General features: G+C 33.0%; 6 protein-coding genes across 14 annotated transcripts in view; 4 read left to right on the top strand and 2 right to left on the bottom strand.

The window, feature by feature from the left end:
- Positions 1–10,083: 10,083 nt before the first annotated feature.
- Positions 10,084–18,990, top strand: LOC133803273 ((S)-coclaurine N-methyltransferase). Of its 2 annotated transcripts, none has more exons than XM_062241247.1 (8): positions 10,084–10,339; positions 10,423–10,531; positions 10,630–10,854; positions 10,956–11,055; positions 11,507–11,617; positions 11,914–12,002; positions 12,667–12,725; positions 18,620–18,722. In XM_062241247.1, the coding sequence occupies exons 1-7, from the start codon at positions 10,153–10,155 to the stop codon at positions 12,698–12,700; spliced, it is 855 nt and encodes a 284-aa protein (XP_062097231.1). In that variant the 5' UTR covers positions 10,084–10,152; the 3' UTR covers positions 12,701–12,725; positions 18,620–18,722. The 2 variants fall into 2 exon arrangements, with proteins under 2 accessions (XP_062097231.1, XP_062097230.1); XM_062241246.1 differs by having other exon boundaries at positions 10,086–10,339; positions 11,914–11,997; positions 18,620–18,990.
- A 4,446-nt stretch (positions 18,991–23,436) lies between these two features.
- LOC133803287 (aminopeptidase M1-like) lies at positions 23,437–29,380 on the top strand. Of its 2 annotated transcripts, XM_062241271.1 has the most exons (20): positions 23,437–23,805; positions 23,958–24,092; positions 24,199–24,344; positions 24,483–24,585; positions 24,752–24,938; positions 25,096–25,189; positions 25,334–25,487; positions 25,610–25,714; positions 25,795–25,911; positions 26,004–26,117; positions 26,393–26,575; positions 26,695–26,971; positions 27,058–27,179; positions 27,266–27,363; positions 27,794–27,971; positions 28,050–28,164; positions 28,266–28,333; positions 28,444–28,518; positions 28,664–28,741; positions 28,964–29,380. In XM_062241271.1, exons 1-20 carry the CDS (start codon positions 23,590–23,592, stop codon positions 29,144–29,146), a joined length of 2,748 nt encoding a protein of 915 aa, XP_062097255.1. In that variant the 5' UTR covers positions 23,437–23,589; the 3' UTR covers positions 29,147–29,380. The 2 variants fall into 2 exon arrangements, with proteins under 2 accessions (XP_062097255.1, XP_062097256.1); XM_062241272.1 differs by lacking the exon at positions 23,958–24,092 and having other exon boundaries at positions 23,442–23,805.
- LOC133803292 (uncharacterized protein At4g33100) lies at positions 28,899–30,996 on the bottom strand. Of its 3 annotated transcripts, none has more exons than XM_062241286.1 (4): positions 30,809–30,994; positions 30,626–30,710; positions 30,465–30,538; positions 28,899–29,037 (listed from the first exon to the last, which is right to left on the bottom strand). In XM_062241286.1, exons 1-4 carry the CDS (start codon positions 30,916–30,918, stop codon positions 29,031–29,033), a joined length of 276 nt encoding a protein of 91 aa, XP_062097270.1. In that variant the 5' UTR covers positions 30,919–30,994; the 3' UTR covers positions 28,899–29,030. The 3 variants fall into 3 exon arrangements, with proteins under 3 accessions (XP_062097270.1, XP_062097268.1, XP_062097269.1); XM_062241284.1 differs by lacking the exon at positions 28,899–29,037 and adding an exon at positions 29,272–29,530 and having other exon boundaries at positions 30,809–30,996; XM_062241285.1 differs by lacking the exon at positions 28,899–29,037 and adding an exon at positions 29,716–29,749.
- A 7,451-nt stretch (positions 30,997–38,447) lies between these two features.
- Positions 38,448–45,469, bottom strand: LOC133803289 (aminopeptidase M1-like). Of its 5 annotated transcripts, XM_062241274.1 has the most exons (20): positions 45,153–45,469; positions 44,467–44,612; positions 44,248–44,350; positions 43,768–43,954; positions 43,561–43,681; positions 43,257–43,410; positions 43,035–43,139; positions 42,839–42,955; positions 42,614–42,727; positions 42,155–42,337; positions 41,738–42,014; positions 41,530–41,651; positions 41,346–41,443; positions 40,729–40,906; positions 40,536–40,650; positions 40,364–40,431; positions 40,194–40,268; positions 39,690–39,767; positions 39,319–39,501; positions 38,448–38,728 (listed from the first exon to the last, which is right to left on the bottom strand). In XM_062241274.1, exons 1-19 carry the CDS (start codon positions 45,366–45,368, stop codon positions 39,319–39,321), a joined length of 2,640 nt encoding a protein of 879 aa, XP_062097258.1. In that variant the 5' UTR covers positions 45,369–45,469; the 3' UTR covers positions 38,448–38,728. The 5 variants fall into 5 exon arrangements, with proteins under 5 accessions (XP_062097258.1, XP_062097259.1, XP_062097260.1 ...); XM_062241275.1 differs by lacking the exon at positions 38,448–38,728 and having other exon boundaries at positions 39,186–39,501; positions 43,570–43,681; XM_062241276.1 differs by lacking the exon at positions 38,448–38,728 and having other exon boundaries at positions 39,186–39,501; positions 43,588–43,681; positions 45,153–45,468.
- Positions 45,470–52,962: 7,493 nt separating this feature from the next.
- LOC133803290 (aminopeptidase M1-like) lies at positions 52,963–61,027 on the top strand. Its single transcript, XM_062241279.1, has 19 exons — positions 52,963–53,281; positions 55,102–55,247; positions 55,368–55,470; positions 55,764–55,950; positions 56,037–56,130; positions 56,708–56,861; positions 56,979–57,083; positions 57,163–57,279; positions 57,378–57,491; positions 57,751–57,933; positions 58,052–58,328; positions 58,415–58,536; positions 58,619–58,716; positions 59,219–59,396; positions 59,475–59,589; positions 59,694–59,761; positions 59,884–59,958; positions 60,420–60,497; positions 60,687–61,027. Exons 1-19 carry the CDS (start codon positions 53,066–53,068, stop codon positions 60,867–60,869), a joined length of 2,613 nt encoding a protein of 870 aa, XP_062097263.1. The 5' UTR covers positions 52,963–53,065; the 3' UTR covers positions 60,870–61,027.
- Positions 61,028–69,710: 8,683 nt separating this feature from the next.
- Positions 69,711–71,127, top strand: part of LOC133803288 (aminopeptidase M1-like) — a 7,385-nt gene continuing 5,968 nt past the window's right edge. The window contains exons 1-3 of the mRNA XM_062241273.1: positions 69,711–70,014; positions 70,748–70,893; positions 71,041–71,127. The exon at positions 71,041–71,127 is cut by the window's right edge and continues 16 nt beyond it. Of these exons, the coding sequence (XP_062097257.1) occupies positions 69,799–70,014; positions 70,748–70,893; positions 71,041–71,127 (449 nt within the window). The 5' untranslated portion in view covers positions 69,711–69,798. The remainder of the gene's footprint in view (positions 70,015–70,747; positions 70,894–71,040) is intronic.

The following is a 71,127-nucleotide window of genomic DNA, read 5'->3' as shown; positions in this document are numbered from 1 at the left end:
CCTAATCGACCCTCTGCATTGAATGACTCCAAAAGCATTAATGCAGGACCGACCTCAAGTTCGATGAATATAAACAAGCATTTATCTAGCCAAAGGCTAGTCATGTAGAGCCATTGCAGGAAATGGGCACTGGGCCCTAGTGACTTGGTTGTCAGTCACTCAGTATGGTTTACCAGGACCTCAAAGTGATATTCACTCATCTGATCAGAGCTACGGGCTCTGCATGATCATTTTGATCATCATATGCATGGCTTGGGCACTGAGGCCCCAGTGACTTGCTTGTTGGTCACTCAGTATGGTTTACCAGGACCTGTTGAAGGTTAGAGGCTTACCCAACAGCCAGCCTTCCATTTGAATTAGTGACGTGCTTGTCAGTCACTCAGTATGGTTTACCAGAACCTATTGAAGGTTAGAGGCTTACCCAACAGCCACCCTTCCACTTGAGTTAGTGATTCGCTTGTCGGTCACTCAGCATGGTTTATCAGAACCTTTAGTGTTACGACACTCATCTGATTAGGATTGACTTGATAGTCCTCCAATCAGAAGGCCAGGTTTTCTTTTCCTGGATACCCCAGCATATGTTTGAATTCATTTGCATGCTGAGTAGAACTATGAATGCTAGGCATGCCAGATATGATTTGATATCATGTTATGACTGTTTTTGAGCATGTGAGTTTTCTTGCTGGGCTTCGACTCACGGGTGCTTTGTGGTGCAGGTAAAGGAAAAAGGAAGCTGGACCATCCTTGAGTTGGAGAGCTTAAGTGATGACGTGTACATATGCAGCTGGTCGACCAATACTTGGGCGAGGTTTGAAAGTGGAACTAGGGTTGAACCCTGTTTTGCCGCTTAGAACGGCCTGTTGTAAATATTCTTTTGTAGTATACTCTAAAATTATATTTTTGGGATCCCAATGTATACAGTAAACGTTCTAGTAAAACGTTACACCTCAATCGAAGTTTTTAATCCTTAAACCGCTAATCACACTTAGTTACACGTTTATGGCCAAATGACTCGATTAGCGAGTTTAGCACTGTTTTCAATGTGCACTGTAGCGGTCCTTGGAGTTGGGGCGTACACTAATGCTCACTTGTAAGACACACCATTTCTATCCACTAAAGCACTTGGCTAGAAACACCTTGAGGCTTGATAATTCCATAAAGCATTTCCAAAATCTGAGAGAGATCCCTTAGTGCTTGAGTTAGGGGGAAATAAGCTTTTGGACAAAGGTTTTAAACCTTATTCAAGTTGGTGATCCCCAATCCTCTTCACTTAAGTTGTGTAAGTGAGAGTTTGTTTGTGGTTTATGTTCTTCCTTTTGTTCTATTGTTCTTCTTCTTATTCTCTTGTTTTATTTACTTGTATATTTTGTTTAAGAGTTGTAATCTCTTCATTTGGTCCAAACACTTTATTTTATTTGTAACTTTTGTTTTGAGTTGTATTTTACTATTTTCTTCTTCTTCATCATCTTCTTCATTTCCTTTGTTGTATTTGTATTTTCAGTTATAGAGTTGTAACACTTTATTTAATCAATCTTGTCCATTGTAATATTTTGCATAGAGTTGTAACATTATCTTACTATTTCCATTGAGGCAATATTATTTTTCCTAACAATAGTGGGTACGATAGTGTGCAATACTGTAGTTATTTCCATAATGGGTACGATGATGGTATGACATTAGCACGATAGGGGTACGATATAATTTGTTAAGTAGTTACTATTAACATTGTAATTTTATAATTTGTAGTGGGACGATATAGGTACGATGGTAGTACGATAATAGTTAGTTTCTATATGTTAACTTACTTTGCCAATGGTACGATGATGGTACGATAGTGGGACGCTAGTGGGTACGACAGTGGGACGCTAGTGGGTACGATGGTGTATAATACTGTAGTTTTTGCCATAAAGGTACGATGATGGTATGACATTAGCACGACAGGGGTACGATAGAAGGTTTTATTATTGTTATTTAGTTACTATATTCATGTACGATTGGGGTACGATATTTACTATATTCATGGCTGATAGTTTTTTGTTTATTTATTTTGGTACGATAATGTGGTTACTGACTTAATTTTCCTTTAATGTAGCATTTAGATGCAGCATTCCATCTCATGAGGAGGCGTCTAGAAGTTTATCCTGACATGTACCCTCAGAACTGTGTTGTTATGCCTACAATTTTTCCCGAATCATTGAAGGCTCGGTGGGACGCTTTTCCAGGTTCTGACTACTCTAGCTTTAGTTGGGATGACAGTATATTGGACCTGGTTAGGGGTGATGAAGTCCAGTTCTTACCGAGTTGGCAGAACAAGGAGTTCATTTATTTTGCCCTCTTCTTGAAAGACCAATTGCATTGGGTAGCTGTAGAGGCAGACCTAAATGGGTGGATGTTCAACATCTTTGACTCCAGTATTGGATCAATTTCCGAAAACGATTTGATCAGTTTGATGGTTGACTGGTGTACCATTTTTCCGTCGGTCTTGCGACAGTCCGGTTTATTTGAGAACCATGACCTTATACTCACGCCTCAGTTGACAGCATCAGAGAACCAGGTCAGACCCTTCGATTGGAAACTCACTCCACGTGAATTCGTACCGCAAACAAAATCCAGGTGAACTTTATTAAATATCACATATTAATTATTATTTCTTAATTACAAAACTTTATTAAATTATTGTTTATTTTCTAATGCAGTGGCGATTGCGGATGTTATGTAATTGAGCATATCGAACATAAGTTTCTACAACTACCATTTGATAATGTAACTGACAATAATATGAAAATTTTTAAACAAAGGTGGTGTGTAGACTTATTCTACCAAAACTTATGTTGAACGATCTTAATTTTTTTGAATTGTATAATTTTTTTGATTGCTCTTTTTGTAATTACTACATTTTAATGTGTTTAATCTTTGCAATCGTACTATCATCGATCACTATCGTACTCTATCGTACCCTCACATGTCTCACAAATTTCACGAAACTGTATTGAAACCATATCATCGTACCACGACCATTATCGTACATAATCGTACCCTAATGTCGTACATTAACTATCGTACTACATCGAGCAACGTCGTACCATATTGTAAGATACATTTAAATAATCATATAACAGATGATATCGTACATTGTCGTACCGACATCGTGCACTATCGGACCAACACTGGATTATTACATATTTAAGAGTTTCATAATGGAGAAAAAAACAGAAAAAAAACCTGCAAAATCCAGCACATAACAAATATTACTAGTTCAAGCATAAATAAAACATAATAGGTTAACTAGAATACAAACAAAACAATTTAACATCGGTACTTGCAAGACGCTTTGTTGTGCCCTTTACCACCACACTTGCTACAACATCGTTGTATCACAACCTTGTCTCCATTAGAAGGATATCGATTTTTCTTAATTCGTCCGACCTTTTGCTTCTTCGGTCGGCCTACAGGTTTCTTCTCAATCGGTACTCTAACTTGGATGTTCTTAATGTCTTCAGGCAATTCCCAATCATCCTCATCACCAACTAGCATAATTGTCCCCTCATATGTGCTCTTCCAACACTCTCTTGTGTAATATTGAGAGCACAATGCGTACATGCTAATATTTCGTTCTTGAGCAGCAGCACATGCATGTGGACAAGGAATCTTCATGATTTGGAATAGGCCGCAACTGCATGTTCGTGCCTCCAAATCAATTATACCACCGCTCTGAACTGTTCCTCCGGGGTGGACATTAAATGTATAAGGTCCAGCTCTATCGACGCTTAAGAACCGAGATTTCTCAAATTGACATGACAAGTCCCCCTCCATAACTGGTGATAGAGACGTGCTACACTTTTCAGCGTTTTCCTTTCGAGTAGCAAACCATGTTTGAATAGTAAACCTGATGAATTCAACAGAAGCAGTGATCGGGAAGGCTCTTGCATCCTTAGTTTTGCTGTTGAAACTTTTAGCCCAATTACTTGTCATTACATTGTAACGGTCCCCTGGAAAGTACGCACGAACCCATCTTTCAAATCCAATGCCCTCAAGATATAGTGCAACTCGAACATCCATTGTTTTTATCTTCTCAAATTCTCTTTCAAAATCTGTCTTCTTATACGAGTATGCACAACTGTAAATATGATCCGTGAAGCAATCAGTCTTGAACTTGCTAGCCACGTTCATAATAATGTGGTGGTAGCATGCACCGTGGGGTGCATCAGGGAAGACAAGTTCCAAAGCATAAACAATGCTTTGATGCCTATCCGATACGAATGCTAAGTTCTCAACATCACCAATCGCTTGTTTCAACTTCCTCATGAAATAGGTCCAAGAGTCGTGGTTCTCACTGTCAACTATTGCGAAAGCAATCGGAAATATGTGGCTGTCTGAATCCAATGCCACGGCACACAACATTTGGCCACCATACCTAGTTTTCAAGAAGGACCCATCAATACATATAACAGGTCGACAAAACTTGAATCCCCGCCTACAAGCACCCAGAGAAAAAAAGCAATACTTGAAGCGACCGTCGTCTACCTTGAAATCAATAATGGAATCGGGATTGTTCAACTGCAGCATGTGCAAGTACCCAGGTAACTTCGAATATGAAGCTTCAGGCGTACCCCTAACTACGTGGAGTGCCTTCTCTCTGCATCTCCAAGCCTTCTCATAACTCATTTCGATCCCGAAAGAATTCTTCATATCTTCTCTTATTTTGGAGGCTAAATAATCTGAACCGTTAACTGAGAATTTATCCTTGATCAGTTCGGCAACTACCAAAGGTGATGCTTGACGGTTATCTTTTTTTCGAACATCGAGGGAACATGTGTGTACATTTTCAAATGTTGTCACCTCGAACATGTTAGAAAGTTGTTTCTTCTTCCCTCTTATCCTCCACCCACAATCAGGATCCTTGCATGTAATGTACCAAACATCAGTACCAGACTTCTTAACTATAAAGTCAAATCCCTTCTTCATTGCAAACAAGCCAGCAACCTTCTTTAAATGTTCCTTGTCTCTGAAAAACTTTCCTAAATGAATCTCCCCGCCCGATGTGCCACCCATAGATATATAGTGACTATTATCCTCAATGTCTTCTCTTGTAAACATCTGAGCTTTGCATTTACTATAATATGTCGAAGAAGAGAGTGGATCACTAAATTCTCTAGCATCATTTGTTCCGTCTGGACGACTACTACTAGTACCAGGTGTTTGGCGATCTTCTCTACGGGGTCTACTTCTACATGTTGTTTTTCCTCGGTATTTGGTACGACAATGGACTCAGGCTCAAAGCTTGAGAACGGACCTCTGTTTCTTGGTTGTCTCTTACATCATCATTGCAATCAAAATCAGCATCAGGTTCACGATAATCAGGAAAATCGTCATTGCCCTCAAAATCATCTTCAGGGTCAGGACAATCATCATGAAATGGCATCTGTGCTACATGATCAACTATCGGTATGAAAGGGTTTGATTCAGGTACAGCAGTGGCTACCAGCACCTCCGGATTTGTTTCTGGAACATAAGTCCCAACCTCACTACGAGTATCCTTAACAGTACTTGGTGGAGGATTACGATCAACAATGATATTCTTCTCCACCAAAGTCACAAAAAGGGGAACAAATTCATCTGGCTTCTTCAAAAGCATTGACAAATATAAGCTTACACCCTTGTCATTCCTTATAAGTTCAGGCCGATACATTAGCCCTTTCATGTACTTATAATTCACTTCTAATTTCAGGTCATACTGCACTCTGTCAACCTCCAGCTCTGAGTACAAAAGTTCAACAAGTTGTGAGTAAATTATGCCCTTCTCCAACTCGAACGTTAAATTTTCGGCTCCATTAAAAACCCAATCTCTACCTTCACGCTCCCAAACACCATTATACATCATGTACGCGAACAAATTTGACCCTATCATGTACAAAGAAAAAAAAATCAGTAAATGGCAACAAAATGTCAAAATTTAGTTCGACATTTTTTATCATTGTACTAGTATCGGGCCATATCGGGCTGTATCGGGCAAAGGTTTATTTATGTTTTTGATCACTTAAAACACTAATATCGGGCAAGTATCGGGTACCATCGTGTACCATCGTACTATTAGGTCCGCAGTAGCTTAAAAACAAAATTCGGGCATATATCGGACTATTATCGATCCATTATCGTACTTAAAGGGCGTATAGATTCAAAATAATAATCGGGCAACCATCGGGTAGCCATCGGACCTTTATGACCATCGGGTAACCAAAACTATCGGGCAACCATCGGGTTGCCATAGGAACTTCATCCCTAACCTTGAAACTCAACAACTATCGTGCCCAAATCGGGACTCTATCGGACACTATTGGGCATTTAGAAAAAACTCAGGTAACAAAAAAAAACGCAGATTTTCACAGAACACGATTTTCACCCAAAAAACAGCAAAAAATACCAACAAACTACAGATCCAACATCTAAACAGCATTCTAAACCATAAAAACAACCAACAACAACAAGAATCAAAGAAAATCACTTACCCATTTAATCTCTTTACTATGAGCAAAAATAACACAAAGCTTAGTGTTTCTCCTCAAACAATCCACAATGTCTGAATGTGTATCTTGCTTGCAAGATTTTAGTATGGAAATCTTGTGTGTAAAACTTATGGTGAAGAGAGAGTGAGAGAGAATGTATGGTGAAGAGAGGTAGAGAGGAAGAGGGAGAATAGAGAGGAAATGTGTTATGAGAATGGTATTTTTGGTATTAAATGAAAGATGAGCATTGGTTTGATATAGTGGTTAACTTTGGTTCAAATTTTAATTATTAAGCTAATGTAAGCATGATTAATCAAATTCCCCTATGGGTAATAGTGCTATGGATGTTATGGTATGAGAGAAACTATGTGGTTCATGAAAAGGCTAAGTTGAACCCTAGCTATGGTGTTAGATGATGTTGGTGGAGTTAAATGAGGGTAAGCAAAATGGAACAAAAATGCATGTAGGGAGATGGGCGGTACTGGGACGGGACGGAGGCAGGAACTTGCCTTAAGAGTGGCCAAAACGCCAAAAAAAAAAAAGAATTGAAAAGGGCCAATTACATAATTTAATAGATAAATAAAGGATTATTGTAAAAAAATATTGTATGATTTTTTTTTCAAAATTTCGAGAGGAGCCAATGCTCCTCTCCCCCTATATGGGGCTCTGTCCTAGGCACCGACTGTGGATAGTCTAAAGCTCAACATGGATGTTGCTTTATTTGCTTCGATGACTTCTACTAGAGTTGGAGCTAATTGCGCGATTATGGTGATGTGGTGTGAGATTGATTTTTAACACTACCAATTATGTGTGATCTCTCTACAAACTAAGTTATTGCCAATGAAGAAGGTTCGTAGTCACGTTGTTGGGTTGGCTTGGACTTTTTCGAATTGTTAATTCTTTAATTTGTTTCAAAGAGAAATTATACTAAATGGCCCAAAAAATAAAGCACCATGAAGGTTTTCAAAAGCTAAGGAAAAAAACCAATACAAACACTCAACTCTCCTCTCTCTCGTTTCTCTCTTTCTGTTTGGAGTGCTTGGGGTCCTTTGAATATTTGGAGGTTAAAGCTTGTGAATTGAAGAAGTTTAGAGCTAAGATTCAGGTTAAGGGCATCCTAGGGTCAAATTATCCAATTGAGGTAACGTTTTCAACCATTAAATCTCAGAGTTTCATGAATTTCTTGGTGTTCTTGAGTTTCAAAGCTAAAGGTTTTGCTTTGGAGTCTTGATGAGAATTTAGTTTGGTTTTTTTTTTTGGGTATAAATGATGCTTATGATGTGTTATCGAGGTTTAGGGACTCAATTATGGGTTTGATTATTAGTTGGGATGAATTCTGAGTTTGATTATTAATCATTTTTAATCTATTTAATATCATCATTAGAGTAAATGTTTAAAAATAAAATAAAAAATTGTAAATGTGTATAACATGAATTAAATTATATTTATATTATTAAATTTGATGTTTTTATGTTTTTTTTTAAATAATTAAAAGAAATTTAAGTTTTAAATTTAATAATTATAGGGATTTGACTAATTAATTTAATTTTAAAGTAATTAGGAGCTACTTTCACTCTATGTTGGTAGGTGGCACCACTCTAATAAAACATAAAAATAAATAAATAGTTATTTTTTATAAATGAAAATAAATACCATTTAAGTGTTAAAAAGAACATGACAAAACTAAACAACTAAAATAATTCACGGTTTTTTTAACGTTTTTTTTTCATTTGAAAAAAGAGAGAATATTTTTGCCATATAAGAACAACATAACAACTCAAATGCAAAACAAATATACTAATAATTCAAAATTTTAATTAATTAGATGTTACTTTCATTTCATTGTCGATGTTTTGGTAAGCTGTATCACTCTAGCAAAACATAAAAATATATAAATAGAGTTTTTTTTTTCTTTTCTAATAAATAAATAAATTGAGGGAATTCCATAACTATTTGAACTTAAACATTATTTCTAAATAATATAATATAGGAGGATTCTATGGTATGTGCTTTAAAAAGAGTTCCACCGATGAGGTTTTTTTGTATTTCCGACTCGTGAATAATTTTTTGTGCTATTTTTTTATGATCGTGTATATTGCACTTATTTAGAACATTCTGTAAATTTTTAGAAAATTCTGAATAATTTACAGTGCCGAAAAATATGTTCAAATATGTTATTTTCTACGCGCATAAAAAAATTAGCCACGCGTGCAATAACCTGTTTTTAAAAAAATTTGACATCACATGGTGGACTTAGCAACAAAATAAACAACTGCAACAAAATATAGACGGAATGTACTTTCGCCGACAAAAAAATAACTTAGATACTTAAGTGCTACAAATATTCCATACATATTTAAAGGATATAATTAATTTAATTTTGAAAAAGAATAATATATGCGAGTTCGAAAGTATAATTATTGCAACTAGTAAAACGAGATGTATAATAAAGAGTAATGATATGTACACCCAAAATATACACTTAAACATTATATACAGTAACGTGATAGTTTTTGTAAATCAATCACATTTCTTTAAATTGAGATCCACTATTTTAAAAAACAATGTCATGTCAGTGTGTGTAATATTTGGGTGCATATTTTAGAGAATTGCTAAGGTGCACCACTGGTGCCCAATGTGACGTGCTACGACACGACACACCTCTAGGGGACCATTTTGTATGTATGAGCATGCCTTGGTGCTTGATTTTTGCACCAAGTAACCTCAAGGGTAGGGGATGACACTTTTGTAATTATGTATATGTCTCCCAGGAGAAAATCATATATGTTCCCAGGAAAGATTTTATTTTCTTAGAATGCTCCTTAGGGGGAGGTGACTTGGTAACTTAGAGAAGCACCATGACTACCAGCAGATAGATGCTTAAGTTGTATACTCCCTTGCCCTATCAATGTCTTATATGAATAAAACGATATATGAATAAAACGATGTTTATCCATGTCCATTTGTGTATGCTTCCTTTATGGTCTATTTGTTGCTTGGTTGTTAACTTTGTTGGGTCATCGCGTGCCACTTGCCTATGTTGTATCCTCTAGTTATTGTGTGGGATGTTGCCTTTAGATGACTTGCTTTATGCTTGCTCATGCTTCGTCATTGCCCTTACATGTGAGAGACTTGTATCGTGGCTAACCGTTGGATTTGTTTGCCGCATGTGTGAATTTTAGGCTGACTTGCTAGCTGAGAGTGCTAACAAGTGTCGCACAATCCGTCAATTCGAGGAGTCAAGTTGGCGGCCTGTGACACCCAACACTACAAAAATGTGACATACTGCTATTAGTGTAGTTCAATATCGAGTCCCACATATTTAAAATTAATAATTATTATGAGTTATCATTAGCTAATTATTGGGTACCATCTCGTGTATTATTGGACACATTAAGGTGCCAAATATCAACACTTAATATTTTTAATGCAATTATCATTACTCTATGACAAATAATATAAAAAAATGAGGTCAAGTTGTCAACAAGTGATGACGTCATCGTTATAAAAAAAGTCAAAAAGTCAAAGATTCTTGTGACAACAACAACGTGCTCTTAATGTTAACATTTTATTATAAACAACATCGATCGACCTTATCTCTTCCAACTGAACTCAACCGAACCAGAGAAAACCAAGCCAAGCTCCAACAATGGCTGCCCTCGTCCAACTCCCCTACGACGCCACAGTCAAGCTCGCCCTCGCCTCCCTCGAGCGCAACCTCTTACCAGACGCCGTCGTTCGGAGACTCACCCGCCTCCTCTTGGCCGCTCGTCTTCGCTCCGGCTACAAACCCTCCGCCCATCTCCAACTCTCCGACCTTCTTCGCTTCATCCACTGTAAAACCCTAATCCGCGATTGATGATTTCCGTTCGATCGTTTCATTTTTTGTTTCATTGTTTTTTTTCCCTCTGGTTTTCAGCTCTGAAGGAGATGCCTATAGCGATCAAGACTGACGAGCCTAAAGCCCAGCATTACGAGTTGCCCACTTCCTTCTTCAACCTCGTTCTAGGGCAAAATTTCAAGTACAGGTATGGAGTGATTTGATTTTTTTTTCTTTTTTTTTGAGAATTAAATTTGGGTTTTTGATTGTTTTTGCAATCTGGGTTTTGGGAATTATTGCGTGTAGTTGTTGTTACTTTGAGGGAAAATCGAGTACATTGGAGGAAGCTGAAAAGGCAATGTTGGAGATGTACTGTGAAAAGTCAAAGCTTGAAGATGGTCAAAGTGTTCTTGATGTTGGGTGTGGATGGGGATCACTCTCTCTGTACATTGCTCAAAAGTACAAGAATTGTAAGATCACTGGTATTTGTAACTCTTCTACTCAGAAAGATCACATTGACCAGCGTTGTAGGTAATAATATAGTTTATGAGTTTTGATTTTGGTTTTGGTTTAGGGTTTTCATTTGATTGATTTTGAAGATTTTAGGGGTTTATTTTGTGATCATTTTGTAGAGAACTTGAGCTAGAGAATGTGGAGATCATTGTGGCTGATATTAGCACATTTGAAATGGAAAGTTCTTTTGATAGAATATATTCAATTGAGATGTTTGAGGTAAGCATATATATATAGGAGTGACTATAATGTATATTTGTTTGCAACAATGGTGTAACATTTTTCTATTTTCAGCACCTGATATAATCTCAAATTTTTTTTTTGTACGACGGTGTACATTATAGCTATTTAGAATATTTTATAAATTTTTAAGAAATTCCGAATAAATTTCAGTGCTGAAAATAGTGTTTAAACTATCTGTTGCACGCGTGCTTGTTTTCTTGTAAAATTTGATCTATGTTTTCGGCTTCATAAACTATTCAGAATTTCTTGATATTCTAAATACCTACCATGTACACCATTATATAAATATTTTTTGGATTATATTTATCTAAACGCCGAAAATAGTATGCGTTGTACTCGTTCCTTATATATATAACATGTAATTATATACTATGCTTTGTACTATATATATATGATAGTATATTGAGAGGTTATGGAACTATTACAGCATATGAAGAATTATAAGGAGCTTTTGAAGAAGATATCAGGGTGGATGAAGGAGGATGCTCTTCTATTTGTTCATCATTTCTGTCATAAAACCTTTGCTTATCATTTTGAGGTATACCCTTTTTTTCTTAATTATATTTGTTTTCATTTTGGTTTGATTTAATTGTACTTAAATGATTATGATTAGCCCAAATTTCATGAAGTGAAATAAAAATAAGCTCTACCCTCTTAAAAATAAAAACAGAGGAGAGGAGAACTGCTTCCACTACTCAATTTTGTTCTAGAAACTAAATCTTTTGAGAATTTTTTAGGCTTAAAAGCACTTTTTTAAACATTGGCTTGAGATTTGTTCATTTGAGAAGTTAAAATGGTGTTTTATGGCTTTGGTTTTGGTTTGTCCTAAAATAGGATGTAAATGAAGATGACTGGATTACAAGATACTTCTTCACTGGAGGTACAATGCCTTCAGCAAATCTACTATTGTATTTCCAGGTAAGGTTTGTACTTTTTGCTATCAAAATCTCTTATTTCTTATTGCATGTTATGATGGTTTCAATGCCATATTTATTGCTGATGTTACAAACTACTAAATTTGATCTATAATGTTATATGTATATATAGATATGAGAAATTGTTGAAAATAACTTTTTTTTAAGTGATTTTGCACTAGCTTATTTTTGATAATTTTTGCAAAATAAGTTCTGTCTAAAATTTTCGACCAGTTGTCTAAATTATACGAGACTATTTTGTAAATAATTATTAAAAGTAGTCTAGAATGCAAAATGACTTTAAAAAATAAGTCATTTTGCCAAAAGACCCATATATAAATTCTTATTACTCCATAATCTCTAACTTTCATTCAATACCAAAAAAGATTATTGCTAATGCCACAGCCTACCAATTTTGAACTAAAATCACATTAGTTTGAGCTTTTAAAGAATTATAGTATTGGCATATGTTTGTTTACATAGATCACCCCATTAAGTTTTTAATTTATATTTTCAAACTTCCATGTCTTATTGCATGTTTTGAGATTGTTTCATTCAATACTTAATACCAAGTATTGCTAAACTAATGTCACACCCTATCAAATTTGAACCAAGTAAAATCTTGGTTTTATTAAGGTTACCCTCTCAAGTTTTTGATAGCGTTTTCTTGCAGGATGATGTTTCTGTTGTTGATCATTGGCTTGTGAACGGGAAGCACTATGCACAAACAAGGTAAGAATAATGCTCTCTCTTTGTATGCAGGGCCGAGCCACGCTATTGAGACGGGCATTTGCCCTATTTAGAAATACTTTACATGACATGACATACTGCTTTTGATGCAATTTAGTATTATGACCCATATATTTTAATTTAAAATAAATATAATCCTATACTTAATTACACCGAATTGCACTGATATTGGTAATGATCTTTAAAAATATATTAGTTTATAGGGAGCGACTACAATGCATCTTTTTTTTTGCAACACCGGTGCATCTTTTTTCTATTTCGGCACCTGAATAGTTATAATCCAAATTTATTTTATATGATGGTGTACATTATAGCTATCTAGAACATCCTACAAATTTTTAAGAAATTCTGAATAAATTATGGTACCGAAACTGGGTCTAAATTATCTGTTGCACGCGTGTAAAATTTGACAGTTTGAACTCTGTTTTCGGCTTCGTAAACTATTTAGAATTTCTTGAAAATTTGCAGGCTATTCTAAATACCTACTGATAAACCAAGAAGAAACCAACGCATCATTCGGCCAAATCAGAAGTATATAGACTGAGTCCTTAGCACATGGTCTTTTAATAAAGTCCTATATAGACTGAGTCCTTAGCTCATGGTCTTTTAATAAAGTCTTAGTCTTATCTTTACCAGAGTCCTAGTCGTGAGGGAATAAGTTAGTCATGCAACGTATGGAAAGTTATTTATTTATAATATTTATTTTTCTTAGTCTTAACAGTAGGAAAAGTTGTTAGACGTTGGGTGTATTTAAACTCATTTCATGAATAAAGAAAAGGAGCTTTTGAATCCTAATAGTGTGGTCTGTTCTCACCCGAAGAGAATAACAATATCTATATATATATATATATTCATATACAGCTTTGATTGGGACCTATCAGTGGTATCAGAGCTGGTTTCAATGGCAACCAATAAAGAGCGAATTGAAGCATTAGAAGCTGCACTTGCTGGAGTCCTCACGGGAATGCAGAGACTTGAGGAATCGGTCGGCCGATTATCGGACTTCGTTCATAACAATGCGGACAGTTCAAACAACAACACCAGCGGACGTGGACCAACTCGGACACAACGGGAAGAGAGTGATGGCAGCCGGCAAACGTTTTCGTCAAAAATGGCAAAACTAGAGTTTCCAAAATACTCTGGTGACGATCCCACGGAATGGTTCAATCGGGTTGCACAGTTTTTTGAATTTCAGGGCACAGTGGACAATCAAAAGGTTTCTCTAGCTTCTTTTCATCTTGAGGGAGAAGCAAATCAATGGTGGCAATGGCTACGACGCGCGTACGAAGAGGAAGGTCGTATGGTGACTTGGGACACATTTAAGGAAGAATTGTGGGCTCGTTTTGGACCAACTGATTGTGAAGATTTTGATGAAGCTCTGTCCAAAATTCGCCAAACTGGATCCCTTCGTGACTACCAAAAAGAGTTTGAGAGGCTGGGTAATCGTGTTGACGGCTGGTCACAGAAGGCTCTTGTGGGAACATTCATGGGAGGATTACGATCGGAAATTTCGGAAGCTATTCGTATGTTCAAACCAAAAACCTTGAAGGACGCCATAAGCTTAGCTCGCATGAAAGACGAACAACTACAACGCCAACAGAGGTTCTACCGCGCTCCACCATCAACTTCTCGTCCTTCGCTCATTACTTCCGCTGCCACTAAGACTTCAGCTATCAAGAAGCTGTCTTGGGATGAGATGCAAAGAAGGCGTGCACAAGGGTTGTGCTTTAACTGTGATGACAAATTCTCAGTGGGACATAAATGCAAGGGATCTCAACTTCTTTTATTGGAGGGGAATATTGAAGAGGAAGCTGAAGAACACAATATGGAAACCAAATATGACTTGCCGATGGACCCCGAAATCTCACTACATGCTCTAACAGGATGGACAGCAGCAAAAACCATGCGTGTAACAGCCAAAATTGGAACTTGTGAAGTGACGGTACTAATCGATAGCGGTTCGACACATAATTTCATCAGTGACAAGGTTGTTTCATCACTGCAGCTACCTATAATGCCCACCAAGCCTTTTCATGTACGCGTTGCCAATGGACCGCCATTAAAATGCCAAGGGAGATTAGACAATGTCAACATACTTCTACAGGGTATTCCCTTCACCATTAACCTTTATTCTTTACCCCTAACTGGTTTAGATTTGGTTTTGGGTGTTCAATGGTTGGAACAGCTAGGATCGGTTATATGTGATTGGAGGAAGATGACAATGGAGTTCAAATGGGCCAACAAGGTTCGAGTGTTACAAGGGACCAACACTCAAATCCTTCAGCAAGCATCGTTGGAGGCTATCTCAAGGGAGATGAGTCACAATGCTTCTTTTTTTGCAATCTGTATACAGCCCAGTGAAGAGCTACAACAGCCCCTTCACAAGGACATGCAAACATTGCTGGAGTCTTTTTCTGACCTTTTAGAGGAGCCCAAACAATTACCACCAGCTAGGGAGGTGGCACACAGTATTGCTCTTAAAGAAGGAACTGAGCCAATCAATGTACGCCCTTACAGGTATGCGTACTTCCAAAAAGCTGAAATTGAAAAACAAGTTCTTGACATGTTAAAATTGGGGCTAATACGACCAAGTACTAGTCCTTTTTCCTCTCCTGTTTTGCTTGTTAAAAAAAAAGATGATACTTGGCGTTTTTGTACCGACTATAGAGCCCTTAATGTTGCTACCATAAAAGATCGTTTTCCCATTCCTAATGTTGATGATATGCTTGATGAGCTCCATGGAGCCACCTATTTTACCAAACTTGATTTACGTGCTGGCTATCATCAGGTACGAATGAAACACACCGATATCTATAAAACTGCTTTTCGTACACACAATGGTCATTATGAATATCTTGTTATGCCATTTGGTCTTTGTAATGCTCCATCTACTTTCCAAGCTATCATGAATTCCATTTTTCGTCCTTACCTTCGTAAATTCATTATCGTATTTTTTGACGATATTCTAATTTATAGCCCCAATTGGAACATGCATCTTGAACATGTTCAACAAGCTTTTGAAATTTTACGGCATCATAAATTCTTCTTGAACTTCAAAAAATGTGCATTTGGGCAACAAGAATTGAGTTATCTGGGACATATCATAACAACTACAGGGGTCAAAGTGGACCAAACAAAAATACAAGCCATGCTTGATTGGCCTCGACCTACTAATATCTCTGAATTACGTGGTTTTTTAGGCCTTACAGGTTATTATCGAAAGTTTGTTCGGCACTATGGCCTGTTAGCTCGGCCACTCACCAATCTTCTAAAAAAGGGTCAATTTGGGTGGACCGCTGAAGCCGACAACGCCTTTACAACCCTCAAGCAAGCCATGACCACTACTCCAACCCTTGCCATGCCCAATTTTAAGCAGCCGTTCACTATCGAATGTGATGCTTCTGGAGAAGGTATTGGAGCTGTGCTTACCCAACAGGGAAGGCCAATTGCGTTTATGAGTCGAGCCTTAGGCGTTTCTAAATTATCATGGTCCACTTATGCTAAGGAGATGTTGGCAATCATTTATGCAATTCAACTTTGGAGACCTTATCTTCTTGGTCACAAATTCTACATTCAAACTGATCAACGTAGCTTAAAGTATTTACTGGAACAACGAGTGGTCACGACTGAGCAACAAAAATGGGTTACCAAGCTACTTGGATATGATTATGAGATACTTTTTAAACCGGGCAAACAAAACTCAGCAGCCGATGCACTATCTCGCGTACCAGGCTCTCCACTCCTCAATGTTCTTTCAGTTTCACAGGCTAGCATTTGGGATGATATAAAAAATGCCACTGTGGGAGATGCATATATGGAACGAATTCAAACACAAGCTACTGCCTCACCTGGCCTTCCGTATACACACAAAAATGGGCTAGTCTTATACAAAAATAGAGTTGTGATCCCTCCAAAGTCTCATATTCCACAACAACTTTTGCGAGAATTTCATGATTCTCCCATTGGTGGCCACTCTGGCGTATTGCGCACTTATAAACGTATCGCTCAACAATTCTATTGGCCCTCCATGTATCGCCAGGTGCACGACTATGTTTCCGCTTGTGATGTGTGCCAACGAGCTAAGGCGTCTACGTTGTCTCCTGCGGGTCTCTTACAACCGTTGCCCATTCCTTGTCAAGTATGGGATGACGTCACTATGGACTTCATTGAAGGCTTACCACCATCTCAAGGCAAAAACACCATATTTGTGGTTGTGGATCGACTCACAAAGTACGCTCATTTCATGGCCTTGACTCACCCTTTTTCAGCCAAGATTGTAGCAGAAAAGTTTGTCGATGGTGTCATCAAACTACATGGCATACCTCAGTCAGTAATCAGTGATCGCGACCCCGTTTTCATAAGCAATTTTTGGCGAGAATTCTTAAGACTATCGGGGACCGAATTGAAATTGAGCACAGCTTACCATCCGCAAACTGACGGGCAGTCCGAGGTCGTAAATCGATGCTTGGAGCAATATTTACGCTGCTTTACTCACCAACAACCACGCAAATGGCAATCCTTTCTTCCATGGGCAGAGTTTTGGTACAATACAGCCTTTCATGCTTCCACCGGCATGTCACTGTTTCAAGCTTTGTACGGTCGACTACCACCAATGATTCCGCACTATCAGCTTGGCTCTTCTCCTGTGCAAGAGATTGATCACAACTTAGCTTCCCGAGATGCTCTTCTCAAACAGCTCAAATTGAACTTATACACCGCTACCAACCGCATGAAGCAGTATGCGGATTCGAAACGACGAGACATTGAATTTAGTGAAGGCGATCATGTTTTCCTTAAACTACAGCCTTATCGCCAGCAAACGGTCTTTAAACGAGCGTCTCAGAAGTTAACTAATAAGTTTTATGGACCCTTTGAAATTATGAAACGCATTGGCAAGGTAGCTTATCAACTCAAACTTCCAGAGGGTTCTCGTATCCACCCGGTTTTCCACGTTTCTCTGCTCAAGAAAAAAATTGGTGAAACAAGTGCAAGCTGTAGTGAACTACCGCCACTGACCGATGACGGTTCAATCGATCTCAAACCTGAAGCTATCCTGGACACTCGTTGGCTCCGAAAAGGTGGAACATTCCTCACAGAATATTTGATCAAATGGAAGCATCTTTCTCGTGAAAATGCCACGTGGGAATCGACATCTACTTTGGCAGAAAAATTTCCTGAAATGAACCTTGAGGACAAGGTTCCAGTGAAACAGGGGAGTATTGATAAACCAAGAAGAAACCAACGCATCATTCGGCCAAATCAGAAGTATATAGACTGAGTCCTTAGCACATGGTCTTTTAATAAAGTCCTATATAGACTGAGTCCTTAGCTCATGGTCTTTTAATAAAGTCTTAGTCTTATCTTTACCAGAGTCCTAGTCGTGAGGGAATAAGTTAGTCATGCAACGTATGGAAAGTTATTTATTTATAATATTTATTTTTCTTAGTCTTAACAGTAGGAAAAGTTGTTAGACGTTGGGTGTATTTAAACTCATTTCATGAATAAAGAAAAGGAGCTTTTGAATCCTAATAGTGTGGTCTGTTCTCACCCGAAGAGAATAACAATATCTATATATATATATATTCATGTACAGCTTTGATTGGGACCTATCACCTACAATATACACCGTCGTATAAAAAAATTTGGGATTATATCTATTCAGGTGCCAAAATAGAAAAATGATGCACCAGTGTTACAGAAAAAAAAGGATGTATTGTAATCGTTCCCTTAGTTTATAATAATTTATCATACTAATAGTTAATTATTTATTTTCTACTTATCCCACCAGACTTAAATTTTTAGCTTTGTCCCTATGTATATAGTATATTATAATATCATGAGACATTATTGGTTTACTATTATTGGTAATTGTGCAGTGAAGAGTGGCTGAAAAGAATGGATAAGAATGTGAGCTCCATAAAGCCAATAATGGAGTCAACTTATGGGAAGGAGTGTGCTGTTAAGTGGACTGTTTATTGGAGAACATTCTTTATTGCAGTTGCTGAACTATTTGCTTATAACAATGGAGAAGAGTGGATGGTTGCTCTTTTTCTCTTCAAAAAGAAATGAAAAAAATCATCTAACTTCGAAGCTTCCCATACCGTTCTAGTTCTCGTTCTCATTCTTATTCTTGCTCCTTATGTCAAATTTAGCTCGAGCTTCTTATTTTCATTGGAGTTTAAGAACACTACTTTCCTAGTTTGTAAATTTTCTTAATGAAAAATAAATTGAATATTATAGAAGTAAATGTATGTGTGATAAATAGTGACTCTACATTCTTGTTTAGAATATCATTTTGAGAAAAATTATATATATAAAAATAAAAAATTATTTTCACCACATGTATAATAAATTTGATATTTTATGTTGTTTTTAAATAATTAAAAGTAACTATTTTGGGTTTTAATTTAGTAATTATTTTTCTTAGGTTTGCTAACAAATCAAGTGGACTAATTATTCAAATTTGTAAGGACAGATGTTACAAGTTTGTCCATGTTTGTAATTATTCAAATTTATTAATAATTTGTTCCCATTTTTTTTAAATAAAAAAAGACACATGCTTTATATGGGGACATGAATCCGTACACATACGATTATTTAAAGTTTGGATATTTGCGGTAAAATTGCTTAATGTTTATAGAATGTAGCAATTAAATATTAAATTTTTTATTTTAACAGGAAAAGTACTAAAGTTGCTAAAATGTAGCATTTAAATACTCAAATGGGAAAAATACACAAATTTTTTAAATTATTGACATTTACTACCAAATAGTTAAAAAAAATTTATACAGATATATTTTAAGTTATAAAAAATATTAAAATTATATAAAAATATACAAAAATAACCTAAATTAATTCTAAAATTAAAAAAATATTTTTGACTAAAAATAGTTAAAAGAAAAATTAATAATTAACTTGCTCCTCTTGGCTTGCCCTAAATAGGGTATTTCTTCCTGTTGCGACTAAACTACTAACTTGCTCCCTAGGATCGTCTCACGCCGAATAACTCAAATGTAGCCACATAATATGTGGTCTCAATCAATATACACACACATATATAAATAAATATGTCATCAACAGGCCAAAATTACGAAAATGTCATTCTAATAAGAAACGGGCCCACATGCATGTTTTACACGCCTAAACATGCTAATATAGTCATATTATAATATAAATCACATAATACATATAATTACAAACATTGCACACTCCTTAATCAAGACACCAAGTCTTATTAGAGAAATTTGGATGTTACACCAATCACCAACAATGGCTGCCCTCGCCCTACTCCCTTACGACGAGGACGATTAATAATAATAATAATAAAATATGCATACAACAAGTTGTTTGAACTTTATTTTTGGCACTTTAATTATTCATAATTTCTTGAAAACCTGATAGAGATTCGTTATACAATGAATACCGTCATATAAAAAAGCTACAGTCAAGACACTTTCACGTATACATATAAGGAGCATGTTGTACGAGTTAAGTGAAAATGATTCCCTACCACACTATGTTTAAAAAAAATTAAAATATATATTTTTAATTATTACAAAAAAATGCACAAAACACTATATTTTATAGTTATAAAATAGTTAAAAGATATGTCAAAAATTAAAGCCAAGTCCATCTATTTTATATTTTAGAGGTTAAAAAGAAAAACATGTAAATATGTATAAAATGAATTAAAATTATATTTATATAATTAAATTCAATATTTTATGTTGTTTTTAAATAGTTTAAAGTAACTTTTATGGTGCCAGATCGAATAAAATAAAACTTTTGGAGATTTTTGCTGCGAATATTTTAATAAAAAATTATGTTTATATTAATTATTTTCTTAACAAACATCATTTTCATGAAATAATATTCGCTTGCTTTTATGAATATTTCAATTTGTTTTATTAATTAACAAACATCATTTTCAAATGGTCGCAATTTTGATGTTGATATATATTGTGTTGGAAAGAAGAATATCAAATTGTGTAATAATATAGTGTTTGAAAAAACAATGATATATTATGGAATGGAATATATATCTTTTGGCTAATTTTTTATTATTATGTTTTTGAATTTTTTTTATTTATATATTTATGATAAACTATGTAGAAACTATGTGCAAGGCACATATTATTTTGTTTATTTGTTGTTTTAAAAAAAATATGATATGATATGTAATCAATAATAAAAAGAACATATAATTATGTAGTAATAAAATTCAGGATTTTTAGCATTGTCGTCCCTTAAATTAATCAAATTTTGTTAATTTAAAATAAGAAATAAGAGAAGATGTGTCGTGTGACTCTCACATGGAATATTTTTGTCATTAACGGAAGTTAAGTGAAAGGAGTGAAATGATACTATTGCACAAATAGAGGGACGTAATTGCTGAAAGAAAAAATTCAAAGACCAAATTGATAAATCATGATTAACTTAAGGGGCAATATCGCTAAAAACCCTAAAATTTATGATACATATTGAGTAATTGGTGAAAATTACATTTTTTTTAAGTCATTTTGCACTCTGGCTTAGTTTTGATAATTTTTTGCAAAATGACATCTGTCTAAAAATTTTGAGCAGCTGTTTAGAGTGTCAGATGCCATTTTACAAAAAATTATCAAAATTAGGTCAAAATGCAAAATAACTTCAAAAAACAGGCCAGTTTGCCAAGAGACCCTAAATTAATATATTTTATTAACTAATACATAAATTAATAAATTGTTAATTTCTCTATAAAATATATATTAAATTTTAATGGTCCCAACATTATTAATTTATAGAAATTTCATTCAACACCTAAGTAAATTGAGAAATTGCTTAGGGGCACCCAACACCACAAGGAGGTGTGCATATCATTATTGTTGTAATCCAATATCGAGTCTCACATATTTTAATTTAATAAGTATTATGGTGAATCTCTAACCAATCATAGAATGACATATCATGTGGTGTTAGACACCTTAAAATGCTAAATAATATAAATCAAGTAAATTATATTTAAAGTTACATAATTTTTTATCGAATTTAAAATTTAGTATGAAATGAATGAGAACCCAATTCTTTTATGAGGTTTTTATTTTAATTTCCTTAAAAGAGTTATTCTGCCTCACATATCAAGTTCATATATTCTCACAAAATGATCCTAAACCCTTAAATGAGGCTTTTTAAATTCTTTTACTATTTCATTTTTTACTTCAATCTAAGAGAGGAATTGGAATCTACTTTTATAATCTTATGATCTATCATATGGGTAACGAATAAGAATAAAGTAAGAAAAATTATTTTCACAAAAAGAATAAATATTTATAGTAAAATAGTATATATTAAGTTTATTATTTGTAATGTGCAACTTTTCTAGTAAGTAACAAATGTTAACAAACTAGTGAATTTTCTTTTTTAGTAAATTTTCTTTTTAGGTTATATCCTTTTATCAATACCTTTAAAAAAAATGCAAAAAATATTTTCATATATGAAAGTTTTTGGAACCTTATCCAAACAAAAAATATCTTATATATAGTGATAAAATGGGAATTAATAACAATATAGTAATTATATGTTAACATAATAAATCTCATTTTAAATATATGTAATTGGTTAAAAAAATTGTTTTATCACTATGTGTAAAATTTTAGTATATATTTTTATAAACTTTAGATTTTATCAACTTTTTATAAGAAAATGGAATGCATCTTATTATGCACTTGTTTAATGTATTAGATTTGTGCATTCTAAATTTGGTTAATTAGTATAATAAATTTAATTATTAATTCGATTATTTATGGGATAAATACAACCCTAATTTTATATGTATGTATATTGTTCTTTATTCATAATAATAATAATTAAAAAAAACGAAAGAGAAAGTGGTTTATTTTAAGTGGCATGAACAATAAATTTATCTCTTATTGATATCTTTATGAACACTTATAAATCTTAATGACCTAATTAAAATTTATACAAAATAATAATGCTATATTGTTTTCAATTAGATGTAAATTGATTTAGATAATTTTTAACTAAGTATACATTAACAAAGAAAATAAGACGAAGGGTGTCACTTCTGTCCCAACTCTGACCTTACTTCCGAGATCCCTACCCATTCATCATTTTAGTACAAAATCGTCACCTTACTAAGAATGAGCGAAATAAGCTAATTATTCTCATTAATACTAGGGTAGATAATCATTTGGTACCATGTATTTTTGTAAAGTATCATTTTAGTACTCTGTGTTTACACTAATGTTCATTTGGTACCCAATATTTTGAAATCGTATATATTTGGTACCCTGTATTTTAAAATCGTACATATTTGGTACCCTAAACTCAAATTTAATTAATAAAATTTTACTAATTTAATCAAATTGTTGTTAATTATATAAGTCTAAATTTAAATTTAATTACTTAATTATATATAACTGATGACAGTTTGATCATATCGATAAAATTTTATCTATCAAATATGAGTTTAGAGTATGAAATATGTATAATTTTAAAATACAGGGTACCATATGAGTATTATTGAAAACAAAGGGTACCAAAATGATACTTTACAAAGATAGGAAGTAAATTTCCTTAAAACTACTTAAAATATATATCCACTAAATAAAATCCAAAACATATATATTTTTTTCCAAAATAAAAAAGTAGCCGTTTTGGAAGGGTTAGCTTAGCTTAAGAAAGATTCACTTACCCACTCAAAACAGCGTCGTTTTGAAGCCTTTTCCATTTCTACCTATAAATACCTGTCATTCCCGCTCTAAAAAAAAAAAAAAAAACTACTCATTCTCAGTTCCAACCAAACACTGTTCAGAGCTCGAAAATCCGAACTCGAAAACCCAGAAAAATGGAGCAATTCAAAGGCCAGCCTCGTCTACCCAAATTCATCGTCCCAGAGCGATACTTAATCAATCTCAAACCAGATCTCAACTCTTGCAAATTCTCCGGCGCCGTCGCCGTCGACCTCAATGTCGTCTCCGAGACCCGCTTCATCGTTCTCAATGCGGCCAACCTCTCTGTAAACACCGCCTCCATATCCTTCACCCCCGGAAGCTTTACTCAGGTACTTCTCTTCACGAGGTTTGGTACAGATTTTTCTCTGAAATGGAATGTGTGATGTGATCGGGAGATGAACTTTCGGTTCAGTGATCTGCCGAAATGGGATTTTTTTTTTAACGATCACCATATGTTTGAACTTTTTCAATGGATGATTAGAGTTTGCAGAGCAGAGGAAATATCACGTGGAGTATACTTTTGGCCGGACAGATCATCTGGAGTATTGCTACAACAATTTCGAATTTATTGATATGGTTGATAAGAGGCAACAGTGAAGAGAGTAGATCATCAGGAGTATTACTGTTGCCATATCTGGGGGGATTTTTTGTGTTCGGTTTATTAATTTACTGATTGGATTGGATTCTGTTCCTGATTTTTGAGTGATTGAATTCTTGGACAGGTCTTAAAGCCTTCAAAAGTAGAAATTTTCGAAGAGGATGAGATTTTGGTGTTGGAGTTTTCAGAGACACTCCCTGTTGGACATGGGGTCTTGGCTATTGAGTTTGAAGGGGTTTTAAATGACAAGATGAAGGGTTTTTATCGAAGGTAATTGGTCAATATTTGTGTGTGTTCTTGAAGTTGTTCAATTGTTAGAATCTATATACTGAGACATACATGTTTTGATGATTATATATTAATAGAATATGTATGTATATGTTTGACTTGTTACTTCTTTTGTATAAGTACATACGAGCATAATGGTGAGAAGAAGAATATGGCAGTTACACAGTTTGAACCAGCTGATGCGAGACAGTGCTTTCCTTGCTGGGATGAACCAGCTTGCAAGGTCTCTTTATCTCTCTCTAAAGCAATAAATTCAAATAAATCTCTATCACAATGGATACAAATCTTAATTTAAAAAAAAAAATTGATTATTGTTGTTCTAGATGTTCTTTTCATTATTGTTGGATTGTTATATTTTGTTTTGTTCTATTCTCTTGGGGGAGTTACAGGCTACGTTTAAGATCACATTGGATGTACCATCCGACCTGGTAGCCCTTTCAAACATGCCAGTCATTGAAGAAAAATTTAGAGGACAAATCAAGACATTATCATATCAAGAATCACCAATAATGTCTACATATTTGGTGGCCTTTGTTATTGGCATGCTTGATTATGTGGAAGATCATACTTCTGATGGTAAAGTTATACTCAATATCTATTCTCATTTACCAAAGTAAATAATCGTTAAGAAGAAAAATAGGGTCTGTGGTGAAAGGGTGAGCGTTTTCATGAAATATGTGCAAATGGGTCTGAGCGTTTTCATTGATAGTGTAATATTACATCTCTATCACAGGGGTCAAAGTTCGAGTATATTGTCAAGTTGGAAAGAAAGACCAAGGAAAGTTTGCATTGCATGTTGCTGTCAAGACACTTGACCTATTCAAAGAGTAGATTCTCTTTCTCAAAACTGAATATACGGACTATAATACAACATTCACTTCTCAAACTAGCCATACTGTATACATTTTTTCCGTTTAGGGGCTCTTGATTTTGATTATTTTTCTCCTTGGTTTCAATATTAACAATGGCAGGTACTTTGATAGACCATATCCTTTGCCCAAATTGGATATGGTCGCCATCCCTGACTTTGCTTTTGGGGCTATGGAGAATTATGGTTTGGTTACATATCGTGAAACAGCTTTGCTTTATGATGATCAGAATTCAGCAGCTGCAAACAAGCAAAGGGTAATGTGACTTTTCTAAATGCTAATGCTTTTGCTATCAGTATATAGTGGCTCCATTAACCCTATCATCGAATAATCACACTTTACCAAATGCTTAATCAATTGGTTTGGCTGCTGTAAAAGGTTGCAACTGTGGTAGCTCATGAACTCGCGCATCAGTGGTTTGGCAATCTTGTAACGATGGAATGGTGGACAGATTTATGGCTGAATGAGGGATTCGCAACATGGGTACGTTCCAACTTTTTTGGGGGAGTGTGTTAGACATATTTATAGACTTTCATACAAATTACTTTTGTGGGGTCATTTAGGTAAGCTATTTAGCAAATGATAGCTTGTTCCCGGAGTGGAAGGTGTGGACTCAATTTCTTGATGAATCTATTGAGGGTCTCAGACTGGATGGGCTTGAAGGATCTCACCCCATCGAGGTAATTTTGTATGTACTGTGAATAGATACTATAACATGTGGGTGCTTCTACTACATTCCCTGTTGAATGTACTTTTTTTAATTTTTTTTCAGGTGGAAATTCAGCATGCGTCTCAAATTCAGGAAATATTTGATGCAATCAGTTATAAGAAAGGTGCTTCTGTTATTCGAATGCTCCAAAGTTATATCGGTGCTGAATGCTTTCAGGTTTGATTACTTGGTTTGTTCTTTTCTTTCATAAGTTGAGGTACTTTAGAGCAACTATATTATGTATGGAGATATAATGTTCAAATAACTATTTCACTTTAATGTACAAAGCTGAGACAACACTTAAAGCCCATCTGTGCAAAAATGAGTTCAATGGTCTCTCATGAAATTTATATTAAGAAGGATAGTCACGGCTAATAATTATTGTTCTGAAAAATACTTATAAGGAATGCTCATTGTAGTTGTTTTTGTTGGGATGTTTTTGATGTGACCAGAGTTCACTTGCTTTATATATAAAAAAGCACGCTTTCTCAAATGCAAAGACGGAAGATTTATGGGCTGCCCTTGAGGAAGGATCTGGTGAGCCTGTGAACAGGCTAATGAGTTCTTGGACGAAGCAAACAGGATACCCAGTTGTCTCCATCAAAGTCAAAGATCAGAAATTGGAGATTCAACAGGTTTTTTTGTCTCTATAGCTAGTGCTAGTGCACGTTCAATAGTCGTCATCTAATTTCTGTGGTCTATTTTGCTGTTTGGGAACTTACAGAGATCTTATTTTGTATGTTATAAATGGTAGTCACGATTCTTGTATAGTGGTTCACATGGGGAGGGCCGGTGGATTGTCCCAATTACATTATGCTGCAGCTCATATGACAACCAAATAAATTTCCTACTAGAATCAAAGACTGGAGCTCTCGACATGAACGATTTTGGCCTTGCAGAGGCTGCAACTGGATGGATAAAACTTAATGTCAATCAGACTGGTTTCTTCAGGGTGAAATACGACGAGGGCCTTGCAGTTAGACTAAGACATGCAATAGAGAACAAGTACTTGACTGCACCAGATAGATTCGGTATTGTTCATGTTTTTACTCACTTCAATTTTGCTTATGTTGTTGGTTCTGAAACTAAGTGGCTTAAATCTGGTATTGTTCCACAGGGATTTTGGATGATACGTTTGCTCTATGTATGGCTAGCCAAGAATCGCTCAGCTCTTTACTTACCTTGATGAAATCTTACTCGGAGGAACTTGATTTTACTGTGCTCTCTAACTTGATTACTGTAATGTTCTGCTCTAAATCACGTTTTAAGTTCAGTTTAATTTATTAGCTTAGTGTGCTAATTCTGGTTACCTCCACTTTTCACAGGTAAGTTATAAAGTTGAAAGAATTGTAGCTTCTGCCGTACCCGAGCTTCTGAACACCTTACAGCTTTTTTTTATTACCCCATTACAAAATGCTGCAGAGTAAGTTCTTTCACACAAGTTGTATTGCTATTAGGTACTTCTTTCATGCATTTCATGTTTTGTTTAGTTAACTCATGTGATGAGATAATCTTAATTCTTGCACTGTGCTTGTATTAACTCTATGTGTGGTCATGTTTGGTTACAATTGAAGACATTGGAATGTATTCAAACAAACATTGGTTATTATTATTTTTATTCCTAATGTTTTTATTATTATTTTCATTCCTCTGTATTCATTACTTACAACCGAACAACACTAAACATAGCCTAATCAAACATAAAGTAACATAACAATCATCTTTAGAGGTGTGGCTGGATAAGGGAGAGAAGTTGACAGAGAAGTTGAGTTGGTTGGCGAGTTTGGCGCATGCCCTAAACATCAAGAAGATGAAATTCTAATCCTTTTCTCATTTTGTTCAAATTGTATCAGGACTCTTGGCTGGCAACCAAAAGATGGAGAGAGCCATTTAGATGCAATGTTGAGAGGAGAAATTTTGACTGCCTTGGCTGTATTTGGAGATGATCAAACTCTGAATGAAGCAAGTAGGCGTTTCGAAGAATTCTTAAAAGATAGAAACACGCCACTCCTTCCTCCTGATTTGAGAAAGGTCGTCTCTAATGTAACTTAAAGCATATCTAAATAACACTATAGTTGTTCATTCTGGATTATGGTTTGGACTTTGCAGGCTGCATATGTAGCTGTAATGCAGAGAACTAGCGCAGCGAACAGATCGGGTTATGAATCCCTTTTGAGAATCTACAGAGAAAGTGATCTAAGCCAGGAGAAAACCCGGGTTTTAAGTATAATCCAGAACTCGACTAAGAACAATTAGTTGTTCATGCTTAAACATTGATTATCTTTCTCTTCACTGAGTGACAATTGTTTCTATTTTGTCTTGTAGGTTCATTGACATCTTGTCCGGATCCCATGATAGTTTTGGAAGCTCTTGACTTTTCGCTGACTTCTGAGGTAATTAATCTAGAGTCAATAGATTTATTAATAAGTCGGGTGTTATGTTGACATTTCACATACCTAATGTGATTACATATTTTCGAGCTGAATACGGATATTTTGTTCAGGTTCGTACTCAAGATGTTGCATTGGTACTTAATGTCAGCAAGGAAGGGCGTGAAACAGCTTGGAAGTGGTTGAAGGTAAACCATAATCACCTTTCCTTACCATAAATCCTAAGAAAAAGTTGGAGATTTTTCTAACTGTATTAGTGTGCAGTATCTAACACTATAGTGCCCCATGACAATACTTTTTTCTAAAACTCATTTACTAATGATTCGAACGTAGGATAACTGGGAGCACATCTCAAATACCTGGGGTTCTGGTTACTTAATAACCCGCTTCATCAGTTCAATTGTATCTCCGGTTTGTCTTCTTTCTCTACATCTCCTTATAATGTTTAGAAACCAAAATACTAGAAAATACTAGAACAATATCTATGTAAGTACTCAGAAAAGACTCGAATCTTACGAGAGGCTAAATCACATTGTCTAACTATTTGAGCTACTTTTCTCGAGTGTGTTCTACTCATTAGTTATCAACCAACACTTTCTTCTCATTCCAATTTCACTCGATACTTTTCGACAGTTTTCTTCGATTGAGGATGCTGAGGATATAGAGGATTTCTTTGCCAGCCGCACCAAGCCCAGCATGGCTAGAACCTTGAAGCAAAGCATTGAGAGGGTGAGAATTAATGCCAACTGGGTTCAGAGTGTTCAAACTGAGGACCAACTTGTTGATACACTGAACAATTTGACATACTACCACTAGGTTCGCTTGTGTCATTGTGTGCTAATATGTTGAAAGAATAAAGCTAAAGCTATGTATAGAAACCAAAAACAATCACATATATATTTATTATGTAATAAATATGTTGTTAATTGTTTAACGGGACCGATAATTGGGAGAAATCCTTATTGGGACCCATTTAGTTGTACAAATAAAAATAAACAAAAAAAATAAAAAATTATAAAAAAAAAATCATCATAATTTATTACGAAAATATATACAGATTTTATATAAAGAGACCTTTCCATGGTTAAGAAAAAGAAAAAATATGAACAGTGATTGGATTGATGATAAAATAGGATCTTGGGTCTCGAACAGTGATTGGATTGATGATAAAGAAAGAGAGCTCTTGGTTCAGTTCTCCGCCTTAACGACAGAAAAAAAAATGATTAATCAAATTCTATTGAGTCTAACTCATAGTGATCATTTATCAAAGAATGACTCTGTTTATCAAATGATCGAACAACCGGGAACAATTTACTTACAATACTTAGTTATATAGGGTAGGTAACTATTTGGTACCCTGTGTTTTTGCAAAGTATCATCTTGGTACCCTGTGTTTACAACTAATACTTGTTTTGTATCCTGCATTTTGAAATTGTACATATTTGATACCCTGCATTTTAAAATTGTACATATTTGGTACCTGTGTTTTCAAATTGTACATATTTGGTGCCCTAAACTCAAACTTAATTAATAAAATTTTACAAGTTTAATCAAATTACTTTCAATCATACGAGCTACAAATTATATATAACTGCTGACAGTTTTGTTATATTGACAAAATTTTATCAATCTGGATATCAAATATCCATGTTTTCAAAATACGGGTACCATATGAACATTATTGAAAACAGAAGGTATCAGAAACATACTTTGCAAAAACAAAAGGTACCAGATGAATAAATTCCCTTTTAGATAATATATTAATAGCCGAAAAATGATTTTCCTTTTCCCTCAATTATCTAGTAAATTATGTAAAGAGGAAAAACAATTTTTAATACTAAATCTTATTAGAATGAATTTGGTAATTATTTTCCGAGATATTAAAGTTCTATTGTCTAATTTTTTATAGAATATTTTTTTTTTATGTTAGGTCATTTTTAATATTGCCACAAGCTTTCTTAGATAAAAGAAATATCCCTTTTTTATTTGTAATATTCTTCTCATTAGATCCTAACAGTGATGCATACAATCTGACCCCAAAAAAATATATTCTTTTTTTCTCACAAGGCAAATGTAATAATATTTGAACAAAAATAATTATTACATTCTCATAATAATAATAAAATAGTCTTACCGAGGCTGAGCAAAATGTTCCACCGAATTCTCAGCCTCCAAAAATCGACTGAGATGCTTATCATCCAAGTGTTCCTGCCACAATCACAGCACTAATTTTGAAAAATGACACAAATTTGAAACAATAAAGAAAAATACCAACAAAGAAAGAAAGAAACACACAGAGAGACAAGCTTTGTATTTCTGCCACTCCGATACGCACTCCTCCTTGCTCCATTGACCTTTCACGAACTTCTCTGAATACCATCTTTACTCGTAGAATTAATCAAATTAAACTCAAAACAAATTCCAATTCAAATTCAAATTCAATCTTAGAAAAAGAGAATGGAAAAAAGAGGATTTGACCTGTTGAAGCAATTGTGATAAGCGGCTTTGAAATTTGCACAAGGAGATGTTGAAGAAGAAGATGACGACGAGTCTGCGCTTTTCTTCTCTTTCCTACTAAGCACACCCATCGACGATGACGGCGGCGCGTGGCCTTCGGTTTTCTCAGAGACTGAAATGAGATATGCGGCTTTGATTTTGAAGGAAATTCACAAGTTTTAGCCTTATTTTTTACTCGTTCATCACGCTGTACACGTGGCATTTTCAGTATAATCAACGGTTTACATGGATTGTCCCAATTACAACATTTATTTATATATAATGATTCACTTTAAACCCTACCGGTAGTGTTCTTGACCTGTGAACAGTTTTCAGCGCGATTTTTTTTTTATGACCGTGTATATTGTAACTATTTATGTGCGTAGAAAACATGTTTGAATCTAGTTTTGGGTACGGTAAACTATTCAGAATTTTAAGAAAATTTGCAGATGCTCTAAATAGCTATAATATACACGGTCATAAAAAAAATTGCGCCGGAAACTATTCACGGGTAGACAAACACTGAGAGTCCCACTAGTAGGGCTTAAAATGAAACCTCTATAAAAAAAATTGCTCTATATATATAATCATTGTGCACTTTTTTAATAAAAATTAATAAATATCATGTGATTTTAAAGTTGTAATTTTAATTAAAATTAATTAATTATTATTTTTTTAAAAATATATAACTTTTTAGACCATGTGATTTTTTTTACTATTTGTTTGGACTATGTGTTTTAAAAAAATCATTTATGGATTCTATATTTTGTAAAATTGTTTAAATAGACTCCTAAACTCAATTTTGATAAATAAAAAATTGAATATAACAACACAACTTTAAAGTATAATGATTTTATTTTTGTTCTGAATTGTTAATTTGGTTAATTATTTGTGATTTCAGTTGAGAAAACTTTTGCCAAAATCGAGTTTATGGTTCTATTTGAACAATTTTACAAAACATAGGGTCCAACAAGTAATTTGTCAAAATACATGGTTCAAACAGGTAATGAGACAAAATACAAGATCCAAAAAAGTATAAACACTAGAATAAATTATAGTTCTACAGTATATATAAATATTTATATCAATAATCTCTCTACATATATAACTTTTAAACACAACGTTGACACATATATATATATTTATATGACTACATGACATATATATAAAATACAACAATATTTAAAAAGAAATTAATAATAGAAATAAAATAAGAAAATAAAAGTTATAGTGTAGACAGTAGTATATATGCATCAACTATTAGTAGTTTCTAATATATCTCGTAATGTCCTTTGGTGAATTTGATGAAGAAAAAGAGTTTCAACTTTGTACGCCCTGGTTTTCCCACGGGTTGATTAGCAGGTCGAGCCTCGGACTAATCAAGGTTAGTCCGTAACCTTCCCCAAGTCGGAGATCTTGTTTTCCAGGTCGTACCCACTTAGCTCGAGGTATCCCCAAGAACTCGCCAAGGCTGCCCAAGACTGGGGGAAGGAATCCTTGAGGCCGAAGGCCGGTTCAGGGAGGCAGCTTGTGGTACGAGCTGGCCATGGACCGCTGACCCTTTGTAAAGTCAACACACGCAAGATAAACGTGCATATATCTGACATCACGTGTCCGATATCCCCCTGACTTCTCGGACACGCAACAAGAACGTGCGCATTCAGACACCCACGGCTGGGTTGGGCCGTGCGGCCCATTATCTCCTTACATGCTAATTAGACCACACTTATGTGTCAGGTTTAGGAATTAATCATAAATGTTACAGAGTTGATACGACAAATGGTAAGGTCACGGGATGACCTCCCTACCAACTTCCAGGTGCCTTCTCCTATAAATATGGGGACCCTGGGAGTTGATAGGGGTTGGAAAAAATAGTCTCTGGAGAGATATATGCTTTGTAACCAAATACCCAGAATAGATCAATAATATTGACTAGTGGAGTAAAAGGATTTTAACCTTTGAACCACTTAAAACGTGTCTTGAGTCACCTAGTTCATTCTCTAAGATTTCATATCTGTGACGGTTCTACTCTCAGCACTAATCCCTTTCTCTTCTTCTCTTAATTATCTGTTGGCGAAGAACCGCGTCAACAAACTTCTTAATAAAAAACAAATTATCACACAAATTTATAAAATAAAAAAATAATATGTATGACTTTATTATTTTTAAATAAATATGATTTAATTATTTAAATTATCATAAAATATCTTTAAAATATAATATTTTAATTAATTAATTAATTTTTGTTTAAGTTTATGTTTGTTATAGTTTTTGAATTGGGCACTCACAACAAAATATTATATTACATATGTTTAATATAATATTAAGTTTAATTAAATTTTATTTAAGTTATAAAATGTATGGTTTTATTATTTTTAAATAATTATCATTATAAAATATCTTTAAAATATCACATTTTAATTTGTTTAATTATTTATTTATTTAAGTTTAAATCATGTTTACAATCTACTATTAAATATAAAAACATTATGTTAAATATAAGAATATTCTGTTAAAGTTAACGCAAACAAATAAAAAGTTGTTAAAATTAAGAATTATCTACACACTTTTTTTATATAGAAGATATATGTTAGATACAAACAACTTGCAATACACGTTGTATGCTTAGTTTTATTTATAAAACTTTTCAATCATATTTATTAAATTTGTATTATTGTCATATAAATGTCAAACAAATAAACAATATTATATATAAAAGAATAACATAAATATATTAAATAAAAAATTAACCCAAAACATTGTTTGTATTTTTTTTAAATATATGTATAATTTTTCAATGAAAAATATGATTATGTATTATATATTATTATTATAATGATATTTTATAATATTTAAATTTATATTAATATAAGTATTAAATATTATTATAATAATAATAATTTATAATATTTGAATCCATATTAATATAATCAGTAAAAAATTAAGATTATATATTATTATCATGATAATATTTTATAAAATTTAAATTTATATTAATATAATTATTAAATATATAGTCTTGTATTATATATTATTATAATAATGATATTTTATAAGATTTGAATTTGAATTTATAGTAATATAATTATTATATATATAGTCTTATATTAAATATTATTATAATAGTAATATTTTATAATATTTGAATTTATATTAGTTTAATTAATAAATATCTATTTTATTTAATTTTAAATGAATATTTCGTTAAATATTTAGAATATTCCCTTCATTTCTGTTATCTACACATTTTTTATATAAAATAAATATATACTAGTGAAGAGTAACTTGAGCACTTGAAAAATACAATAAATCAAATTTAGTGATATTTTTAGTAATAATTCCAAAATGTTGCCAATAGTATACCCATTTTTTCTTTTTTCCTAGGACAATAATATACTATATTGAATCTTTATATTTGATTGTATTTATTGGTACAAACTTTTTGACTATTTTTTTAATATTTTTTTTACTATTAGTAGTGTGACAATAGTGAATCTATTTGAGAAGCTAATTAGAAGAATTAATAACAATAAATAAAAAAGAAGAAATGAATAAATATATATTTAATTGTAATAATTTACTTTTTTTTTTAAATATTTTTAAACTTGAATGTATTTAAAAAGAAATTTAAATAATTTTAGTATTTTATTGATTTTCTTTTTATATTTTAAGAGCTAATAAAAAATATATATTTAAAAAAATTATAATTAAATGTGGCATAATTTAGTAGTTGTTAAAATTTGGGTGACAAAAATACTAATTATTTTATACAAATCATAACAGGGTATGATCAGATAATATCAATAGGACATGAAAATTTTTAACCGATATTATCAATCTCATAGTGTCAAAAGTTCAAAGAATAAATTATTTTATACAAATGAAGCACGATCAGATAATATCAATAGTACATGAAAATTTGTAACCGACATTATCAATCTCGTAGTGTCAAAAGTTCAAAGAATAAAATTATTTTATACAAATAAGGTACGATTGGATAATATCAATAGTACATGAATTTTTTTAACCGACATTATCAATCTCGTAGTGTCAAAATTTCAAATTCTAAATTTAAAAGTTGCTACATATATATACACATAATATTTTGATTATGAAAATATTATTATGTTGGAATTACTTATGCTTTAGTAGTGTTGATAAGTTTGAAAAAAAGGACCCACATGCATGCATTTATCATCATATAATAATATAACTCACATAATCATGCATATAATAATTTAATTGGATAATAATCATTTATGGCCCTCCCGAACCCCTAATCCATGCTCTAAGCCACATTAAGGAATTTGGGTCGTTACAGTATACCCATTTTTTATTTTTTCTTAGGAAAGTAATATACTATATTGAATCTTTATAAATGATTGTAGGGTATTGATCATGTGGAGCCACTAAAACGTCTGCACCGGTGGAGACCTTTTTTTTGCACCATTAGATCAAATGAAGGGCTGTGATCTTTCCAAATATTTTCTCTATTTCTCTCATAACTATTCTCTCTTTCTCTTTCCCTCACAAGTCTGAACCCATTCACACTTAAAGGTCATAACTATTCTCTCTCTCTTTCTCTCAGAGTTCTCTCTTTCTTCTCTTTCAGCTATCTCTGTTTCACTTCTCTACAAGGTTTCATTTCTCCCCATCTTCGTCTCTCTCCCATTTCTCTGGTTGTTCCGAAGCTCTCATCGACACATGGGTAAGTTAAAATCTGTTATTATTTTCTTGCCTTTAATTTATCTTTTACTTTCTTCAATGTCTCTGAACCTGCACATCTTTCTATGCTATCAGATGTTGAATATTAATTTACACCATATATGTGTATAAAGTATTATAAAAATTGCATTGTATGTGAGTTGTAACACACTAGTGAAAAGAATGAATTCTTATTATATTAACCTATTGATTTGGGTATATAGGTTAACCCTGTGTGCTTATATAGTTTGGAAGGTGGACATAACTCATGTGCCCATAAACTGTTTGACATAATTCCTCAGTTTGTATATATGTTGTAAGCCTTGAGTATAGTAGTTAGGAAGTTATACATTAGTTTGTATATATGTTGATATATTCTCTATCTAATTACTATATATGTTTATATAGTGTAACGACCTCCTTTCTTAACATACATATATAGTGTAAAAACAAATTTTAACCTAAATATGACAATACTGAAATTCTGAATTTACAAAAAACTTTATTAAACAATACATAAATAATGTTTATAACCTCAAACCACATAATACTCACAACTAAATAAAAACTTTATCTTACATACAAATCTTAATACTTTTATAAATCATTTTCGTGGCGTTACTACACCTTAACGTAGAAATGAAAATGTATCCAACTGATAAATTGAAAAGCTTTATGTAAATTACAAAGTTCATGAAATACTTTTAAAGCTTTAAGTAAATGATAAAGTTCACAAAATACTTTTAATGAAATATAATAAAACCAAGTTTCTTGTTTATTTATGAAATAGCATAGCAGAACTCCACTCCCTTCAGGTCAGCCCCATATGTACAGTCATGTTGGCTCCACGTATACTCATCAACGATTTATATTTGGGGCCTCTTACCTACAATACAAAACATTAACTGATGAGCTAAGGCTCAGTAAGCAGAATAACTACCTCATATGCATTAAAATAAACGTGCAACATGCTATGTATTCTCTTTATTTCTTTCACTTTCCTTTCTTTTGGGCCCTAGAGGATGCTGCTGCCGGCATTATATAGGGAATCACATTCCCACCTGAACATAAACATGATAATAGGGAATTTCCCGCATAAACATTCATCATATAGGGACGTACATCTCCCTCCTTACATTTTTGGGACTTAGGTCTCCCAAGCAGCACCTCTACTTTAACGTTTTCAATAACTTGTCTGTGAACATTAAGCGTGCTTATGCATAATATAACATTCTTGAAAATAACTTATGCATAAGAACAATATGACAGATTAACATATAAAGCATATAAATGCACATAAGACACATAAAATACTTGTATTGTAGATGAGGATTCTACTTACCTTGCGTCTTGATAAAACAACCGAAATTGTTAGCTTCCTGGTAAAAACACAAACTATTAACTTACATAAAATCTACATGATGTAATTTTAGTTTATAATTGTTGTTATTCTATTTTTCTCTTCTTCTTATTTTATTGTTTATTTTATGTCCAGGCATATGGTCATACTATAATTGTCCATGGCAAGATCCTGGTCTAAAAGTCGTGGTCATGGTCATACGGAAATGTCCAGGTCATAGTATCAGTCCATAATAATAGGGAATAAGGTCATATAATAAAAGTTCAAATAGTCCAAAGTGTGACCATAGCCTATATAAGTTTAGTATTATAAAGATACATAAAAAAATAGTTTATATTTCAATTTTGGCATTTGTAAAATATGACGACATGGTAAAATAATCCATATATAAATTTTTGCATTTTAATGGCATAGTAAAGTAATCTATATAAATTTTGGCATGGTAACATAATCCATATATAAATTTGGCATTATAGTAAAATAATCTATATATAAATTTTTGGTATTATAACGGTATAGTAAAATAATCTACATATAACTTTTGGCATTATAACGTCATAGTAAATTAATCTATATATAAATTTTTGCATTATAACGGCATAGTAAAATAATCTATATATAACTTTTGGCATTATAACGGCATAGTAAAATAATCTATACATATATAATAACTAAATAACTGAAAATAAAGGCTCGGGAAGAGCTTACCTAAAAAGTTTTCGTAGGCTAGCGTTACGGACAGAACTTCGCCTAGATCTCCGAGGTTTAGAACTTTAGAAGGATGTTAAGAATATTTTTGGGTAGAGTAAGAGAAAGGAAATGAGGTTTTTGTGATTTCAAGATGAGTTTTGGAAGGGCTATTTATAGGAAAAACTTGGGATACTATTCTAATAAAATATATTAAAAATAATAAGCATAGTGGAATAATAACATATTCAAAATATCAAGCATAGTAATTTGCTTAAGTCATCAATGTGTCACTACTGCATCAACATGTGGAACCCATGGGGTGGACCCCGCTGTGGGACCCTTGCGGACCCCACTGTGGGACCCACTATGAATAGTACCCGGTGAATAGTAAAAAATGAAAATTTCCCAATCTTCTTATATTACTTAGTCTAGCATTTTTGACTCACAAACTTTTCTGAAAAAGTTTCTCTAACACCCATAAATTAATTATTCCCACCTGTTGGTTACTTCAACAACTTAGAATTGTTAAAATCCCATAATAGAAAACAACTACACCCCCAACGGTCATGAACACTATTCACCAACGGTCATAAACGGCTAGTTTTTGCCCTATAAATACTTGTTCCTTCAACCATTTATTTGCACAACTTCTTCATCTCTTAACCTTCTAGATAAAATTCATCATCAAAACATGAATTTCTCTTTATTTTTCATAACTTTAGTGATTGTTTGCTTGTATTTAGCATCATTCTATGGGTATTATACTAATGAAATGCCCATGAATGTTATAGTTGCATATTCATTAGTTATTCTTCCACTTTACTTAATAGCTCTAACATTCGGTTAGCATTGTAATGCACTCAAAAATGAATAAAAAATATCTTCTCTTATCTTACGTAATTGTTATAATTTGTAAAAAGAAAATAGGAGTTACAAATATATACATCTTGGCGGTATTAATAGGTTGATTGAAACCAATAATTAAATCATACTTTTTGAAAATGAATAACCCCTGAAGCTTATTTGCCCATTTATAAGTTGCTCAAGTTCTTGATCTTCATTGAAATCTCTTTCATATTCCTGAGATACATCAAATTCTACTAAATCTGGGACAAATGTTCCTGTACTTTGCATGCATTTGCAATTGCCTGTAAGCAACATTATAACATGGCCGCGTGAGAAATATTGTCAAATATAAAATTCAGAACAAATGGAGTGGAGGAAAATATGATCAGGTAAATTTTTTTTATGAACTTTATACAAACAGGCTAAACATTAGAAATCATATTAAAATTTTAACACTCACGACTCACCTTAAGAAAGAGTTGACTTGACAGATGATCTTCTTTTCGTTTATCTCATCCGCAGTATGTTTCAGGAGGTATTTTTTATTATTTGAGAGTTTATAATGATGAGAGAGGAGGTTTGATGAGATAATGTTTATCTATTTGTAATGTGTTACTGAATGCGAAAGGATGTGTATTTCTTAAAGGTTGTGTACTTCTGAAAGGGTGCAAAAGGTTATTTACCATTACCGTTAAACTGTAACTTTTTTTTTAGCATATTCTGTTAAAGTCATACCAAATTCTGTTAGACCATACTAAATTTTGTTAAATACAAAATACGGTTTGATAGTCATTTATATAGTAGGTATGATATATATGTGTGTGATTGTAATTGGTTTCTATGTATAAGTTTATTCTTTCAGCATATTAAAACACAATGACACAAAGCAAACCTAGTGGTAGTTTGACAAATTGTTCATGGTCTCAACAAGTTGGTCCTCATGTTGAACACTCCGAACCCAGGCGGCATTAATGTGCACCCGCTCAATGCCTTGCTTCAAGGTTCTAGCCATGCCAGGCTTGGTGCGGCTTGCAAAGAAATCCTCTATTTCCTCGGCATCTTCTATTGAAGAAAACTGTTGAGAAGTACCATTGAAATTAGAAATGAGAAGAAAGTGTTGGTTGATAACTAATGACTAGAACACACTCAGAAAAAAGTAGGTTAGACATGTGAATTATTCACATAAGATTTGAGGCTCGAGTCCTTTCGAACAAGATTTCGCTTTCCAAACATTATAAGAAGATATAGAGAAAGAGAACAAACCAGTGATACAATCGCACTGATGAAGCGGGTTATTAAATAAGTAGAACCCCAGGTATTTGAGATGTGCTCCCAGTTATCCTACATTCAAATCATCAACAAATGAGACTTAAGAAAAGAGCATGGCTAATTGGCTATGGGATACTTGTTGTGGTGTTAGGTACCACAGGTGAGTCTCACATCATTAAATCTTTTGATATGGGCTCCATCTTTGTTCGGTTCTTAACTTTTCACTCACAATTCTTCTCATTTCTTGAGTGTGGTGTTTAATATCTTTCTTATACCTTTGGTTCTGATTTCTTTATAGATAACAGGTCAAGGCTCTTTGTTATTTTTTAGAATCTGATTTTATAACGATCCAAGGCATCCTTGTTCTAAATTGGGATTCAAATCATTTAGAATCACATCATTTGGTATCACTAGTGTTTAGATTAGAAAAATACCTAACTTTTTCTTAAGATTTTATGTTAACATAGTATATAGTAAGGAAAGGTGATTATGTTTTACCTTCAACCACTTCCAAGCTGTTTCACGCCCTTCCTTGCTGACATTAAGTACCAATACAACATCTTGAGTACGAACCTAAACAAAATATGTAATCACATTAAGTATATGAAATGTCAAATTGTATGGCCACACCCTTGAATGTATATTTTTTATAACACCCGATTAATTACCTCAGAAGTCAGCGAAAAGTCAAGAGCTTCCAAAACTATGCTGGGATCCGGACAAGATGTCAGTGAACCTACAAGACAAAATAGCAACAATCGCCACTTAGTAAAGAGGTATAGATAATCAATGTTTAAGCATGAACAATAAAATTGATCTCAGTCAAGTTCTGGATTGTACTTAAAACCCGGATTTTCTCCTGGCTTAGATCACTTTCTCTGTAGATTCTCAAAAGGGATTCATAACCCAATCTGTTCGCTGCGCTAGTTCTCTGCATTACAGCTACATATGCAGCCTACAAAGTGCAAACCATAATCCAGAATGAACAACTATAGTGTTATGTAGATATGCTTTAAGTTACATTAGAGACAACCTTTCTCAAATCAGAAGGAAGAAGTGGCGTGTTTCTGTCATTTAAGAATTCATTGAAACGCCTACTTGCTTCTAGGAGAGTTTGATCATCTCCGAATACAGCCAAGACAGTCAAAATTTCTCCTCTCAACATTGCATCTAAATGGCTCTCTCCATCTTTAGGTTGCCAACCAAGAGTCCTGTTACAATTTGAACAAAATGAGAAAAAGATAAAAATTTCATCTTCTTGATGTTCAGGGCAAGCGCCAAACTCGCCCTTCCAACTCAACTTTTCTGTGATCTTCTCTCCCTTGTCAGGCCACACCTCTAAAAATGATTGCTATGTTTATGTTATGTTTGATCAGGCTAAATCTTTGGTGTTGATTGGTTGTGAATGATAATAAGAATAGAATGAAATTTAATACAAGTAAAAAATTATTGTGCATTGGAATAATATTTCCTCCTAATTTTGAGAAGATTAGCTATGTTACCAAAATGGTTCCAATGCTTTAAATTATAAGCAAACAAAAGAATGTAATGAAAATGGATTCATTTCTCATCACATAAGTTAACTAAACAAAACATGAAAATGCATGAAAGAAATACTTATAGCAATACACCTTGTGTGAAAGAACTTACTGCGCAGCATTTCGGAATAGATTAATGAAAAAATCTTTAATGGTGTCCAGCAGCTCGGGTACGGCAGAAGCTACTATTCTTTCAACTTTATAACTTACCTGTGAAAAGTGGAGGTAATCAGAATTAGCACACTAAGTTAATAAATTAAACTGAACTTAAAACATGATTTAGAGCAGAACATTACAGTAATCAAGTTAGACAGCACAGTATAATCAAGTTCCTCTGAGTAAGATTTCATCAAGGTAAGTAAAGAGCTGAGAGATTGTTGGCTAGCCATACATAGAGCAAACGCATCATCCAAAATCCCTGTGAAACAATACCAGATTTAAGCCACTTAGTTTCAGAACCAACAACATAAGCCAAATTGAAGTGAGAAAAAACATGAACAATACCCAATCTATCTGGTGCAGTTAAGTACTTGTTCTCTATTGCATATCTTAGTCTATCTGCGAGACCCTCGTCGTATTTCACCCTGTAGAAACCAGTCTGGTTGACATTAAGTTTTATCCATCCAGTTGCAGCCTCTGCAAGCCCAAATTTGTTCATGTCGAGAGCTACAGACTTTGATTCTAGTAGGAAATTTATTTGGTTGTCATATGAGCCGCAGCATAATGTAATTGGGACAATCCACTGGTCCTCCCCATGTGAACCACCATACAAGAATCGTGACTACCATTTATAACATACAAAATAAGATCTCTGTAAGTTCCCAAACAGCTAAATAGATTATAGAAACTAGATGACTATTGAACATACACAAGCCCTAGAATGAACATACACAAGCCCTAGAATAATAAGAGACAAAAGACCTGTTGAATCTCCAATTTTTGATCTTTGACTTTGATGGAGACAACTGGGTATCCTGTTTGCTTCGTCCAAGAACTCATTAGCCTGTTCACAGGCTCACCAGATCCTTCCTCAAGGGCAGCCCATAGATCTTCTGTCTTTGCATTTGAGAAAGCGTGTCTTTCAATATACAAAGCAAGTGACCTCTGGTCACACCAAAAAAATCACAACAAAAACAATTACAATGAGCATTTCTTATAAGTAATTTTCAGAGAAATCATTATTAGCCGTGACTATCCTTCTTACTATAAATTTCATAAGAGACTTTTGTACTCATTTTTGCCAGATGAGTTCCAAGTGTTGCCTCAGCTTTGTACATTAAAGTGAAATAGTTCATCGAACATTTTATTTCCATACATAACATAGTTGCTCTAAAGCTAAGAAGAACCTTATGAGAGAAAAGTACAAACCAAGTAACCAACCTGAAAACATTCAGCACCGATATAACTTTGGAGCATTCGAATAACAGAAGCACCTTTCTTATAACTGATTGCATCAAATATGTCCTGAATTTGAGACACAAGCCGAATTTCCACCTGAAAAATAATAATAATAATAATAATAAAAAAAAAAAAGTTCATTAAACAGGGAATGTAATTGAAGGACGCATGTGTTATAGTATCTGTTCACAGTACATACAAACTTACCTCGATGGGGTGAGATCCTTCAAGCCCATCCAGTCTAAGACCCTCAATAGATCCATCAAGAAATTGAGTCCATACCTTCCACTCCGGGAACAAGCTATCATTTGCTAAATAGCTTACCTAAATGACCCCATAAAAGTTATTTGTCTGAAAGTCAATAAATATTTCTAAGACACCCCCCAAAAAAGTGGGAATGTACCCATGTTGCAAATCCCTCATTCAGCCATAAATCTGTCCACCATTCCATCGTTACAAGATTGCCAAACCACTGATGCGCGAGTTCATGAGCTACCGTAGTTGCAACCTTTTCAGCAGCCAAACCAATTGATTAAGCATTTGGTGAAGTGTGATTGATGACATGATTAATGGAGCCATTATTTACTGATACCAAAAGCATTAGTATTCAGAAAATTCACATTACCCCTTGCTTGTTTGCAGCTGCTGAATGTTGATCATCATAAAGCAAAGCTATTTCACGATATATAATCAAACCATAATTCTCCATAGCCCCAAAAGCAAAGTCAGGGACGGCGACCATATCCAATTTGGGCAAAGGATATGGCACGGCAAAGTATCTGAAGAACATGTCACCATTAATACAAACCTTAAAATGAAAAGAAAAAAAAACAGATTCACCTACTTGCATATAAATATATATAATTATAGTTCAAACCATGATCAACTCTAACACTTAATTTGAGAACTGAGGGATAAAAATGATTAACTTTATTAACTTTGAATGTTCAACATACTCTTTGTATAATTCAAGGGTCTTAACAGCAACATGCAATGCAAATTTTCCTTGGTTTGCCTTACCAACTTGACCATATACTCGAACTTTGATCCCTGTGATAAAAAATGACATATAATTAGCGCAACTAAGAACAAGAATTGCATCCTAAAACCAGAAATGGACACAATGATAATTTTACCATCAGATGTATGGTCTTCCACAAAATCGAACAGACCAACAACAATTGCCACCAAATATGTAGACATTATTGGTGATTCTTGATATGAGACTGTTTTGAGATGTCCATCAACTTTTTCTTCAATGACTGGCATGTTGGAAAGGGCTACTAATTCAGATGGCACATCCAATGTAATTTTGAATGTAGCCTGTAAAACAAGGTGTCATTACAAGAAAAGTGAGAGCAAGCTATGAATTAGTTGCCGTTAGAGAAAAAGTGAGGTCAAGCTATGAGCATTATTTAGACCATTGATAATGTTAGCCGAAGTATGGAAAGCGAAATTTCCCATTCCTGAATCCAGATTCATATGAAACAAAAGAGCGTTTTGACTGCATGCATGGCAAAACTTGAGCAAAATGCAGAGCACTGATAGAAAGCATGTTAAGTCTTAAATCAACCAAGATAGCAAAAGTGAAACGAAGAGAGAAGAGGTCAAAAGACCTTGCAAGCGGGCTCATCCCAACAAGGAAAGCACCTCCTAGCATCAGCTGGTTGAAATTGTGTAACAGCCATATTCTTCTTGTCACCATTTTGCTCGTAAGTACTTCATAGAAAAATTACTAGTCAAACACAAGTATACATCTGCATTAATCAATCTCACAAATCAACCATCACCTAGTTATCATATTCAATAGAACATATCCAATCCAATCTTCTTACCTTCTATAAAACCCCTTCATTTTATCATTCAAAATCCCTTCAAACACAATAGCCAAAACTCCAACTCCGATAGGAAGCGTCTCTGCGAACTCAACAACCAAAATCTCATCTGCCTCAAAAATTTCAACACTTGAAGGCTGGAAGACCTGTCTCAAGAAATTTATTCATTCATTAGATTCACAAAATACACAACTATCGCCAAATGTAATAAAGGGTCTAGTAACACCTCAATCTCCAAGCATATTTAAATTCCATTCACTCACTGGGAAATCACAACACCACACAGCATTTATTTTATACTGAATACCAATACATGTTTGGGTTAAGCTTTTGGAGAAGTTAGAATTTCTAGCTTTTTTATTTATTTATATCCAAATATTTTTAAAATAACTTTTCATTCAAAAAATAATATTTTATAATAGTTTTCCAAATTGAAAAATAAATAAGTAAAAGCAGAATTTTTTTGCCAATCAGAACAGAGTTTTGTAATTATCTTAACATAACAAAATTCACATCATTTCATTCGTTTCGAAGAGAAAAACGTCACATATATATGAACTGATCACACTCCATCTGATCGTTGAATATCAGTAGAAAAATATCATTCCACGAAATCCACAATCAACAGTCCTAATTCATTTCTCCACTGAACCCGAAACAAACGATAGCTCAAGAAGTGGCAGTACCTTTGAGGATTTCGGTTCGGTGAAGGAGACGGAGCCAGAATGAACGGTAAGGTCAGCGGAATTGAGAACGATGAATCGAGTATCGGCGACGATGTCGACGTGGATGGAAACGGAGCCGGAGAATTGGCAGGACTGAAGGTCGGGTACGAGTTTGATATCGTATCGTTTGGGGGCGGCGAATTTGGGGAGGCGAGACTGGCCTTTGAACTCAGCCATTTTCGGTTTCTGAGTCGACTCGATCTTTCTCTGTCAAAGAGAAGAGTGAGGTGAGAACTGACTATAAATAGTATTCGAATGTACTCGAATGGTTTTCTTTCTTTTCTTTTCTTTTTTCTTTTTTGTTTTTTTTGTATGTTAATGAGTGATTCATCAATCCTTCTTTCCTCTACTTATTTTCTAATTGTTTTTGTTTTTTGTTTTTTTCACTTTTTCAAACTTATCAACATAATAATATTATCATAATCAGAATATTATGTGTGTATATATATATATATATAGCAACTTTTAAATTTAGAATTTCAATTTTTGACACTACACGATTGAAAATATGGGTTAAAAAATTTAATGTACTATCAATATTATCTTATCATACCCTATTTGTATAAAATAATTTTATTCTTTGAACTTTTTTCACTACGAGATTGATAACATAGGTTAATTTTTTTTCATGTACTATTGATATTATCTGATCATGCTTTTGTTATAACTCCTATGACATGCGTGTTGATCCAGGCCATGAATTAGTCATAATCAGGTGGGGAAAGAAGAGTAGTTAAGATAATATTAATAATGATAATAATGATCTAAAATATAACTCCTACGACAAATAACATGCTTGTTGATCCCGTCCATGAATTAAGATAATATTGGTGATGATAATAGTAATCTAAAATGACATGCTTGTTGATCCAGGCCATGAATTAGTGAAGTTATATATAGCTAGCGTAAGCCAACTCACACTATTTTGGAAAGAAGAAACTGTCCTAGTCATTTTTTTAATCATGAAGGAGGTATGAGTTTATTTATGTACAAAAGATATATATATATCATCATCATATGGTTTGTATATGCATATATTTTAATCCCAGACGAATAGCACACCTCTAAAGTGGTCCAAGTGCAGCTCTAAAGTTTGTATATACATAAGCCCTCTATTTATAGGCTTAGGGTCATACATCTGATATCCCTTAGAATCGGGATATTTTATTATATTTATTACATTTAAATTACAAAAAACATTAAAAATGTAACAAACCCCTCATTTGTGGGAAGAATAAGAGATTCCCGCATATCTTGTTGAAGTTGTTTCTGGGAATCTTGACTTAGTCCTCCTTTAGCTAGTTAATCCACCTCACCTCCACTCTGGTCGATCATACACATGCTGGTCGGACATACACTCGTTGGTAGGACATGCAAGTGCTAGACATGCACTTCTCTCCTCTAACATGGCACTCTCCTCTAGCGTGCCATTTCTTTATTTGGACAACCATGCACTGGTTGGATATATGCGTAAAGACCAAATTCTTGGTCTCTCCTCGGACCACATCCTTGGGGTCTCCTAGGACCACTCTCTTGGGGTCTCCTAGGACCACTCTATTGGTTCTCCTAGGACCAAAGTCTCTTGGGCTCTCCTCAGACCACATCCTTGGGATCTCCTATGATACACTCTCCTTAGTTCTCCTAGGATGCACTCTCCTTAGCTATCCTAGGATGCACTCTCCTTAGCTCTCTTAGGACCACACTCTTGGGATCTCCTAGGATGCACTTAGCTTGGTTATGACATCTTTCAAGCAGTCCAAACTCTTCACCAGTCTACCGGGTCACTTTATCACAACCCTGAGGAGTCAATGTATTTATTGACTATTAATCTGTCTTTTACTGACCATGCACTGCCACTTGTCACATTTATTGCCACGTCATTGATCTCCAATTTTTTGGGATAACAGTAAGAATAAGCCTTAAACTAATAAGTCATGCCCTTCATGGTGATCTTGACATTCCTAGAAAGCAACAAAAGAGAAGATTGCTAGATGACGATAGACAAGAGACATTAAAAGAAAAGGTCAACAAACTACTCGCAGACAAATTTGTAAGAAAGCTCTTGTTATCCGATCTGGGTTGTGAACCCAATGTTGGTTCAAAAACCAAATAGGAAATGGTGGACATGCATTGAATATACATACCTAAATAAAGCATGCTTGAAGGACTGCTTTTTCTTTACCTCGAATAGATCAACTAGTTGATGCCACCTTGTGACACAAGCTAATGTCATTTATGAACGCATATTTTAGATATAACCATATTGTGAAGCATGGACCATGCGATTATATCACTTCAATGAGATTGAGAACACATAGATGAACTTATAAATTTTCTAATATTTACTTAATATTATTAACAATAATATAGTACATAAGCTACATATACACAATAATTCAATTCATTCATTCATTTCATTAAAATCATTGTCAACTACAATTGTTTAAGTACACTTCCCAACACTTTGGACTAAAAATGCAAGTCGGACTAATCAACGACTTGTAAATAAAATGTTCGTCAACCAAATCAAATGTAACATAAAGGTGTATGTAGACGACATCTAATCTCGACCCACCGCCAACCAAGCACCGCTACGAAACTGGTTTGGAGGAAATTACATCTACATTACTTTGTTCCAACTGGGAAATCGCATTTGTTAGTTTTGGTATTGATTGTGTATGGGTTTTAGATCAATGTCGAAAACTATCTTCATTATTATTCAAGTTAAGATGTAACAAGTCATATTATATTACTTATTACGTCGAATAGATACATGGCATAATATTTGGGATTTTACCTGTGGAATTTGTTGGACCTAATAAACTTTTTATATCTAACATAATTTTTTTTAGTAGTGAAATCAATACTCTTCTCGGGGTCAACGTTGGTGGCTGACAATTGTCGTCCACATAAAAGTGATTTCTAAACATAATTTTTTTATGGGTTTATACTTTTTTGGACCTGTGTTTTTTCCATTACTTATTTGGACTTTGTGTTTTAATAAATTACCTTTTGGACTCTATATTTTGTAAAATGGTTAAAATAGAATCCTTAACCCGATTTTAGTTAATGTTTTTTCAACTAAAATCACAAATAATTTACCAAACTAACAATTCAGAACAAAAATAAAATTATTCTGCTTAAAAACTATATTCAAACAAATAATGAGAAAAACACAATATCAAAAAAAAAATATATAAATCCTTTTCCTATGAAAAGTATAGAATGACTTTTCTTTCTTTTCGTTGTATGATTATCTTTTTCCATTCTTTCTTTATTTTATTTGTGAAAAATCTACTCATATCACTGGCGTAGTGTGATATATGAGATTATTTAATCTTATGCATACATTATATATCAAATCAAAGTTCAAAATATCAAACTTTTATTAGAATGAGATGTGGGTAATGAAAGAATTAGACTGAAGGAAAAAGCATATATACTTTCTTAATTATAATTACTAATTTCTCGTCTTAATTATATTTGTTTTTCGAAGAATATATACTTAACAGTTTTATATATGATTTTTGAGAAAACAAAAGACATATAAGTAGTTTCAGTTTAGTGATAAAATATTATGAATTATATTGTCATATATAATATAGTTGATAACTTCGATTTTCTGGTCATATATAAAATTACTGCTCTTCTGGGTCAGTTTTGGCGACTTACATTATCGTCCACAAAAAGAGTTTATTTTTTAGACAAAAATATTCCTAGAATTCAAATATTTTTTTTTTTCCTTTCAATCCAAACTTTTTCTATTTAACATCTCTCATTCTCTCACTCTCTCTAACATTCTAATTTTGTAGATTTAAAAAAAATATCAAAATTAAAAAAAATCATCTGAAACCGACTTTTAAGTGAAAAAATATGAATCTCTAAAGTTTTTGTCAAATTTCAGTACAGAGCATCGAAATTGCATCGAAAAACATTGTGTGGGACAAAAATCAAGTTTTCATAATTGCATCGAAACATCATCGAAATACCATCGATTTTGCATCAAAACACCATCGATTTCGATATCTACAATATTAGAATGTTAGAGAGAGTGAGAGAATTAAAAATGTTAGAGAGAGAGAGTTCAGATTAAGAGAGAAAATGATTATTATGAGTATTTTTATTTAAAAATTGAAATTATTATATATTTTATATAGAAACTTATCTTAGTATATTAAAAAGTTTCCCGAAGTTATCAGCCATATAAAATAAAATTTTCTTTTTAAATTAATTTTTTTTTGGAAAATAATTATTTGAAACTTGTTCTTTATCTTTTAATTTTTAAATTGTTTTTAAAAATATTTAAAGACCCCGGTCGGGGCTCCGAGTATGATCTAAGACCCACGTGGTATGGACTTTTTTTTGTTGTTGCATTTGTTTGACTTTTAGCGTTGACCGAACTCTTTCTATTTCTCTTTCATTATATATGTACCGTAAAAGTCAACTTTACTCTAAACTCTGAGTTCATCTTCTTCTTCTTCTTCCATCTCTCTCACCTAATTTATTTCTCTTTCATCATCTCTACCGTAATGCATTTGAAATTCTTACAAAAATTTCAACAACAACAAAAAAAAATCTGCTTTCCAATATTTTTCTTAAAGTTTTACTAATTTTCTACTTCTTCAGTACTTTTGATCGAAACAAACAAACCATGGCAGAGAGTGTGGTGAGTTTTCTTCTGGACAAGCTTTCGTCCTTGTTGGAAGGTGAGGCGAAACTCTTGAGCGGATTTCGAAATGAAGTTGTTTTCGTGAAAAATGAGTTGGATCGTACGAGGGCCTTCTTGCGATCTGCTGAGGCCATGGAATATAAGGATGAAGAAATCAAAGTGTGGGTTAAGCAAGTTAGAGAGGTCGCTTACGACGCAGAAGACATCATCGATGATTTCTTGTATAGATTTGAGCATCCCAGGCGACATGGATTCTATGGTTACTTATGGAAGTTGGCTCGCGGAATCAAGAACTTGAAAGCTCGCCATCGAATTGCCTCCCAATTGCAGAGTATCAAGCTCAGAGTTACTGATATTTCTGAGGGGCACCAGAGATATGGCTACAGACTGAGTATTCCACAGATCGGGTCGAGTTCTGGAACTAAACCTTGCTACTTTTCTGAGCTTAGAAGCGATGCGCGGTTGCTGGAAGAAGCTCAACTAGTGGGCGTTGAATCAGAGAAGCAAGATCTTTTGAGTTTTCTTGTGAATGATACCTCTGAACTACAAGTGGCTGCTGTGGTCGGAATGGGAGGGCTGGGAAAAACCGCTTTGGTGAGTACAGTTTATAATGATTTACAAGTAAAGAATCATTTAAATATCATGACGGGCTAGGCCCGTGACTAGTGCTCACCCTGCTTAGGACCCAAAAATATCATGTAAATTCTTAAGTGTGTTAAAAAAAAAAAAAAAAAAAAAAAGCTGAAAGCTGAAAAAAAAATTACATATACAAAAGAGCCCATTTTTTTCAAATTTATTAAAACCGTCTCAGGCCCACTTTTATTCAGGATCGGCCCCGACTAAGTATAAAATACGTGCAATGCATGTTATATTTTATATTTTTTAGAAATGATATAATATTCAAAAAATTAATTGGATAATAAATAACATGATTATTAAAATGTACAATATTATTTAAGTAGAAAGTTATTGTCTACATGAAGAATTATTTTGAGACACATTTTCAAACAGTAATTGCTTCAATAACATATAATATATTAAATTTATAACTGGTTAAAACCAACTTAAATGAAATAATTGAGTTCGACAAATTGGGCAAGAAAGATTTCGATGAAGCCAATTAACAATACAGTCAACATGAAACAAATGTAAGCATTGTAGCATATGTGCATAGCTCGTTCCCACTTCAAATTCCTCCAAACACACAGGATAGGTCTGCCCTATATATCTGTTCATCACCTTCTCCAACTATGAAAATAATAAGAATCAAATCCACAATCTCCATATTATTCCAATATGGAAATCAATCCTCAATTGCCATGTATGTCTCACAGTCTCAAAGTTCTATTTATCTTATCTATCTTTAAACATTCTTTTTTAAATAGTCACGAGACTCTGGTTAATAGCCAAAACATAAAAGTTAGATTGTGTTCGATAATAATGATATTAGTAATTCATAAAAATTATTTTTTAAAAATATTTATAAGTAACAAACTTTAAAAAGCACAACTAACAATTATTTAATTTAAACTAGTTGTTTGGATGATGTTGAACCTATGAGTTATTCATTTATGATTTTATTTTCGATTTTGGTAAAAATAAAGAGTGGTCCCTTATTCATTTATGAACCTGTGTGTACTTTTTAATTGAGCTCAATTAAATTTTATGAATATCTAATTTTGACTAAATATAATTTAATTAAGTAATAGAATTTTAATTATTAAAAAAATAAAGTAAATTTTAATAATATTAAAGAATTTGATCAACCAATGGAGATTTTAATTTATGTTATGTAAATTTTTTCTAAACTTTTCTTAAATTCCTAAAAATATTCTACCTATCTTTCTTATAATTTTTCTATCTCTTTAATTAGCTAACAAGAGGCCACATTACTTTCAATTTTATTTTTTTAAGGGAAGAGAACTACCCACTTTTAAGAGTATTTAACTAAAATTATATACTAAATATATTTAGTTGAAATTTACCCATTATAATCATGAGATTTCCCAAATTACCCTTATTTGAGCACATTGTTCTAATTATTGTTGTAATGTGTATTATATTTGTCATATTATAGTTAAATTAGAAATGCATTCTAATTGTAGCGTGTTTAAGGAGAAAAAAAACATGTAATTGAAGAGGTATAATAGGTACATTAATTGAAAATTTCAGTACTAAAATAAGAGTTAAAAATAGTTGGTAAATATTAAAGTGGATCATTTAAAATGGGTACCGAATCTAATTTTTACCAAAAAAAAGAAATATATACTAGTAAAGAGTAACATCGGCACTTAAAAAATACAATAAATCAAATTTAGTGATATTTTTAGTAATAATACCAAAATGTTGCCAATAGTATACTCATTTTTTATTTTTTCTTAGGACAATAATATACTATATTGAATATTTATATTTGATTGTATTTATTGGTACAAACTTTTTGACTATTTTTTTTAATAACTTTTTTACTATTAGTAGTGTGACAATAGTGAATCTACTTGAGAAGCTAATTAGAAAAATTAATAAAAAAAACGAATGTATTTTTTTAATTGTAACAATTTACTTTTTATTTTAAAAAATATTTTTAAATTTGAATGTATTTAAAAAAAAATTAGTATTTTATTGAATTTTTTTAATATTTTTAAGAGATAATAAAAAATAGATTTTTAAAATTTTTATAATTAAATGGTAAGTAGTTATCAAAATTCTGGTGATAAAAATATTAATTATTTTATATAAATTATAATAAAAGTACGATAAGATAATATCAATAGTTGAAAGAATATATTTTAGAGGAACAATTTACTAGTGTTAAAAATTGAAATAATAAAAATGTTATTTATTGTAAATTTAAAAGTAGCTACATATATACAATTTACGTTGGAATTACTTATGCTTTAGTAGTGTTGATAAGATTGAAAAAGTGAAAAAAAAACAAAAAAACAAAAAACAAAAGACAAAAATAATAAAAAATAGGGTTTATATCTTTTTTAAATTTTGTGTTTTTTCTTATTAGTTATTTAAAATTTATGTTTTATTTATGAAATAATTAACTCGAGGGTAACAAAATAAGTCGAGGAAAAAAGGATCAAACGAAAAAGAAAAGAAGGAAAACCATTCGAGTACATTCGAATACTATTTATAGTCAGTTCTCACTCACTCTTCTCTTTCACAGAGAAAGATCGAGTTGACTCAGAAACCGAAAATGGCTGAGTTCAAAGGCCAGTCTCGCCTCCCCAAATTCGCCGCCCCCAAACGATACGTTATCAAACTCGTACCCGACCTTCAGTCCTGCCAATTCTCCGGCTCCGTTTCCATCCACGTCGACATCGTCGCCGATACTCGATTCATCGTTCTCAATTCCGCTGACCTTACCGTTCATTCTGGCTCCGTCTCCTTCACCGAACCGAAATCCTCCAAGGTACCGCCACTTCTTGAGCTATCGTTTGTTTCGGGTTCAGTGGAGAAATGAATTAGGACTGTTGATTGTGGATTTCGTGGAATGATATTTTTCTACTGATATTCAACGATCAGATGGAGTGTGATCAGTTTATATATATATATATATATATGACGTTTTTCTCTTCGAAACGAAGGAAATGATGTGAATTTTGTTATGTTAAGATAATTACAAATTCTGTTCTGATTGGCAAAAAAATTCTGCTTTTACTTATTTATTTTTTCAATTTGGAAAACTATTGTAAAATATTATTTTTTGAATGAAAAGTTATTTTTATAATATTTGGATATAAATAAATAAAAAATTAGGAATAATAAAATTACTCTAATTTAGAAAATAATTTCTAAAAAAATCTTTTGAAAATACATTGTTTTCTGTTTTTTTTGTTTTCAAAATTTTGTTCTGAGAACAGAAAACTGTTTTTGTAGTTTTAAAAAAATAAGACTTGTTTGGTTAATGTATTTTAAAAACAATTTTTTTAGTTTTTTTTTTTTAAATCTTAAATAAAAAATTAGAAAATATATTTACAAAGAGAAAAATATTTTAAAAATTTGTAATAAATAATGAGATAAAATAATTTGAAAGAAAAAATAATGAAAAATAAGAAGTAAAGTTAGGAAAAAAAATTTGAAAACAACTTTTTGTTGTTATCAAAATTTTTTGTTTTTTGTAACTTAGTTTTCAAAAATTGTTTTCTGAAAACAATGCCAAATACCCCTACTTGTTTTCAAAAATCAGTTTTTAGCTTTTAAAAACAAAAAACAGTTTTTTAGTTAAGGTGCCAAACACTCTCATTCTAGGGCCTGTATTGTTTTCAGTGTTTTGTTTTCAGGAAAACCGTCTTTTTTAGTTTTCAAATTGTTTGATTAATGTTTTTTAAAAACAATTTTTTAGTTTTATTTTTTTTAAATCTTAAATAACAAATTAACAAATATATTTACATAAAAAAAAATTATTTCAAAAATTTGTAATAAATAATGAGATAAAATAATTTGAAAAAAATAATTAAAAATAAGAAGTGAGAAAGTAAGTACTGAAAATTTGAAGAAATAGAAATTGATCTAAGAAAAAATTAGAGTATGTGATGAGAAAGAAAATGAAGAGAGAGAAGTAAGTAGAGAGAAAGTGATAAAAGAGAAAATGAATTGAGAGAAAATGATAATATATGTGATGAGAGTGAAAATGATGACATAATAAGTGATACAAGAGAAAACAAGGTGTTAGAAAATTATGAAAGAGAAAATGAAAAGATAGAAAGTGATAAGAGAGAAAATAGTTAGAGAGAAAGTGATGAGAGATAAAATAATGAGAGAGAAAATGAAGAGAGAAACTAATGAGAGAGAAAATGATGTGACAATAAATGATGTTAGATAATAATAATTAAAAAAAATGATGTGAGAAAAAAAAAGATAGAAGAACTGTTCTCAAAATTTTTTGTTTTTTGTAACTTTGTTTTTAAAAATTGTTTTATGAAAATAACGCCAAACACCTCCCAACTTATTTTCATAAAACAGTTTTTAGCTTTTAAAAAAAAAAAACATTTTTTTAGTTAAAGGCCAAACATCCTCCTAACTTCTCCAAAAGCTTAACTCAAACATGTACTCGAACATGTATTGGTATACAGTATAAAATAAATGCTGTGTGGTGTTGGGATTTCCCAGTGTGAATGGAATTTAAATATGCTTAGAGATTGAGGTGTTACTAGATCCTTTATTACATTTGGCGATGCTGTGTGGTGTTGGGATTTCCCAGTGAGTGAATGAATAAATTTCTTGAGACAGGTCTTCCAGCCTTCAAGTGTTGAAATTTTTGAGGCAGATGAGATTTTGGTTGTTGAGTTCGCAGAGACGCTTCCTATCGGAGTTGGAGTTTTGGCTATTGGGTTTGAAGGGATTTTGAATGATAAAATGAAGGGGTTTTATAGAAGGTAAGAAGATTGGATTGGATATGTTCTATTGATCATAGCTAGGTGATGGTTGATTTGTTAGATTGATTAATTTTTAATGCAGATGTATACTTTTGTTTGACTATTAATTTTTCTATGAAGTACTTACGAGCATAATGGTGAGAAGAAGAATATGGCTGTTACACAATTTCAACCAGCTGATGCTAGGAGATGCTTTCCTTGTTGGGATGAGCCCGCTTGCAAGGTCTTTTGACCCCTTCTCTCTCCATATCACTTTTTCTATCTTGGTTGATTTAAGACTTAACATGCTTTCTATTAGTGCTCTGCATTTTGCTCAAGTTTCGCCATGCATGCAGTCAAAACGCTCTTTTGTTTCAAATGAATCTGGATTCAGGAATGGGAAATTTCGCTTTCCATACTTCGGCTAACATAATCAATGGTCTAAATAATGCTCATAGCTTGACCTCACTTTTTCTCTAACGGCTACTAATTCATAGCTTGCTCTCGCTTTTCTTGTAATGACACCTTGTTTTACAGGCTACATTCAAAATTACATTGGGTGTGCCATCTGAATTAGTAGCCCTTTCCAACATGCCAGTCATTGAAGAAAAAGTTGATGGACATCTCAAAACAGTCTCATATCAAGAATCACCAATAATGTCTACATCTTTGGTGGCAATTGTTGTTGGTTTGTTCGATTTTGTGGAAGACCATACATCTGATGGTAAAATTATCATTGTGTCCATTTCTGGTTTTAGGATGCAATTCTTGTTCTTAGTTGCGCTAATTATATGTCATTTTTTATCACAGGGATCAAAGTTCGAGTATATGGTCAAGTTGGTAAGGCAAACCAAGGAAAATTTGCATTGCATGTTGCTGTTAAGACCCTTGAATTATACAAAGAGTATGTTGAACATTCAAAGTTAATAAAGTTGATCATTTTTATCCCCTAGTTCTCAAATTAAGTGTTAGAGTTGATCATGGTTTGAACTATAATTATATATATTTATAGGACAATTCTTCTATAGGGGTTTCACTTTAAGCCCTACTGATAGGACTTTCAGTGTTTTTCGATCCGTGAACAGTTTTCGGCGCGACTTTTTTTTTTATGACCGTGTATATTGTGGCTATTTAGAGCCTCCTGCAAATTTTCAGAAAATTTCGAATAGTTTACAGTACCGAAAACTAGGTTCAAACATGTTATTTTCCACGCGCATAACATGTTTGAACCTAGTTTTCGGTACTGTAAACTATTCGAAATTTTCTGAAAATTTGCAGATGCTCTAAATAGCTACAATATACACGGTCATAAAAAAAAAGTCGAGCCGAAAACTGTTCACGGATTGTAAACACTGAAAGTCCTATCAGTACGGCTTAAAGTGAAACCCCTATGGGAGAATTCCCCTATATTTATATGCAAGTAGGTGAATCTGTTTTTTTTTTCATTTTAAGATTTGTATTAACGGTGACATGTTCTTCAGATACTTTGTCGTGCCATATCCTTTGCCCAAATTGGATATGGTCGCCATCCCTGACTTTGGTTTTGCGGCTATGGAGAATTATGGTTTGGTTACGTATGGTGATATAGCTTTGCTTTATGATGATCAGCATTCAGCAGCTGCAAACAAGCAAGGGGTAATGTGAATTTTCTGAATACTAATGCTTTTGGTATCAGTAAATAATGGCTCCATTAATCATGTCATCAATCACACTTCACCAAATGCTTAATCAATTGGTTTGGCTGCTGAAAAGGTTGCAATTACGGTAGCTCATGAACTCGCGCATCAGTGGTTTGGCAATCTTGTAACGATGGAATGGTGGACAGATTTATGGCTAAATGAGGGATTTGCAACATGGGTACATTCCCACTTTTTTGGGGGGTGTCTTAGAAATATTTATGGACTTTCAGACAAATAACTTTTATGGTGTCATTTAGGTAAGCTATTTAGCAAATGATAGCTTGTTCCCGGAGTGGAAGGTATGGACTCAATTTCTTGATGAATCTATTAAGGGTCTCAGACTGGATGGGCTTGAAGGATCTCACCCCATCGAGGTAAGTTTGTATGTACTGTGAACAGATACTATAACATATGCGTGCTTCAACTACAATCCCTGTTCAATGAATTTTTTTTTATTGTTATTATTTTTCAGGTGGAAGTTCAGCTTGTGTCTCAAATTCATGAAATTTTTGATGCAATCAGTTATAAGAAAGGTGCTTCTGTTATTCGAATGCTCCAAAGTTATATCGGTGCTGAATGTTTTCAGGTTGGTTACTTGGTTTGTACTTTTCTTTCATAAGGTTCTTCTTAGCTTTAGACTATGTTATGTATGGAAATAAAATGTTCGATGAACTATTTCACTTTAATGTACAAAGCTGAGACAACACTTGGAAACTCATCTGGCAAAAATGAGTTCAAATGTCTCTTATGAAATTTATATTAAGAAGGATAGTCACGGTTAATAATGATTTCTCTGAAAATTACTTGTAAGAAATACTCATTGTAATTGTTTTTGTTGTGACCAGAGGTCACTTGCTTTGTATATTGAAAGGCACGCTTTCTCAAATGCAAAGACAGAAGATCTATGGGCTGCCCTTGAGGAAGGATCCGGTGAGCCTGTGAACAGGCTAATGAGTTCTTGGACGAAGCAAACAGGATACCCAGTTGTCTCCATCATAATCAAAGATCAGAAATTGGAGATTCAACAGGTTTTTTGTCTCTGATTATTCTAGCTCTAGTGCATGTTCAATAGTCATCTAGTTTCTATAATCTATTTAGCTGTTTGGGAACTTACAGAGATCTTACTTTGTATGTTATAAATGGTAGACACGATTCTTGTATGGTGGTTCACATGGGGAGGACCAGTGGATTGTCCCAATTACATTATGCTGCGGCTCATATGACAACCAAATAAATTTCCTACTAGAATCAAAGTCTGTAGCTCTCGACACGAACAAATTTGGGCTTGCAGAGGCTGCAACTGGATGGATAAAACTTAATGTCAATCAGACTGGTTTCTACAGGGTGAAATACGACGAGGGTCTCGCAGATAGACTGAGATATGCAATAGAGAACAAGTACTTAACTGCACCAGATAGATTGGGTATTGTTCATGTTTTTTCTCACTTCAATTTGGCTTATGTTGTTGGTTCTGAAACTAAGTGGCTTAAATCTGGTATTGTTTCACAGGGCTTTTGGATGATGCGTTTGCTCTATGTATGGCTAGCCAACAATCTCTCAGCTCTTTACTTACCTTGATGAAATCTTACTCGGAGGAACTTGATTATACTGTGCTGTCTAACTTGATTACTGTAATGTTCTGCTCTAAATCATTTTTTAAGCTCAGTTTAATAAGCTTAGTGTGCTAATTCTGATTACCTCCACTTTGTACAGGTAAGTTATAAAGTTGAAAGAATTGTAGCTTCTGCCGTACCCGAGCTGCTGGACACCATTAAAGATTTTTTCATTAATCTATTCCGAAATGCTGCGCAGTAAGTTCTTTCACACAAGATGTATTGCTATAAGTATTTCTTTCATGCATTTTCATGTTTTGTTTAGTTTACTTATGTGGTGAGATAATCTTAATTCTAGCACTATGCCTGTATTAACTCTATGTATGGTCATGTTTGGTTGGGAGAAATGAATCCATTTTCATTACATTCTTTTGTTTGCTTATAATTTAAAGCATTGGAACCATTTTGGTAACATAGCTAATCTTCTCAAAATTAGGAGGAAATATTATTCCAATGCACAATAATTTTTTTACTTGTATTAAATTTCATTCTATTCTTATTATCATTCACAACCAATCAACACCAAAGATTTAGCCTGATCAAACATAACATAAACATAGCAATCATTTTTAGAGGTGTGGCCTGACAAGGGAGAGAAGATCACAGAAAAGTTGAGTTGGAAGGGTGAGTTTGGCGCTTGCCCCGAACATCAAGAAGATGAAATTTTTATTTTTCTCTCATTTTGTTCAAATTGTAATAGGACTCTTGGTTGGCAACCTAAAGATGGAGAGAGCCATTTAGATGCAATGTTGAGAGGAGAAATTTTGACTGTCTTGGCTGTATTTGGAGATGATCAAACTCTCCTAGAAGCAAGTAGGCGTTTCAATGAATTCTTAAATGACAGAAACACGCCACTTCTTCCTCCTGATTCGAGAAAGGTTGTCTCTAATGTAACTTAAAGCATATCTACATAACACTATAGTTGTTCATTCTTGATTATGGTTTGCACTTTGCAGGCTGCATATGTAGCTGTAATGCAGAGAACTAGCGCAGCGAACAGATCGGGTTATGAATCCCTTTTGAGAATCTACAGAGAAAGTGATCTAAGCCAGGAGAAAACCCGGGTTTTAAGTATAATCCAGAACTTGACTGAGATCAATTTTATTGTTCATGCTTAAACATTGATTATCTATATCTCTTTACTAAGTGGCGATTGTTGCTATTTGGTCTTGTAGGTTCACTGACATCTTGTCCGGATCCCAGCATAGTTTTGGAAGCTCTTGACTTTTCGCTGACTTCTGAGGTAATTAATCTAGAGTCAATATATATATTAATGAGTCGGTTGTTATAAAAAATATACATTCAAGGGTGTGGTTATACAATTTGACATTTCATATACTTAACGTGATTACATATTTTGTTTAGGTTTGTACTCAAGATGTTGTATTGGTACTTAATGTTAGTATGGAAGGGCGTGAAACAGCTTGGAAGTGGTTGAAGGTAAAACATAATCACCTTTCCTTACTATATACCATGTTAATATAAAATCTTAAGAAAAAGTTAGGTATTTTTCTAATCTAAACACTAATGATACCAAATGATGTGATTCTAAATGATTTGAACCCCAATTTAGAACAAGGATGCCTTGGATCGTTTTAAAATCAGATTCTAAAATAACACAGAACCTTGACCTGTTATCTATAAAGAGATAAGAACCAAAGGTATAAGAAAGATATTAAACGCCACACTCAAAAAATGAGAAGAATTGTGAGTGATAAGTTAAGAACCGAACTTATGTGCACCTATTGCGTTGGACAACACATCTAATACAAAGATGGAGCCCATATAAAAAAATTTAATGATGTGAGACTCACCTGTGGTACCTAACACCATAACAAGTATCCCATAGCCAATTAGCCATGCTTTTTTCTAAAACTCATTTGTTAATGATTTGAATGTAGGATAACTGGGAGCACATCTCAAATACCTGGGGTTCTACTTATTTAATAACCAGCTTCATCAGTGCGATTGTATCACTGGTTTGTTCTCTTTCTCTATATCTTCTTATAATGTTTGGAAAGCGAAATCTTGTTCGAAAGGACTCGAGCCTCAAATCTTATGAGAATAATTCACATGTCTAACCTACTTTTTGTCTGAGTGTGTTCTAGTCATTAGTTATAAACCAACACTTTCTTCTCATTTCCAATTTCAATGGTACTTCTCAACAGTTTTCTTCAATAGAAGATGCCGAGGAAATAGAGGATTTCTTTGCAAGCCGCACCAAGCCTGGCATGGCTAGAACCTTGAAGCAAGGCATTGAGCGGGTGCGCATTAATGCCGCCTGGGTTCGGAGTGTTCAAAGTGAGGACCAACTTGTTGAGACCATGAACAATTTGTCATACTACCACTAGGTTTGCTTTGTGTCATTGTGTGTTAATATGCTGAAAGAATAAACTTATACATAGAAACCAATTACAATCACACACACACGTATATATATGTACATATGTAATAAATATGTAACTCTGTTTGTAAATTGCTTAATGCATGTTATGGGTTGGTTTTAAAAGTTTGGTTGTTAAAAAGGATATCAACGGGGCGGAGAATTGGCGTGGAGTATCTTTCCCGTCCTTGTCCTCGGGCTGAACTCATTTGTAAATTGCTTAATGCATGTTATGGGTTGGTTTTAAAAGTTTGGTTGTTCAAAAGGATATCCACGGGGCGGAAAATTGGGGTGGAGTATCTTTCCGGTCCTTGTCCTCAAGCTGAACTCATTTGTAAATTGCTTAATGCATGTTATGGGTTGGTTTTAAAAGTTTGGTTGTTCAAAAGATATCAACGAGGCGGAGAATTGGCGTGGAGTATCTTTCTCGTCCTTGTCCTCGGGCTGAACTCATTTGTAAATTGCTTAATGCATGTTATGGGTTGGTTTTAAAAGTTTGGTTGTTCAAAAGGTATCAACGGGGCGGAGAATTGGCATGGAGTATCTTTCCGGTCCTTGTCCTCAGGCTGAACTCATTTGTAAATTGCTTAATGCATGTTATGGGTTGGTTTTAAAAGTTTGGTTGTTTGATAACTCTACAAAATAGAGTTATTTTACCACTTTTTATGTGCTAATTGTTGCTTAATTCTTGAGTTTTTAATTGATTTATTAAGTTTTTAAGTAATTTGTAACTTATTAGGCTTATTTTAATTTTATAGACTTTTGTGTGTTTTTATAGTTATTTTGTTGTAAAATATTGTAGCTAATTATTTAAATTATTGTTGTTTAGTTTGGGGTAAAAAAAAAAGTTGTATTATTGAATTTAAATGTTAAATATAAATTAAGTGATTAGAGGTGAAAAATGTAATTTTATTGATTTTAAATGTCAAAATAAATTAAGTTTTGATTATTATTTTCATTTAATTAATATGATATATTTTATGAATGAAAATATTTGATTATGATTTAATTTATTGTTATGTTGTAGGAATTAAAGTTGTATTTTGGCACTTTGAAATGAAGATAAAAGAAAACAAGTAAATTTGAAAAAGAGAAGAGAAATTGTCATTTTTCTTGAGACAAAAGCAGGCCCAAATCATCAACATTTGCCTTTCTTCTCCTTGCCTAGCCGCCAAGTGTCATCGCCAGAAGCTGCCACGCGCCCATGCAACCTTCTCTCCTTCAACACAACTTCAACCTCATTTTAGTCTAACCTCCCAGCACGTGCAAGGTCCAGCAGGCCCTCCTCACCAGCCCATCAACTTCTAGGCCCAATCCCTCAGCATCTCACCCATTCAGCCATTTGCCTCACAGTTCAGCATTCGGCCAAACCAATGAAACCACCCAGCCGCCTGATTCAATGCGCCAAGAACCAACTCTGCCCAGCCGAATTCACACTGCCTACAGCCACCTTTACTTTCTTTTTCACACTTATTGAGCCCAACATCAAAAGCAAAATGTACCATTGTCCCATTTGTCAAAAATGTCACTTTTTACCCTACTTTCTACACATTTTACCCCACTTTCAAAAATGTCACTTTTTACCCCACTTTCTACACATTTTACCCCAAAACATCATTATTACACCCTATAATTTATCCCTATTTGCCATATTATAATTAATTAAATTAATTTAATCAATTTAAATTGATTATTTTAATCATCATTTTTGGCTATAAATAAGGGATTTGGAGTGTCCATTTTGAGGGGAGGTTAATATACCAAATTCTACACATTTCAAAACCTCTCTATTCTCTTCTTCTTCTTCTTCTTTTTTGTTATTTTCTATGTATTTTTAGAGGAAATTTTGGGGGTTTCTCCTCCAAATTTTCCTATTTATGTTTGTAATTTTTAGTTTGTATTTGCTATTCTAGTTATGTGTTTCTAATCTTTTTAAGATTATTAAGGTGATGATGAAACATTATGTAACTAGATAGTATTTATTTTGTATGTTGATTTCCCATTTTGTGCAATAAAGTTTATGGAATTTTCTTCTTCAAATATCTTCTTTCATCTTAAATATCATGTATTTTGGATTGTTAGCACATATTTAAACTTTGTTCTTCATTAGTGCAAATACATAATATTCTTTGTGTAAGATGTGTCATTAAATTGTACACATCCATGCTTAGAACAAAAATATTATGTTTTGCCTTATAAATAATGTTCATTGATTTATTTGTTATTTCATTAGATTGATTTACACTAAATGCTTTGAAATTATAATTTTGAAAAGTGAAGAAAAATCCTATCTTTTTAGAAATAATTTGTGCTTAAAATTATAAATTTATTTAGAAAATGATAGTTTGATTTATTTTAACTATCACTAAAACTTGGGAATCAATGTACTTATAAATATTATTGGACTTATATTTTGTGGATTCTAATCCTTAATAATCTTTATTTTACTATCTTGATTTCTACTTTTAATTTATGTTTATATATTGTCTTTAATTTCTTTATTATTATCTTTTATTTTATTTTTATTATACAAAAATCTCATTAATCTTTGGAACTAGGTTAGAATTTATTAATTTTGATTTAAAATAGTTTTCTCTTTTCGATTTTAGACAACTCCTTTGGGTTCGACATCCTTGCTTACACGATCACTATTCTATTTGAACGATTCGTGCGCTTGCGATTTATATATTTAAAACATACCCGTTTTGGGTCCATCAAGTTATGGGTTGGTTTTAAAAGTTTGGTTGTTCAAAAGATATCAACGGGACGGAGAATTGGCGTGGAGTATCTTTAAAAAAGTTAATGAATTGCATAATGTTATAGTTTAAAATGCTAAATATTTATCCCAAATAAAATTAAAAATTATAAAAAAAAATTATCATAATTTATTACATAAATGTATTAAAGATTTTATATACTATAAATATATATATATATTAAATGAGACTATTAGTCTTTGACCCACTCAGATTTTTTATTAATGAAATTTTTTCAATTTTATATGTATATATATGTATAATATTAGCATAAAATAATTTTTTTACTTAATATGCATTGTGATTCGAGTACAAAAAGTAATTCAAAATTGGCATTTCTAATTGTTCACCATTGACAAATGATAAATGACTTTTAGATTCATTTTAGTATGTCTTTGTAAATTTTGTGTTAAATTTAGCACAAAAAATGAGTTAATGTTATATTTGACTTAATATTTATAATTGTACTACAATGCACAAGATACAAATTAACATTAAAAAGTCAATAATTCATTTAATATTTATTGAGTACTTACAAAAATTAATTTTTGTATTGTTTTTTATTATCCAAATTATGTACTCCAGCAAATTTGTCATTAAAAAAATACATAAAAAATGATATATAGTTGGTCATTAATTATCACTATTCAATTATAATAATTAGTGGCAATATGATAAATAAAAAAGTAGTATTTATTGATGTGCAAACTTTGGCTCATGCTATATTTTGTGCCAAATTTGGCACAACATTTAGCATGTGCCAAATTTAGCACACTTTTTGGAACACCGTTAGAGTTATACTTTTTGTAAGATGTGCTAAATATAGCATTGCACTAACTTTTTGGCATTCCATTGGAGATGTTCTTAGGTAGTGTTAAGTTAATTAGGGTTATTTTGTTTTATTTTATGCTTGTCTTGGTTTGATTTTAGGTTTTGAAGGACTTGGGATGCTTTGAAATGAAAAGAGGTGAAAAATCGACAAAAGGTCGAAATTTTGGAAAAAATGATATTTCGGAGCAACTAGCGAGAGTGGCTGATGAGGAAATTCTACAAATTATTAATGAATGATATTTTGGTCACTTCACATGGAAAAACGAAGGGTTTCAAATTTTAATGCAATTTTCATCATAAAAACGAAGTTTTTCAGAGTTTGAACTTAAAGGGAAGACGGCTGGAAGCTCATTGGAAAACATTAGATTGCTTTAGAGTTTTTATTTTCTTTTTTTCTTTCATCTTTATTTCAATGTTGGTTATTAGTTTTATGGATTTGAATAATATAAATATGAACTAAATTTAGTTTAGGGTTTTTAAGATGTTTTCAATTTATGCTTATTGCTTGTGATTGACTTGCCATCTATTACATGATATATATGAATTTGATTCAAAATTTGAAATGTGAGATTCAAACATGATATAACTGATTAGACGTAGATTTCGATATTGAACGAAAGTATCAATATGGTTTATGTAGCTTATAAGTTCTCATGGTTAATGCTTCCTATATGTTGAGTTTATCATAGAAATATAGAAATCTCACACATAGGTCGAGTTTTATAAATCTTAACATGAATATAGAATGTTTTTGTAACTTGTTATCTCAATTAGAAGAAAATATTTATGAGAATAATGCATTAAAGAAATAGAGAGTGGAAAGACGAAGAGATTAAATTCTCAGATTTTCATTTATTAATAAATTGTCTTCAACATTATTTATTAAGTATTCTTGATGCATGACTATTCTTGATGCATGTGGGTTGATTATTAAGTATGACATGCATGGCTATTCTTGATGCATGTTGGTTAGTTGTTGAACGTGACATGCATGGCGGTTATTGGTGCATGTTGGATTGTTAAGTATGATGCATGTGATGCACGAGAAACATATGATTAGGACATGCTTTGTATACTGGGTATGATTTTGTTCAGAGCTTGAGCCTCTGTGTTGTGCATGGACCTAATTGTACTAGTACCTGTTAAGTAAGCATGTTGAATGCCTTGTTTATAGATATTGGACATATGATATATGTTTGGTGGCATGGCTTACCTGTGTATGGCGCTGGCTTATTAGTCAGAATCGGCAATGGTGTCAGATTCGTCTGTGAGGCTGTGACTTATTAGTTAAGTTCACCACGGGCTGAGCACTGGTCGTGATTCACCGACCCAAGAGTCAGAAGTGGCAGTGCGTTGAGAACGCCGGGCCAAATGGGGATTAGATCTAATCGAGGTTGGCATTGGATGACCCATATAGGGTATCAGTGCTGGACCGACCGGAAGGTCAATGAGAACTATAAGCGCTTACCTGGTCTAAGACCAGATGACTTCAGCCAAGGTATATGATAATTCTACAAAATAGAGTTATTTTACCACTTTTTATGTGCTAATTGTTGCTTAATTCTTGAGTTTTTAATTGATTTATTAAAGTTTTTAAGTAATTTTAAATTTATTAGTCTTATCATGATTTTATATGTTTTTGTGTGTTTTTATAGTTATTTTATTGTAGTTTAATTATTTGAATTATTGTAGTTGAATTTGAGGTAAAAAAATGTTGTATTATTGAATTTAAATGTTAAATATAAATTAAGTTATAATTAATATTTTCACATAATTAAATTGATTTATTTTATAATTGAAAATATTTTAATTTTGATTTAATTCATGTTTATTTTGTTAGGGATTTTGGTGTATTTTTTCTCTTGAAAAGCCAAGAAAAATAAAGAAAAAGTGTGCCATTTTCAAGAAAGAAAGGAAAAAAATGGCAATTTTGATAACAAATGCTCCACTCAGCCCAAGCCCATGCCAGGCCCATGAAGACTCCTTGAGCCAAAGCTCCCTCCACTTGACACCCTTCACGTCTCCTCCCAGCAGCTCAATTTTGGCAAGCACTCCACCAATCCTTTCTCTCAGCAAAGGCCCAACAACCAAGGCCAACTCCACCAACCAGCACAAGGCCCACATGCACACTCCTTGCCTCCATCACGCCTGGCCACTGCCAGCCCAACAAACAGAAGAAAAAAAAATATGTGTCTTGAGCCCAACAAAAGCAAATTGTCCCCTCGTCTCTTTGTCTAAAAATACTACTTTTTACCTAAATTTTTCTACACATTTTACCCCAAAACATCATCATTACACCCTATAATTTACCCATATTTCCATATTATTATTAAGTTAATTAATTTAATCAATTTAATTAATTCAAATTGATTATTTTAATATACTCATTTTGGCTATAAATAGGGAGTTTTGAAAACCATTTAGGGTGTCCATTTTTTGAAGAGGTTACTTTACCATAATTTCTACACATTCAAAACCTCTCAATTCTCTTCTTCTTCTTCTTCTTTTTTGGTTATTTTTCTATGTATTGTTAGAGGAAATTTTGGGGGTTTCTCCTCCAAATTTTCATATTTATGTTTGTAATTTTTAGTATATATTTGCTATTCTAGTTATGAGTTTCTAATCTTTTTAAGATTATTAAGGTGATGATGAAACAATTTGTAACTAGATAGTGTTTATTTTGTATGTTGATTTCTCATTTTGTGCAACAAAGTTTATGGAATTTTCTTCTTCAAATATCATGTATTTTAGATTGTTAGCACATATTTACACTTTGTTATTCATTAGTGCAAAAACATAATATTCTTTGTGTAAGATGTGTCATTAAATTGTACACATCCATGCTTAGAACAAAAATATTATGTTTTGCCTTATAAATAATGTTCATTGATTTATTTGTTATTTCATTAGATTGATTTACACTAAATGCTTTGAAATTATAATTTTGAAAAGTGAAGAAAAATCCTATATTTTTAGAAGTAATTTGTGCTTAAAATTATAAATCTATTTGGAAAATTATAGTTTTATTTATTTTAATTATCACTATAACTTGGGAATCAATGTACTTATAAATATTATTAAACTTATATTTTGTGGATTCTAATACTTAATAATCTTATTTTACCATATTATTTACAATTATTAATTTAGTAATATATATTGTCTTTAATTTCTATATTATTGTCTTTTATTTTATTTTCATTATTCAAAATTCTCATCAATCTTTGGAACTAGGTTAGAATTTATTAATTTTGGTTTAAAATAGTTTTATTTTCGATTTTAGACAACTGCTTTGGGTTCGACATCCTTGCTTACACGATCACTATTCTATATGAATGATTCGTGCGCTTGCGATTTATAAATTTTTAAACATACCCGTTTTGGGTCCATCAGTATATGACCCCGGTGACTGTTTGTCACATGGCTGGGGGACGCTGTCCTTAGTTACAACTCTAGAGTCGAGAGGATGGTTATGTTGGTGACTATCACCATGCTCCTATCCTGATCAAGCTTATGAAGGAACCACTTATCAATTGAGCTGTACCCACTTCTGTGACTTTTGGCTATTGTCACCTACATGTTTTTGACCGTTGGTCCTGAATGGCTGTTACAATTACTGTTGATATTATATCATGTTATCTGTTGATATTATATCATGTTACCTGATGATATTACATCATGTTATCTGTTGATATTATATAATGTTATATTGTGTTTTCTTGCTGGGCTTCGGCTCACGGGTGCTACATGATGCAGGTAAAGGCAAGAGGAAGTTGGACCATCCTTGAGTTGGAGAGCTTAGGTGATGACGTGTACATATGCAGCTGCTCGTCCGCCACGGACGAGGTTTAAAGTGGAACTAGGGTTGAACCCTGTTTTGCCGTTTAGATCGGCCTGTTGTAAATATTTTCTGTAATAGACTCTGAAACTATATTTTCGGGATCCCAATATATATATTAAACGTTCTAGTGAAACGTTACATCTTAACCAAAAATGTTTAATCCCTAAACCGCTAATCATACCTAGTTCACGTTTTTGGCCAAATGACTTGGTTAGCGAGTTTAGCACTGTTTACAAGGCACACCGTAACGGTCCTTGGGGTTTGGGGCATTACAGTTTGTACAACTAAAATTACAAATAATTTACCAAACTAACAATTCAAAACAAAAATAAAATCATTCTGCTTAAAAACTGTGTTGTTATATTCAATTTTTTCTTCATTAAAATTGAGTTTATGGTTCTATTTTAACTATTTTACAAAACATACAGTCCAAAAAGTAATTTATCAAAACACAAGGTCCAAACAAGTAATGGGACAAAACACAAAATAAAAAAAAGTATAAACCCTTAGGGTTTGTTTGCGATTAGAAAACTGTATTTTTTGAAAAGTGGGATTCTGAAATGAAAATCTGAATTTAGTGACTAAAAACATGTGTTCTGGAAATGTGATTGATTCAATGTTTGTAAATTGTTTTTGAGTTTTAAAAACTGAATATGTGATTGATATTAAATTTGAAAATATAACAGAAACTGAATATGTGATTAGTTCAGTTGAATCTAAATATTATTTTAATTTTATATATTTTATATACATAGGTTGTATGATATTAAATTTTGATTTATCAATAAATTTAATTAAGTAAAATTTAATAATATTGATAAATTAAAATTTAATAATAATACATCGATTAAATTCATAACAATATTGCATTGTCATTAGAATTTGGTTTAAAGGGTTTTTAGAAAAGAAATTTAAAAAGTGAGAAAACATGATTTTCTCATTTTTAATTTTCCTTCATAAAATTACGATACAGTTTAGAATTTTATTTTAAAAAACAGTCGACCAATCAAAGATTACGATGGACCCCACATATTTTAAGTATTCCAAAACAAAAGATTGTATCTGAAATAGATACCTATCAGGATTTTCCGGACTATCATTTTTTTTTTTTTATATTTTTAAAAAATATTAGGATAAAATTTAATTTTAAATAGAATTATTAAAAAAGAAAAAGGAAAGAGACGAAAGATTGTTTGGAGATAAGTCTGTTCTGTTGCGTGAAACTTCGGAAAACTTTATCCAAAAGACAATAAAATAAACGGTCGAATAAAACCTCAATCCCATTCGAATCAAAACGACGTGTCGTTTTGAGTCGCCAGCCTTAACTTCATCATCTCTCTCTCTCTCTCTCTATATATATATGCATATTTACTATTTATAGTCTCGCTCTCTACATTTTCCTTCTCTCTTTCAGTCTTTGATTCACAAGAGACTAAGATCGACTCGACGAGTTAACTCAGAAACCGAAAATGGCTGAGTTCAAAGGCCAGTCTCGCCTCCCCAAATTCGCCGCCCCAAAACGATACGATATCAAACTCGTTCCCGACCTTCAGTCCTGCAAATTCTCCGGCTCCGTTTCCATCCACGTCGACATCGTCGCCGATACTCGATTCATCGTTCTCAATGCCGCTGACCTTACCGTTCATTCTGGCTCCGTCTCCTTCACCGAACCGAAATCCTCAAAGGTAACGCTAACGCCGCTTCTTGATCTACCATTTGTTTCGGGTTCAATGGAGAAATGAATTAGGATTCTTGGTAGTGGATTTCGTGGAGTGGTGTTTTTCTTATGTTGAAATGTTTGTGTGGAGTTATATGTTCGGATGTTCAACGATCAGATGGAGTCTGATCAGTGTGAATGACGATTTTTCTTCTAACCGAAGGAAATGATGTGAATCTTGTTATATTAAGCTAATTATAAAATCCTTAGCGTACAGTATAAAGTGGATTCTGTGTGTTGGGATTTCCCAGTGAGTGAATGGAATTTAATTCAGCTTACAGGTTGAGGTAGTAGAGAAAAGATCATATGAGTGTTTCGGGTTCAATGGAGAAATGAATTAGGATTCTTGGTAGTGGATTTCGTGGAGTGGTACTTTTCTTATGTTGAAATGTTTATGTGGAGTTATATCTACGGATGTTCAACGATCAGATGGAGTTTGATCAGCGTGAATGACGATTTTTCTTCTAACCGAAGGAAATGATGTGAATCTTGTCATATTAAGCTAATTATAAAATCCTTAGTGTACAGTATAAAGTGAATTCTGTGTGTTGGGATTTCCCAGTGGGTGAATGGAATTTAATTCAGCTTACAGGTTGAGGTAGTAGAGAAAAGATCATATGAGTGTTACTAGACCCTTTATAACATTTGGCAATTGTTGTGTATTTTGTGAATCTAATGAAAGAAATAATTTGTTGAGACAGGTCTTCCAGCCTTCAAGTGTAGAAATTTTTGAGGCAGATGAGATTTTGGTTGTTGAGTTCGCAGAGATACTTCCCATTGGAGTTGGAGTTTTGGCTATTGGGTTTGAAGGGGTTTTGAATGAGCAAATGAAGGGGTTTTATAGAAGGTAAGAAGATTGGAATTGGATATGGTACTTCAAATTCCAATTGCCTGTTTTATTGATTGCCATAACTAGGTGGTGGTTGGTTTGTTAGATTGAATAATTTTTAATGCAGATGTATACTTGTGTTTGACTATTTATTTTTCTACAAAGTACTTACGAGCATAATGGTGAGAAGAAGAATATGGCTGTTACACAATTTGAACCAGCTGATGCTAGGAGGTGCTTTCCTTGTTGGGA

This window comes from Humulus lupulus, chromosome X (genome assembly GCF_963169125.1).
Source record: "Humulus lupulus chromosome X, drHumLupu1.1, whole genome shotgun sequence".
In the NCBI taxonomy this organism is placed as follows: domain Eukaryota; kingdom Viridiplantae; phylum Streptophyta; class Magnoliopsida; order Rosales; family Cannabaceae; genus Humulus; species Humulus lupulus.
This window is presented reverse-complemented; position numbering and strand designations above follow the sequence as displayed.

Excerpts from the sequence above, each read along its gene's own strand:
- LOC133803273 (XM_062241246.1), top strand. The coding sequence starts at position 10,153 with ATGGCTGCCCTCGTCCAACTCCCCTACGACGCCACAGTCAAGCTCGCC. Across the intron at positions 11,056-11,506 it reads ATTCAATTGAGATGTTTGAG|CATATGAAGAATTATAAGGA; the intron begins GTAAGCATATAT and ends GAACTATTACAG. Across the intron at positions 12,726-18,619 it reads AAGCACTATGCACAAACAAG|TGAAGAGTGGCTGAAAAGAA; the intron begins GTAAGAATAATG and ends GTAATTGTGCAG.
- LOC133803287 (XM_062241271.1), top strand. The coding sequence starts at position 23,590 with ATGGAGCAATTCAAAGGCCAGCCTCGTCTACCCAAATTCATCGTCCCA. Across the intron at positions 24,345-24,482 it reads ATGAAGGGTTTTTATCGAAG|TACATACGAGCATAATGGTG; the intron begins GTAATTGGTCAA and ends CTTTTGTATAAG. Across the intron at positions 28,165-28,265 it reads GGAGAAAACCCGGGTTTTAA|GTTCATTGACATCTTGTCCG; the intron begins GTATAATCCAGA and ends TTTGTCTTGTAG.
- LOC133803292 (XM_062241284.1), bottom strand. The coding sequence starts at position 30,918 with ATGGGTGTGCTTAGTAGGAAAGAGAAGAAAAGCGCAGACTCGTCGTCA. Across the intron at positions 30,539-30,625 it reads AATACAAAGCTTGTCTCTCT|GAACACTTGGATGATAAGCA; the intron begins GTGTGTTTCTTT and ends TGATTGTGGCAG. Across the intron at positions 29,531-30,464 it reads GAACATTTTGCTCAGCCTCG|GCGGAGAACTGAACCAAGAG; the intron begins GTAAGACTATTT and ends TCTGTCGTTAAG.
- LOC133803289 (XM_062241274.1), bottom strand. The coding sequence starts at position 45,368 with ATGGCTGAGTTCAAAGGCCAGTCTCGCCTCCCCAAATTCGCCGCCCCC. Across the intron at positions 43,955-44,247 it reads GGGATGAGCCCGCTTGCAAG|GCTACATTCAAAATTACATT; the intron begins GTCTTTTGACCT and ends CTTGTTTTACAG. Across the intron at positions 43,140-43,256 it reads CAGCTGCAAACAAGCAAGGG|GTTGCAACTACGGTAGCTCA; the intron begins GTAATGTGAATT and ends GCTGCTGAAAAG.
- LOC133803290 (XM_062241279.1), top strand. The coding sequence starts at position 53,066 with ATGGCTGAGTTCAAAGGCCAGTCTCGCCTCCCCAAATTCGCCGCCCCC. Across the intron at positions 55,471-55,763 it reads GGGATGAGCCCGCTTGCAAG|GCTACATTCAAAATTACATT; the intron begins GTCTTTTGACCC and ends CTTGTTTTACAG. Across the intron at positions 59,590-59,693 it reads GGAGAAAACCCGGGTTTTAA|GTTCACTGACATCTTGTCCG; the intron begins GTATAATCCAGA and ends TTGGTCTTGTAG.